The 60,948-nt window shown below is 48.4% G+C and overlaps 1 protein-coding gene across 1 annotated transcript; it reads right to left on the reverse strand.

Moving 5' to 3' along the window:
• Nucleotides 1-9,005: 9,005 nt before the first annotated feature.
• LOC122822952 (transformation/transcription domain-associated protein) lies at nt 9,006-60,110 on the reverse strand. Its single transcript, XM_044102081.1, has 72 exons — nt 60,034-60,110; nt 58,460-58,602; nt 58,027-58,076; nt 57,839-57,949; nt 57,625-57,729; nt 57,436-57,519; nt 57,195-57,251; nt 56,990-57,115; nt 56,447-56,524; nt 56,258-56,346; nt 55,565-55,661; nt 55,084-55,222; nt 54,065-54,143; nt 53,455-53,689; nt 53,045-53,381; nt 52,845-52,942; nt 52,571-52,765; nt 52,283-52,474; nt 52,030-52,195; nt 51,681-51,937; nt 51,031-51,231; nt 50,105-50,256; nt 49,114-49,313; nt 48,811-49,028; nt 48,533-48,730; nt 47,721-47,981; nt 47,485-47,646; nt 47,292-47,388; nt 47,081-47,202; nt 45,227-45,397; nt 44,804-44,872; nt 41,372-41,491; nt 41,173-41,292; nt 40,923-41,087; nt 40,400-40,581; nt 40,096-40,294; nt 39,815-39,943; nt 39,403-39,669; nt 39,120-39,326; nt 36,790-36,948; nt 36,365-36,499; nt 35,629-35,739; nt 35,236-35,382; nt 33,810-34,023; nt 31,756-31,884; nt 31,533-31,682; nt 31,164-31,363; nt 30,959-31,080; nt 30,236-30,449; nt 29,989-30,168; nt 29,764-29,910; nt 29,404-29,523; nt 25,985-26,272; nt 25,769-25,906; nt 23,928-24,040; nt 23,511-23,646; nt 22,331-22,522; nt 21,551-21,746; nt 20,887-21,005; nt 20,141-20,287; nt 18,390-18,490; nt 17,639-17,840; nt 17,359-17,520; nt 15,997-16,087; nt 15,262-15,467; nt 14,297-14,558; nt 11,958-12,183; nt 11,668-11,885; nt 11,347-11,531; nt 11,027-11,230; nt 10,255-10,449; nt 9,006-9,666 (listed from the first exon to the last, which is right to left on the reverse strand). Exons 2-72 carry the CDS (start codon nt 58,557-58,559, stop codon nt 9,382-9,384), a joined length of 11,529 nt encoding a protein of 3,842 aa, XP_043958016.1. The 5' UTR covers nt 58,560-58,602; nt 60,034-60,110; the 3' UTR covers nt 9,006-9,381.
• Nucleotides 60,111-60,948: the final 838 nt, after the last annotated feature.

Here is a 60,948-nt window from a genome sequence, read left to right on the forward strand (position 1 = left end):
CCTTTTGATCAGCAGCACAGTTGACGTTTAAACTCATCTGTTTGGAAACTGGAGATTCGGCTCCTTGGAGGACCGACCCGACCAGTAGGCCCGGTTCTGATGCTGCCAGTGTCGGGCCTTCAGCCTCCTCCAGGAACTGATCTGGACTTTACAAGACTTTAAAAACTCAACAAGAAGGAATCTGACAGAAGAGATGAATTAATGAAACATGAACAATTTAAATGTTTCTCATGTTGATTAAGTGACTATCAAAAACATTATTTTTTACACTTGTGCATATGAATTAATGAGTTTTATTTTGTAAGCTGGTTGCTGTGTCTTGCAGACTTTCTGCCCAGGTCCCTCTAGAAAATGAAATCCAGATCTCAACGGGGTTTACCTGCTTAAATCAAGGAAATAAAATACATTTTAAAATGCTAAATTTAGCTTTTATATCAAGCTGAAGCATTTTAGCTAACAGGCTAATATTAGCATGGGAGCTAGTTTTTTACCCCATGTATCATGCAAACAGCAGAATAATAGCTAAACTTAGCTAAAATGCTGTCAATAGCATATGGAGTTAACAAGTTGACTAACATGGACTTAAACCATGTAGCATGCAAAGTTTAGCTTTGATTTCACAATTAGCTGTTTCCCTGCTACCATTAGCATGTCTGTTACCATGGAAACCAGTTTACCACAGGTCCTTTGGGTTGTAGTTGAATACACGATGACATTTTCATTTTGTGTATTTGATGAGGCTGAGGACAGACAATAGAAGTGGTTATTATTCTTCATTTCATATTTAATATAATAATCCTCGGTGGTTCATACAGGAGCTCCATGTTGCTCTGCAGGTTCACAACCTTTCATCGTTCTACAGTAGACACGCCTTCAGTCCAGACCCAATCAGCACCAAAATCAACAACAATATCCTTCATCTTTAGGATTCATGAACATTTTGAAGTTTTTCTCCCAGAGCAGCTGGAGCGGCTCACATTCGACCCAGAGCTGTAAATGTCATCGGATCGTTGCTGCAACATCACACAGACAATGTCTCATTTATCTCACTGTGCTCTCCTCATTAAGCAGGCCGCGCTGGAGGCCCGACGGCTGCAATTAGAGCACACACACACAGACACACACACACACACACTCTGGGCTGGAACCTGTCACAGTAAATTGCCGCCCGGTGAGGAGAGTGGGGAAGAGGCTGAGGGAGCCAGCTGTGATCTGATTGGCTGTCAGGATGAGGACTAGCGCTGCGGCTAACAGGAGGAGCTGCTGTCTGAGTGAGAGGCCGTTTTAATTAGGCTTCTCCAAATGTCGCTAATCGTGACTCAATTGGTGAAGTTTAAATCTGCTCAGCGATCTGAACACATGACCTTTCACCTTCACTGGCAGCCGGTGGCGGATCTAGAAAAATATCTATGGGGTTGCAAGGATTTTTCAGGGATGGCAGAATATGCGAGTCAGAGGTCTATAGTTATAGATCTATAACTCTAGATGCAGAGTTATATATCTAGTCAGAAATCTAGAGTCAATTCTTCAAGCTATAAACCAGAGATCAGGCTGACCTCTGACCCTCCAGATCCCTGGGGAGCTGAGAGGTGGAGGATAACTGTGGCATCTGTAGATCAGAGTGGCCTAGTCAAAGTCCAGACTTTAATCCAGATGGCAGCTTGTGGCAGAAAGACCAGCAGAGGGCGCAGGAGTCACTGTAAAAAATGACTTAATCTTCAGAATAATTATTTTTTACTTATTATTATTTTCAGAGACAGATGGGAGTCCCGTCGCTCCCATCAGGAAAAGCTTCCGTTGCCATGGAAACGCCGTCTAACCAGTTTCAAAACCAGTTTCATGTTTATCAGCAATCCATGTTCCAGTCGGCCTCTGGTGCAGCAACACCACAGCAACGCAACACAGTTTTGGTTGGGGGTTTCTGCGCCGTGCTAGCATAGCAGTTAGCGGGCTAACGAGCTGCAGGCTAATAGAGAAAGTTTGACTGCAGCTGCAGCAGTCAGGACTCCAGCTGCTTCATATTCCTCCTGAGTGAAGGAGCAGGATCCAAAATGAATCAATTAGGCAGAGAGAGAAATGAACGAATGAATCTCCTGGACTCCAGTTGCTCGATTCTCTCAGCCTGCAGTGAAATCAGTTTTCAGAAGAGGAAAGGTTTTTTTGTTCTGATGGAGCCAAACTTTTAATCCACTTCATTAATGTGCTGCTTCAGCAGAAAGCAGGGGGCAGATAACCTCCGTCACTCAGCTTCACCTCCTGCGTTTGGGAGGAAACGAAAGAGACAAGAAAGCAATTACAGCTGCTCTCCTCTCTCTCCTCCAAGCTGATGAAAAATGGAGGACAGCTGGAGACTCAGAGGTTAGCATCACGCTACCTTTAGCTCATCTGACCACAGGATATTCTAAACTGTTAGCGTTAGCTGTTAGCGTTTTGATCCTGTTAGCATCCTTTAACATCTCTGGATCAACCCGGATCAGTAGAACTTTCTTGTTCTGCAACAGCTGATTGGTTCATAAAACTATAACTAGTTATGATTAAAATTTACTGTTAATAACTTTTACAGGCTTTATTGTCCTTTATTTCACAGTGAATTGACAGGAAAGCAGGTAGTGAGACGGGGGCAAAGGTCACCAGGCCGGGACACGGACCTGTGGCGTCGGGTCAGAACTCGGGCCTCCTGGTGGGTCTGGCTTTAACGGTTAAACTAATTATTAACAGAGTTGGAATTTGTTTTGTGTAGAATCTGGAATAACTGGTCAAACATGTCAGTGAACAGGGAGGTCCAACGTGTGGCCCGGGGGCCATTTGTGGCCCTCAGGAGGATTTTGTTTGGCCTCTGGTTTTACACCTTCAGAATGGAGTCACATCATCAGCCGAGCGTTTAACGAGCGTCATCTTCAGATAAACCAGCAGAGGTTCTGATCCACTCACCGCTCTGCACCAACCAAACGCTTCAATGTTTCACATGAAACAAGAGCAGCAAAAGAACCATCAGAGCTCAAACAGTCCTGCAGATTAGTGGTTCCAAAAGAGTTCAAACGGGTCTGGACCTGAAGTTTAGATTCAGTGTCTTATGAAGCACTTCCTGTACAGACAGGAAGTGCTTACATTCCTGTACATATGTTCCTTCCTCTCCTTTAGCATCTGGCTAAGGTTTTCCCAGCCCCTCCACTATCCGCCGGTCCGATCCAGAAACATCCCAACAACAGAGTCTGGATTCTCTGACTTCAGGCTCCAGCAAACCCAACTGAACCCGCTTGGTGACCCATGAATTCTCACCAACTTTAAACATAAAAACGGCCCTGCGTCACGCTCACTGCCGCCACGAACAATCCCCGAGGTTCTGATGAGGTTCTGACGAGGTTCTGAGTCCCTCGGCACCGTGCCACCGCTCCGCATTCGCCGCCTCGGCCGTCGATTCAGAGATTCTCAGGTTTGATTTACAATGTTGGAGGGGGCCAGGCCTCTGAGCCTGATGCTAGCGCGCTAGCTTAGCCTGGCATTAGCTGGCTAGCTAAGCCCAGTGTTAGCCTGCTCACTAAGCCTCTTCCTGTCGGTTTCGCTCTCTCACCTCATAGCTATCAGCTCTGAAACTCTGAAGCTGATAGGATAACTGCAGGCAGAGCTTCAAGGAACCAGAACCCAGCCAGACAAGAAAATCAACAGGAAGTGAGGTCACGACCCAAAATGGTTTAAACATCCAGACAGCGCCACCAACAGGATGAAAACTGATCCTGGTTTCTAATTTTCTGATTAGGAGAACATGAAGGGAAACATGGATCATGTTCTCACTGCAGACTTGGACTAGGACCTGCAGCTAGAGACGTGAGACTTGGACTAGGACCTGCAGCTAGAGACGTGAGACTTGGACTAGGACCTGCATCTAGAGACGTGAGACTTGGACTCAGTAAAATGACTCGTGAGGCTCCACATCTCCTGAGGAGCCCATTAAATCTCGACATGAATTCATGTTATATTCAGGCCAGGAAATCAAAGGTAACCTTTGACCTTTTGGTTCAAGCCTTACATTCTGCATGGTGAGGTCAAAGGTCAGGAGGTCTGATGTCCTTCAGATGCTAATATCTGTGTAAATGAAATCATTTCCTCTTTAATGTCATAACTGTTACAATGTCTACTAAATAATAAATGATCTAATAAATATCTAAATTCACTTCTTGGCCCTTAAATCCTGTTTTCTGCTGAATCCGTCTCAGTGCTGCACATCTTTATTTGATGTTTGGTTCGTATTTTCAATACGTCTCTTAGCATAAATCAATTAATCAAATCTAATTTTCTGCTTCCTTCTGGGTCACATAGACACATCAGCTGGTGGTGAATCGGGTCAAACAGAACCAGAACATCAGAGGTGATGCAGACAGAGGAATGTTCTTTCAAACAAGCAATTAAACATGAATATTTATAGTCTTAGTTTAGTATCACAGATCTTTATGCATGAGAGTTTTTGACCTTTTCATTTATCATCCTGTACACATTTTAACCTGAAAATATTTATTTTTATCTAAATAAACTTAAATAATCTTCAGAAATATGAACGGAAATTCTCCTCCAGGCTCCAATGAACTGTCTCTGAAACCTGCTGAGAATCAATAATTCAAATCAATCCAGCTTCATTTTCTAAGATCAAAGTCAGAAATCATCTTATGATCCCGTTCATACCAGAGTTAATTAGTTCTGGTGCTTTCAGGGGCTAATGAGCTATTATGCTAGCTGGTTACCATGGCAGCAGAGACAAAAAAACGGTTCAGAGGAGAAGGAGAAACATTAAGTTTGACAAAACTCCCAGATGGTCCCAGAAAGGCGGCGTCTCCTCAGTGTTGGACAAAGCAGCTGATTTCCCGCCGCGCTGAGCCTCTGAAAGCTGCATTCAGGCCGTGATGACAGATTCAGGGTTAGCTAGCTAGCTAGCTGATGAGGGTCGCCCGCAGAGACGCAGAGCTGTCTGAATGTAGCAGGAAGCGTTCAGCTCTGGGGCGCTATGGAAAGAGATAAAGAGTTCACTGATTCATAAAAGATGTGCAGAGCAAAAAGAAACAAATATTCCTGTCTGTGTTGGTTTCTCCGTATTCGCCGTGACGACGAGAGAGCCAGGAATTACTAAACATGGCAGAGGCCGCTAATGTCACAATGCTAACATTACAATGCTAATATGTTATCACGTTAACATTGCTATGCTAACACTTTGTCACGCTTATATTACAATGCTAACATTAAATAATTACCATGCTTAGACATTATTATGCTAACCACAGGGCCTCAGTGTGGCTCCATGCTAACTATCCATGCTAACCCTCCATGCTAACTGTCCATGCTAACCCTCCATGCTAACTGTCCATGCTAACCCGAGCCTCCAGTAAAACGGCTCCAACAGACACAAACTAGCTTCCCGTCACTCAGCTCTCTGGGCAGCAAATTGATTTCTATTAATGTCCTGAAAACAGGAATCCTAGATCTGGTTTTGGCAACATTTTACGGAGCTCCGTCTTCCTGCTGCTATGCAACATTAGCAGATAAAGCCATTACGAAATTTCATGTATTGATTAATGATTAAATTTTGCAGATGGCAGACGCTGCCGCCGTTACCTGCCTGAGTTGGACGTTCAATTTAAACACCGGAAAAAAACCAACCAGCAGAAAGAAACTCGTCTCTAAACCGCTGAGTTCCGACAGGAACAGCTGCCGCACCGCGCCACAGCCAGACCATATATGGGCAGTGACGTCAGGCTGACCTGAGTCCAACCGTTTCCATGACAACAAGTGTGAGAAACCAGCAGGTAGAGCTGCTTCAGAACCGGACCTCATTTCAGGGCCAAGCAGCTTCTATAATAAACCTGTTGATATTATTTCTCCATTAAACTGGGAACCGACTGCTTCATGTTCTCAGACGTTCCTCTAATATTTTCAGTTTCAATAATTAATTAACAGGGCTGCACAGTGGTGCAGTGGGTAGAGCTGTAAGTTCTGTAAAGTTGATGACAGAACTGAAAGTTCCTCTGTTACATTTTATGGCAACAGTTGGTTTATAAGTTGTGATAAACATCCGACCTGAGGGACAGCGTGCTAACCTCTATGTTAACACATTAAAATATTTACATTAATATGCTGCAGCAGTTCATGAGGAAACTGCTCTGACCTCCCCACTGCGCTCTTCATCTCTGCATTCTCAGCACTCCTCCTCTTCCTCCTCTGAGGCTGAGAGCGTGATTTAATTTGTTAGGAAATATCAGGACTGGCAGGTTCAGCCCAGCTTCACTCTAAAGTGAAATTGGACAAGAGCATTGGAGCCTCACCGTGTAAAACCTCCCTCACCTTGACAGCTGCCTGAGAGACGAGCAGGAAGAGGAGGATGAAGATCATATTTCTATCATTTAGTTTCTACCAAACTAAATGATAGAAAGGTTCTCCTGTAGCATAGGGTGACCAGATTTGGGTTTCTGAAAAGGAGGACGGAGGACACTTTTTTTTTCTTTTGTTGACGGGGGAAGGGGGGGAGGGGTGAAATAGCACTTCACTCTTGCCGTAGAATCGGCGGACCGGTGTACTAATTTGCCATACAAAGAAACCTGGAATGGAGTAGTGGAACGGAGTGGCAATGTAATCACAATGCACTGTAAGCTCTGTAATGTGTTTTGAGGCAGTTGACCAAAATCCCGGACGATTTTTAAATTCCCCCCGCACATTTTTTTAGGTCTGAAAAGTAGGACATGTCTGGGAAAAAGAGGACGTCTGGTCACCCTACTGTAGCAGCAAGTGTTGCGACAACTCTACAGAGGCCTCTGACTGTCGCAGAGGGATGTTGGAGTCGGATGAGATCATTGGAAGAGACGCTTTGAACTTCCTTCTCATTTTTAGGTTTTTATTTTAAAGTGGAGCCGCTGTTGATCCGCCTCTCTGCTGTTTGTAGTCAATCTAAATTTATCTCCTTAAAATATGAAAATCCTGAATTTTCTCCTCAATTTCTGACCATACCTGGAACACATTTATGACCCTTTATGCTGTTAAAACTTTCCCTGAACACGAGGAGCTCCACCCTCCCGTCTTTCTGCCTCATTACCCGGACAGGCCCGGGCGGCCTGTTAGCAGCATGCTAATGCGTTCCGACAGCAGCTAGCGGACGGGCGGTGGGAAGGTGGAGGAGGGCGGAGGTCCTGACAGAGACAACTGAGGATAAATCTGGAAGGAGAACTGCTCCTAGCTTTTGCTCTGATTTCCATAAAATCAGCATAATCGGAACTCATGGGAGCATAACCCATTAGACTCCGCTGCTAATGTACATAAACTAATGAACACAATCATGTTTTTCTCAACGGGAAAGCCAGTAAAGGCTGTTAGCTTCGTTGACTGTATGTTTTAGCAGCAGACGCAGCTGTGCTGTAGATACAGACATCCCATAATGATAAAAGGACGAGTAGGGTGACCAGATTTGGGTTTCTGAAAAGGAGCACACTTTTTTTGTTGTTGGGGGGGTAGAATCGGCTGACACTTAAAGTTTAACTAGTCTAGCGGCCGGTGTACAAGTCAACTCAGCTAACTTGGTGAGAGACTCTGGGAGTTTATGCATCCACATGGGGAGACGTTTGAAAAGTTAGTCAAAAATTAACAGCAATGATTTGGGTTTAGCCTGTCATAAGAAAGAAAACCATGACGGATTATTCATATTTTTGTAATGTTATTCATTCATTTGAAAATGCCACAGTCTACAAACTAACTGGTTAGTTTAAAGCCAAGTGTCAAACTAAAATTTAGTTTGGAGGTAAATATTCAGCTCCAAGCTAAATATTTATGTATAAATAAATATTCAGCTCCAAGCTAAATATTTATGTCGGACCTAGAGTAATATATAGCTTACAAGCTCAGAACAAACTAAACATTTCGTGAGCAACCAAATACTTAGCTTTGAACTAGCTTAATATTTATCACTTACCGATAAGCGGAAATGGACTGTCAAAACAAAAGCGGGGTCAAGACGGAATCCTTCATCTGTTGCCGTTGATCCGGAGGAAAACATCTGTAATGATCTTTGGAGGCCTGATTCACTCTGTGAGTTTGCAGTTGTAATCTGTGTTGATTGGTAAAACAGTGTGTTGTATTATGGAATTTATTAAATTGTGTGAGGGAATAAACTGAATATAGCTTTTAAACAATTAATTTTTTGTTTTAACCTGTAATGTTATACAAGAAAAGAGGAAACAGTGACACAAAGCGATTCGAAAGCAGCAGTTTAGGGAAAATCCAGGTTTTGTTTTGATAGTCCACTTCCGGTATCCACCTAACTAGTAAACGTTAGCTTGCTCAGCAAATATTTAGCGTCCTGCTAAGTAGCTAATTTGAAGCGAAGTATTAGTTTATTAATGAAACGTTTAGCTAAGAAGTTTATTCCAATCAGCTCGGTGGATTTTTAAATCTAAACGTTTGAACCAAAATGTTTCAAACAACCTGCAGAAATTTTCAGTTCAATCAGGTCTGAAGTTCCTCTGTGCAGCAGAACCTGGTTCTGTTCTGGTTCTCATGTTTACCTGGCATTATTGACTCAGCAGCAGCCATGTTGGTTCTGAGTGGTGACCCGGTCTAGTCCAATTGAAGCAGATTCTTATGATGGAGTACAGTTCACCTGAACAGAACCGGACCTGAAAACCCAATAAGACTTCGCTCACACGGAACCAAACAAACAGAACTTCATAGATATTTCCAGTTGAGAGGAACCGGGCCGACCCTCAGCAGAACCGCAGCAGAGTGTAAACAAGCAGAGAGCGACCAGACCAGAACTGTAGTTTACGGGCCGGACTGGGCCGGACAACGCCACTGGCAGGAAGCAAGGAGACCAGAAGGTTCTGAAACAGAACCACTTTGGGCCGGAGTAGCAAATATGGAGGACAACAATAGAAGTTGACCAGATCCAAGATGTTCTGGACTCCAGAGGAACCGGTCGGAACTGGTCAGAACCGGTCAGAACCGGTCAGAACCCAACAATCAGAAACTCTGAGCTCCTTAATGATAAAAATGTCATTTTATTCCAACAAGTTGTTTCTGTACAGGAGACCAAAGATGAAGGGTTCCTCCTCATCGGCAGCATGGAGAGTCGGCTCCCAGTGACCTTTGACCCTAAAATATTCCTCATTCAACAGGAAGTAAAAATACACATTTTACAAGATTTGACTCCTTGATGGGCATAAAAACAAAGAGGAATTTCCTGCAGTGGTTCTGGTTCTGGTTGGTTCTGCCTGGGATCCAGAGGCAGAAAGAGAACCAGGGGACCCAATGGACCTGTGGTTCTGACCTGATCAACTCGAGTCTGGAATTAAAAGGTGGGCAGAGCTTCAGCTCCACGGACCCGTCCCCATCAGAACCGGCCCGGTCCCGGTTTCAGAGCCAGGGGTGCCAGGCCGGGTCCATGCGACACAGGTTGTCCAGGCTGTTGGCTGCAGCCACCAGCGTGTTGACCTTGCTCTCCCCGCCCTCGAACTGGGCCAGGTTGTGGAGGCGGGTCATGATGGCGGTGACGGCCTTCTGGACCAGCAACACCAGCTGCTGGGAGTCCATGTTCTCCGGCTGGCCGGCCGGCGACAGCGGGACCGACGTGTCCTCCTGGGTCTTCTTGTGCCACGCTATGATCTCGTCCCGAAGCACCGCCTTCAGCACGCCGTCCACCTGGGACAGAGCAGAGAGAAGGGGTCAGAACCTCAGGACGCTCCAACCGGAACCCATGTTTGGACCATGCTGACGGTCAGAACATTCTGACTGCTAAACCCAAACCGAGTCGGATGCCAGGAAGACTAAATGTCACTAGACCCCCTGCTGAGAACCGGGTCAGTCTGTCTGCAAAAATACGTCCAAACTGCCCAAGGTGGACATAAGACAACATGTTACTGGGAGGTAGAGGCACTGGGAGACACTGGGAGTTATTAGGACACACTGGGAGACACTGGGAGTTATTAGGACATACTGGGAGACACTGGGAAAAAATTTCTTCCACTTTCAGATGCATCAAACATGCCAGAGGTGAATCTGGTCCAGTACGTCCTCAGGGAAAACATGCAGGTCAGTTCCATCATCAGCCTCAGTCGCTCCGCTCAGATCTTCTCGTGGTTAAGGGATTTCAGAGGAAAAGGGGCGGAACCCTTTGCTGAATGGCCGAATGGTTCTGTGTCGCTGCGTGACGTGACGTCCCAGTCAAAGTGTAGAGTGCCTGAAGGCTGAGGCTGCGACCCAGAGATGAGCACGGCCTGGTTCTGGTACCTTGAAGTTGGGCTGGGCGAAGCACCGCGCCACGGCGATCATGGAGGCGGTGAGCGGCCCAGAGACGCCGATGGTGGTTAGGAACTCGGAGATGTTGGGCGTCAGGCGGAACGGAACCGGCCGGTTGGCATCCAGGTCGCCAGTAGCATCGTTGATGTCGAAGCGGAAGTAGGAGACGTTTAGCTTCCCTGTATCCTAGGAAACGGAGACAGAGGGCAGAGGTCAGCGGGGCAGCTGAAGACAGGTGACAAACACTTAGCCTTTGCTGGTCGTCGTAGCAACATGAAGCGGACACAGGAAGACATAAGACAATCCGGGCGTCCTCCGGCTCTGGGCCGTCCGTCACCGTAAGGCCCTGGGGTCTGATGGGAACTGTGGGGCGGAGAACACAAACACACACCGAGACACACACCGAGACACACACACCGAGACACACACCGAGACACACACAAACACCAACATCAACACACAAGTCAGGGAGGTGAGCAGCGACTGAATGGAACCGTCTGGCTGACTGGAGCAGCTAGAGTTTGGGAGGTTTCTGAAAGCATCACGAGGACTAAACGAGGCTTTGAACACACCATGGAGGTGTAGATTGGGCCCTGAACGCAACATGGAGGTGTAGATTGGGCCCTGAACGCATCATGGAGGTGTAGATTGGGCCCTGAACGCATCATGGAGGTGTAGATAAGGTGAACTGGCTGTCAGCACCTGGATCGTCCCTGCAGGACGGTCCAATCAGGCGCACCCAGACGGCGCCGCAGTGTCCTACCTGGGCGATCTGCAGCATCTCCGGGTTGAGGCGGTTCAGGTGCAGCATGAACTCTGCCAGGCCGATCAGCGCCAGCTGGATGGTGAACATCTTGCGAAAGGTCCAGTAGTCGGTGGCGTTGGGGAAGGTGTGCAGGGCCCACTCTTTCAGCATGCTGCGGGGAACCATGTTGCCCTGCACCTCCTTCAGGATGTCCCTCAGCACCTGCAGGCAACAGCACCGCCACTTAGCCGGCTCACAACTTTACATACCCTGACCCAAACTGCTTCCATGGATCAGTTAGCCTGATGTGGCGCCGAGCCGCCGGCCCGGTTTGCTACCTGGTGGCTGGCCTGCGTTCCTCTGGCCTGCACCGTCGCCAGCCGGTCATAGTAGCGTGAGATGGGATTGTCGTGCTCGATGCCTTTCTTGGCACAGCGCTGCTTGTAGATCTCCACCAGCGACAGCGAGGACGGGTTGTCCTCCACCAGACGCATCTGAGGCGAAACCGCAACCACTCGCGGAACTGAGGAGGAAACAGGAAGTGAGGAAACACCGAGACGCTGCGTGGAAAAATCTCAGAGGGAAATGTAAAGACTGGAAAGAAGTGGAGCCCTGCAGGAAGCAGGCTCCGCAAAGGCTGCAGAGGTTAGAGGTCGTACCGGTGAAGAACAGGTGCCTCTTGGTGGTCTCCTTCCTCTTCTCCAGGCAGGGGTTGAGCAGCCGCAGCAGCTGCAGCACCCTCTCCTCGCGGCGCGACTCGGTCAGGCAGGCGTCGTTCATCACCAGGTACGGGTAGATCTTCCCGTTGTGGCCGCGGATGTAGAGGCGGCGCGCGGCCGTGTTGTGCTTCTGGACGATTTCCACGCGGGGCATGAACCTGCAGAGGAGGAGCAGGCGTGATGAAGGGCGGGTCGCCACTCCTCAGCTGTGTGGCGGGAACGGCGCCTACCTGGCGATCTTGATGTAGTAGTGCGTCGGTTTGGGCATCAGAAACTCTCCGGGGATTTCCACCTCGGCGGTCTGAGCAGAAAAGTTGCTGAGGAAGCGACATTTCTCCTCGATGAGGAAGAACTTGGGAAGCTGCTTGGTCTTGGCCTCCAGGATCTTGATCCACTTCTTCAGCTTGGAGATCAGGTTGTGGAGCTTCATGGAGCCGGGAACGCTGAAGTCAAAGTCTGTGAGAGGAAGAAAGCTTTTCATTTTAATATTCATCTGAATCTGGGCAAAAACAGAGACGATATGATTCCTGCTCTGTGGATCCATGAAACCTGGAAAAGTTTCCCACCCCACTTTAAAACAGCCACCGTTCCCGTTCTGCGCCCGCCAGCTCTCCTCCTCCAGACCGTCACAGCCTGCAGAGCTGGAGCTGAGTTATAAACGTCAGGCGGCCATCGCTCAGCCTGAGCAGGAGAGGAAGCAACGTCCTCAGAGTCCTGATGCTGCAGAGCAGCATAATGTCAGAGTCCTGATGATAGTCACCAGGGGCATCATGGGTAAAGCGTTCATGCGGCACCATATTTTACACACAAATCAACATGTCTAAAAATGAACTTTGCATCAAAGTTGGCATAAATATACACACACTTTTTCCCTGGCGTGAAAATGTGCAGCAGCCACACAAACTTTCTCTGTGGACAATAATAAACTACAAACCTGAATCCACTAAAATCTGATGACATTCAATTATTTAGAGCAGGAAGCATCAAACCCCAGGATTTATGATTTTAATATTTTAGTGTTTAAACGATGGAACTGAACCCGTTTATCCTCAGACAATAAGCCAACAGAAAATACAGAAAATAGAAATAAAGGATGTGAAAACCTCAGTCCAATGTCAATAATCATGTTGCTCAGTTTGAGTCTCATAAAGATGAAACTCCTGGTCTGAATGAATCTATTTATTGTCCCTAAAGAGAAACCAGGGCTGATCAGACAGTTTGATTATTGATCAGGTGTGGAGACAATCACAGGTCCATCAGTAGCTGCATCCAGGTGAGCCGCTACCTGAGGAGAACATGGAGCCATTGATCAGAGATCAGATTGATCAGATTGATCTGCTGGTTTATCAGCATTTAGATTCATCCAGACTGATCATCCTGGAGCTCTGAGCAGAACTTACAGCTGGATCGGTACCGGTACCGGTCCAGCTGCGGCCGCCCGCTCTGTGAAATCATCTGGACTCTGTAAATGTAACTTGTGCTCCTGGATAAAGATTTAAATCCCGGCTGAACTCTCTGCTGCTCTGGAAGATCTTTATGGTTTATTTGGAGATTTATCTTCATTTTTGATGTTTTGTGAAGTGAAAGCACCTTTTAAATAAAATATATAATAACTATTAGAAATACTATTCTGCTACAAACAAGGCCGTTGCCATGGTTACTGCTTCACCTGGCGGCAGACCTCCAGGTTTTTCTACTAATTTACATTAAGATGTTTTCATGGAGGCGACGGCCGAGCAGCAGCTGCTAACAGGCGCTAACTGCAGCAGCTGCAGCAGGTCTGGTCGCAGCACGGCTTCATACATCCAAATTGTTTTGTGCGCTGCACTTTCCTAAATTTGCCCATACGCCATGATTTAGTGTTTGACCTCCTGGCCTGGTTCACTGGGAAGCTACTGACCTTTGACCTTTTATTTATTTACATTTCGACTGACTGGAATTACTTGATGTTCGTGAGAATGTGGCATCTGTAACTGCCGTTTCCATGGCAACCGCAGTCTGAACTCAGCACTGCCTCTAGTGGATCATGGAGGAAATGACATCCAGCTGGAAAATAACTTCAGTGCAGGAATAAAACATCTGGAACTAAAAATAACCAATCAAAGCAGCCAGTTGGCCGGCCCCGCCCACTACCCGGTTTGAACTGGTTTATACTGGACCATTTAAACTGGTCCCAGTGAACAGCGGTTTGGTTCCCTCATACAGAGCAAAACCTGGCTGGAGCCTCAGAGGCGCCGCAGCTCCACTGCAGCTGCAGCAACAGCAGGGAATCTGAGACGCTTTTCCCTCAGCTGCTCAGAGAAACTAAACCATCTGGTTCTGGTTCTGGTTCTGGTTCTAGAAAGGAGGAAACTCAGATTTATTTCCTGTTGAATCTGAGCCAAACTGGTGGAGTAAAACCCCAGCTAGTGCTGCAGAAACGTGACGAATGATTTTCCAATACAAATCTGAAAAGTGTGGCATGCATTTATTTTCATATTTCTTCCCAAAAAAATAAAAAATGACTCGAGAGGAGTTAGTTTCCTCTAGAAATGCCACAATAAATGATTGGGTGTGTGCCTGAGCCAACCTGTGGTGAACTGGCCCTTCATCTTCTGAAAGACGGGGTCCTGAGCGGTGGCCTGGGCCCGGCGGGCCAGCGACTCTGAAGCGGCGCTGGAAAACATGGTGGACACGTTGGACACGTTCTCCAGGCCAACGCCAAACGTGCTCACCAACTTCTTCACAAAGTTCAGCGTGTGAGGCGTAATCTTGGCGTCCGACACGGCGCCGCTCTTCTCAAATGCCACAGAGTAACATTTAGCTAGGCCCTGCTGCAGCTGCCGCAGCACCTGCAGGAGGAGGAGGAGGGTTAGGCCTTCATCAGCTGCTCTATTAGTGCTGGACAGGAGCATGTTTCACTGACAGGAAGGTGAGGATGAAGAGTGAATTCAGCAGAGACGAGGTGGACGAAAAACACCAAACAACTTCTCTGGTAATTTGGACGTTCAGTTGTGATGAAGAAATATTAGAATATGGATTTTAATGCATTCAATTAGATTAATTATGTAGACGTTAATGTGTTCAAACAATAAGCAGCATTAATCACTTTCTATTTATTATATATTAAGGTTCTGCCTGGAACCCTAACCCCACCTGTAAGCCTGATGCTAAAGCTATATCGCTAACTGCAGCGATGGAGGCCGATTCTCTCAGTTAGTTTCTGTTTCTAAAGGATCTGATTGGACGATGGAAGAGACTATTGTTGTGTTCAAGTTGTGCTAACAGCAGTTAACCTATCAGAAGCCATGCTAGCCTAAAATAGCATCTGAATGTTAACATGGAGTAGTTAATGGTAATGTTAGCGTATTCAATAATTTAGCAGAAAAAAGAGAGTTTGATGAAAATGTGAATTATTTAGTAGATTAATGGTTTAGAATGCTGAGACAAACACCAGAACGTGATTTGGAATGTGATTGGTTAATGGCAGACCTTGTGGTGAACCATGGTAAACAGCTGTAACCATGGTAACAAGCAGTGGGTGTTGCGCCTCACCTCCTCATGCCAGTTCTCCCTGAACCAAACCATCTGGTCCACGATCCCCTCCAGAGACGACAGCAGCGTCGGGTGCAGCTCCCGCTGCATGTGCATGATGCGGCTGCAGCGCCACATCGGCGCCGTGGCCCGGATGGGGCCCGGGTCGGACGCCCCCGCGTGAGGCTGGGCCCCCACCGGGCCGGGCTGCTGCTGGCCGGACGAATCTGAAACAGAGACATCAGGAAGTCCTGATGGCAGTTCTACATCCGGGTCTGGGCCAGAACGGAGCAACGGCAACCAAACTGATCCATAATTCTTTTTTTTTTTTTTTTTTATGAAAGTAGGCTGACAGGAAAGAGGGAAGACATGCAGTAAGTGACGCCGGGTCTGGGAATCGAACCCGTGGCGGCCGCGACGAGGACTCAGGGCCACCAGACGTGGGTCGCTCTGTCCCCCACGCCCACGATTCCTTATTTAAAGACAAATCTGAAAAGTGTGGCGGAATGTTTAGTTCCTATGAGAACATCTGAGATCTTCAACATCACGTCCAGATGCTGTGGCGGACCGGGCTCTGGACTTTGACTAGGCCGTTTTAACATCACTGTCCCCCCTGAGTGGCTTCCCGTCACATTTTACCCTAAACACATGCAGGTTGTGGTTGCCATGGGAACCAGTGCCGGGGTGTGAATACTTTTGAAAGCCTCTTAAGGCTCTGGTTCATTTTCCAATGGGTCAAAGGTCAGGGTGACTCACCGCTCTTGTAGCGCTCCCGTTGCTCGATCTTCAGGGTCAGGTAGAGCGTCCGGATGGGGAAGTAGACGGCCTGCGGGTAGACGCGCCCCACCTGGTGGGAACAGCAGGGTCAAAGGTCAAACACTGACCCCAAAGCAGAGGAAGAGAGAAAGCTACACCTCATTTATTGGTCAATTATCTCACTGACCACAGTGGAACATCACAAAGCAAACCCATCATGACCGGATCCCGTTTGGTCACAGTTGAATCCAGCGCCGCGTCCTGCCGCTCCTCCGACCGACGCGCAGCAGGACGCTGCGCTGATGGGCAGCGGCTCTCTGAACCGACATGCAGGCAGCGGCAGAGATCGCCTCCATCAGGCCCTCAGAGTGAAGGCTGGACTTTGTTTCCAGATGTTGTTAGGCAGTATTTTACAAGAGCGTAAAGCTGCCAGGTTAGAAGCTTCCACAGCAGAGAGACGCCCATCAGCTGGAGGGATAAAAAGCTCGACATCGGGGCGTAGAGGGTAGCGCGCCACACGTTTGGAGGCCTTCAGTCCTTGACGCGGCCGTCACGGGTTCGATTCCCGGACCCGACGACATTTGCCGCATGTGTTCCCCCTCTCTTTCCCCCTTTCCTGTCAGCCTACCGTTCAATAAGGGACACTAGAGCCACAAAAAAAAAAAAAAATAAAAAGCTCGACATCGTGACGCGTTGTCCCACATTACTCCCCTAATCTTTAGTAAGATGTTTTTCAGCACTAGTTGCTTTAATTTGACAGCAATCCGACAGGAAGGAGGCAGAGAGGGGAGAGAAGCCTGGGCCAGGAAGCAAACCAGACAACCAATCAGATAAAGGGGCGGGGCTAAGCGCATTAAACGACCAATCAGCATCATCCAGAAGCTTCGCTGTTTCAGGAACGTGCAGTTATTGATTATTGATCATTAGGAACACAGTGAGAAGAATAGTGATTTATTGTGGTAATAATAAACTGATTGTGTTCAATAACACCAGAAGCTAACAGCCAGGCTGGGACGGTTAGCTCCTACTGGTTCTGATGGTTCTACTGGTTCTGATGGTTCTACTGGTTCTGTTGAATCAGCTTCTGTAACTTGTGTGTTTATAATAATGATGATCATAATTTATCATAATTAAATGATTATCCAGGATTATAATCCTGGCAATGCAGGATTATTGCAATAATCCCGGCCAGAGCTAACTGGTCCCGCCTTTAATTTCCGGCTCGGTTCTCGCGGCGCGATGCGATATTAACATTAATTTATTCAACAAATAATTCAAAAACAAATTGAGCTGAAGAGCGGAGATGAAGATGAGGAAGATCGACTTCCTCCCAGCGACGGGGTGGAGATGTTCAGGTCTCACCTGGCTGATGAGGTTGAGCAGCGGTTTGCCCTCTGACCCCACCAGGCAGGTCAGCAGCTGAGGAATCCAGGCCAGCCATTGGATGGGAGGAACACCAATGCAATACTTATCCACGGCGTCCGCCAAGGTGTTCTTATCGTCAAAGCTCAGCAGCCAGAGGACCTGCAGGGAGGAACACAGACTGCTACTGCTGCACTGCCATCCACCCAGGGATCAGGTCCAGATTGGGTCAGGTGACGGGATGTTCGATATGGAGGCTCCTGACGACGTCCCCACTCACCTTGGCCAGGTACTTGCGGGACTTGCTCTCGTTCTGGTGGCGGCAGGCGTGCAGGTAGCAGGTGATGGCAGAGACGCCCAGGTGCAGCTGGCGGTCTTTAACGAAGATGTTCTCCAGGTAATCTCCCCACATGGCCCAGGCCTTCACCAGGACGTCGTGCATCTGCACCGCCGCCGAGAACGCCTTGTTGGCCTCCTCCGACCTGCAGGGGGAAGCCACGAAGGCCAGGGGTCAGAGGAGGCGTGGGGGGCGGAGCCAATGATCAGATGGGGCGGAGTCAGGATGAGAAAGAGGTACCAAAAAGAAAATAACTCCTGTTAAAATCCTGATTCTCATTTCCTACAATTCAAATCATTCTAAATGTCCCAATGTAAATTTCGAAAAATAAAACAAATGCGCTGTCTGTCAGCCTCCATTTTTTACATTTTGTAACTATGTGGGACGCCCTGTTGTCGCCATGGAGACGGTACAGGAACATCACCAAAACAAAGGGGAAGCTACAGAAACAAAATGGATTCCAGTGGCTCCGTCTTCATAGAAGGAAACATTTGGACTCTTTTGGGTTTTTACCGAATAAACCGAACTGGACATAAGCTTCACAAAAGTTCAAAATGGAGACAGAGAACTTCAAGAACACGGCTAGTGGGCGGAGCCAAGCTGCAGGAGGAGGAGCTGCTGCTCTGCTGAAAGCTAACAGGGTAGCTGAGGAGCATCGAACTGTGGAAACAGGAAGTAAGAGGAGGCAGCGTACTTGTTGATCTGGGCCAGAAACATGCCCTTGAGAGCGTAGAACTCGGCGGTCATCTCCTTGGTGAAATACTTGAGGTTGGTCGACTCGATCACCTCCAGGCCCTGAGAGCAGAAGCAGAGAGACTCTGATTATTGCTCTGCAGATAAGACACAGGCAGCTCTGTTCATTGTAGGGAAGGTGGACAGGAAGCTGCACTTCCATTATGAAGCACCTCTGATTAGGTGTCTCCACGCGGCGGCATGACAAACGAGGCGCGGCGCAGGAGGGGATGCAGAGGGAACGATGTCTGCTGGCTCTGCTAATGACTAGTGGCGAGGCGAAAGTGCCATTAATCAGAGCGCTGTGCGGCTCAACAGCAGCCGCTGCGCTGATGTGTCTCTGCTACGACCAGCTGCCACCCCTACGGCAGGCAGTTTCACATTAAATCAGCTGCTGGACAGCCCAGACGCTTCAAACTGGTTCGTTCAGATTTCTCTAATTGCAGATTTATCATCCAGCTGCTTGGAGGCATCTGCACTGAATTACTGACGATGTGAAACAGATTTCAGTTACGAACTAGTTATAAAGAGACATTTTGTCCTGAATGGTCATAATTCAAATTAAATGGATTTCTTAAATGTGTTTTTAAATAGCAGAGATTTAAGATTTGACTGGTCCAAATTAAACTGCAGATATCCTGAAATAATGACTCAGCAAACAAACCCACAAATCCTTTTAAGAAATCTCCAGATGAGACATCTGGAATATTTTTTAATCTCAACAGCTTTTCTATTTCACATATCTTGAGTTAATATTCTGAGTGGTCAGAAATTTGCCTGCATTCGCTGCGCTAGCGTTGCCTGCATTCGTTGAGCTAGCGTTGCCTGCATTCGTTGAGCTAGCGTTGCCTGCATTCGCTGCGCTAGCGTTGCCTGCATTCTTTGAGCTAGCGTTGCCTGTATTCGCTGCGATAGCGTTGCCTGCATTCGTTGAGCTAGCGTTGCCTGCATTCGTTGAGCTAACGTTGCCTGTATTCACTGCGATAGCGTTCCCTGCATTCGTTGAGCTAGCGTTGCCTGTATTCACTGCGATAGCGTTCCCTGCATTCGTTGAGCTAGCGTTGCCTGTATTCACTGCGATAGCGTTCCCTGCATTCGTTGAGCTAGCGTTGCCTGCATTCGTTGAGCTAGCGTTGCCTGCATTCGTTGAGCTAGCGTTGCCTGCATTCACTACGGTAGCGTTGCCTGCATTCACTGCGATAGCGTTGCCTGCATTCGTTGAGCTAGCGTTGCCTGCATTCGTTGAGCTAGCGTTGCCTGCATTCGTTGAGCTAGCGTTGCCTGCATTCACTGCGGTAGCGTTGCCTGCATTCGCTGCGCTAGCGTTGCCTGCATTCTTTGAGCTAGCGTTGCCTGCATTCGTTGAGCTAGCGTTGCCTGTATTCGCTGCGATAGCGTTCCCTGCATTCGTTGAGCTAGCGTTGCCTGTATTCACTGCGATAGCGTTCCCTGCATTCGTTGAGCTAGCGTTGCCTGTATTCACTGCGATAGCGTTCCCTGCATTCGTTGAGCTAGCGTTGCCTGCATTCGTTGAGCTAGCGTTGCCTGCATTCGTTGAGCTAGCGTTGCCTGCATTCACTACGGTAGCGTTGCCTGCATTCACTGCGATAGCGTTGCCTGCATTCGTTGAGCTAGCGTTGCCTGCATTCGTTGAGCTAGCGTTGCCTGCATTCACTGCGATAGCGTTGTCTGTATTCGTTGAGCTAGCATTACCTGCATACATTCGTTCTTGCCCATGACTCCGGCTAGCTGCAGGTAGCATTTGACCTGCTGCCGGATCTTCTGGAAGCAGTCGACGATGGGAACGGTGGGGATGGTGTGGATGCGGCTCAGGATGTCCAGAGCCACGTTCACCAGACCCTGAGGTTTCAGAAGACAGGAAGTGATAAGCCCACAACAGGAAGTGCTTAAAGGGACATAGTGCATGCTTTGAACTGGGGTTCAGTCGAGGGTTGGAAGCAGTCAGTGTCTACTACACCGAGTTCAAATCCAAAGTCTGAGAGGAAACATGATATCAGTTTATACTGATGGTATTTAATGGAGACGGTGTGTCGTTAAAAAGTTTCCCCTGGGAAACGAGTGCTAAGACCCAAGCAGTTTTTGTATTATCTGGAATATGAGAGGTTTTATTTTTACAACCTTATCTATTGTTCCTCTGACCGGGAACTCTTCCATGTTCAGGATGCAGTTCAGACAGGAAGTTCATCGGTGGCGCACTGTCTCCACTTCCTGTTCAGGTCATCTTGGGCTTCTGGGTAAAAGTTTGTATAGGAAACCCGATAATGGCCTAAAGAGTCGTAAAGTGATACTGAAGGGGTGGAGGTCCGGTCCAAACTGGTGCGGTTCAGCCTCTGGCTCTTCATCTGAGTTTCCACTGAGGGCAAAACGCTAACTGCTTCCAGCCCTCCTGTCCCCAGAACCCAGTCGGTCTTCCTGTGTGGGCGGAGCCTGAGCCGTACCTGCTTCCTGGCGATCTTCCCGTACTGGATGATGGCGGACGCCGAGGCGTGGACGCCCAGCATGGCGTTGTTGTTGTTGGGGTCGTGCTGCGTGTTCGTCTCGTACGCCGTCACTATGGCTGCAGGGAGACGGCGGTCAAGAGGACGCTCCAGAGACCCGGGGTCCCTGAATGCATCGTTATTGTGTGTGTGTGTGTGTTACTGTGTGTGTGTGTGTCGGACTGATTTCTTCGCAGCCTTTTAAAGTTGACCCTTCGTGCCACCAATAAGCCATCTCTCAGGGTGTGTCTATGTTACCATGGCAACACGAGTGTCTATGTTACACTAAGGAGAGCCGCTAGCAGCAGGAATTTATTGTAAAAAATTCTCAATCTTTGTTTTGATAAATTCCAATAAAATTAAATAAAAACTAACTGGACAGAATTATCTAAAACATTTTTACTATTTTCTGTAGTAATTGTTCCATAATAGCAGCAATAAATATCAATAAATTTAAAAATGTGATTAAAATCAGTTCCTGTGAGCAGCTTAGCAATAAACACACGTGGTTCAGCCAGAGGCGTCCTGAAAGAGGCCAGTTTAAAATACAAATGGTTTTCATCTTTGTTTGTGTTGAACACTTGCATGCTAACACACAGTTAGCTACAGTAATGGTGCCCCTCACCCTGGTAGTGGTGCTGCCGCCACATAAAGATGCTGCTCCAGTGGGACAGGTCGTCAGAGACAATGGGCAGCCGGTTCCTCCACGTCTTCACCACCGTCTTCATGTCGTGCAGGCTGGTGTTGCGGCCCAGGTTGCTGGGCTGCAGCCCGGCGTTGATCTGCGCTGCTTCCTGCAGCTCGATGATCTGCTGCGCTGCCTGCACAGCAACCAGCAACATTAGCAACACCGCGGCCGGCGGCGTCTACCTTTCCCTTTGGTTCAGTCTACCTGACACCGCAGCATGAGGGTGGGGTGGGTGGGGGGGTTGTCCTCTCTCTGATTCGCTCACAGCAGATGATGACTAACTGACAGAATGAATGAATGTTCGATAATCGGTCAATATTAACCTGGCCCTACAATCAATAGTGAGGGGAGAGAAGTCTGATGGCTGAGAGTGAGAAACAGAGAGAAGGATGGAGGGAAATAACAGAACCTCCCACCAGTCCAGTCCCGGTTCTGATAGTAACCGGACCGGACCAGATCCCCCGAGGCTGACCTTCACTCATAGCCTCCATCCATCATGGAAATGTGATTCTGCTGCAGCTAATTAAAAGCACAGTATCTGATGGCCGGGGGGTAGTTACACACCATGTACCCCTGTAGTTACCCCCACCCAGAGCAGAGCTGGGGGAAACAAGAAGCTGTTTCTCTCCAGCTGCTCTCTTTGTTTCCATACAAGAAAAATACGGAGGTTGTCAGAGCTGCTTTGTGCTGCGGCCTGACCTCCGGGTGACCTCTGACCTGCAGCAGCGGTGTGTGGACGTGGGACACGATGTGCGGCAGCCGCCTCCACTCCCGTATGGCCAGGCTGGAGGCCATCTCCACCAGCCTCTCGATGAAGTTGAGCTGCTGCTCCTCCGGGTTGCAGATGGCCAGGTAGCCGCGGTGCATGTTCACCTTCCAGGCCATCTCCTTGGGGCAGCTCAGCTCCACCTGGGGTCAGAGGTCACACATGTTGACCAAGCCATTCGGAAAAACAACAGAGTAAAACCCAAAGAACCAAAATGGAAGTGCTACAGAAGCGGCCCAGTCCCTCCAGAACCGCCAGCAGGTTCCAGCAGCTGACCTGAGCTTCGGGCCAGAATTACATCTGAACTTCATTTCAATTCGTTTCTCTCTTTCCTGCAAAATCAATTACAAAATGCTAAAGATATTTCAGCACAAAGCTCTTCCTGTTTCAGTGGGACCAGCTAAGCTCAGGTGAGGACGCTCTTATGATCACAGCGGACAGTGCACATGGTCAGAGCGTCGCTGCTCCGCCATTAATCGCAGGCCGCTCTGATGGAAAGCAGGAAGTTCAGACCGAGTGGCGGCAGCGGCGGCTTTCTGCAACAGACGCTTTGGTCGTTACAGCAGCTGCTGCCAGGAACATCAGCCGCTACAACTTGGACCGGGAGCAGGTGCATAAGGGGCAGGTGGGAGGATGGGGGCAGGTGGATGAGGGGCAGGTGGGAGGATGGGTTAAGTGCATGAGGGGCAGGTGGGAGATGGGGCAGGTGGATGAGGGGCAGTTGGGAGGATGGGGCAGGTAGACGAGGGGCAGGTGGGAGGATGCTGATGTTTCCCTCTGGCTGGACGGCACCGATATCAGATTGCTTCCATTAATGTTGCTTTGGTTTATATGTAACAGAAACCAGAGAGGCAATAAAAAAACAGAGGTAAGCTAATGCTGCTAGCGCCCTGTGATTGCCATGGAAACGCTGAAGCTTAACGAACCAGAATCCATAATAAATCACAGATTTTCACAGAATACAGTGACTTTTTCCAGCTGAACATGAAACTCAGGAGTTTCTGCTGGCTAATAAACATAGTGGAAATGGAAAAACTGGAATTTGGGGATAAAAAAAAAAAAACCAGAGGTCACAGCCCCTGCGCTCCTCCAAGTTTTCCACAGGAGCCAACATGGCGGCTTGCTGCGCACCTGGACCAGCGCCTCCTTCATGGCACTCCAGTTGGAGACCCTCCAGGCGCATTCCAGCACCAGGTAGGGGTTGCAGTGGCCTTTGGACTGGCCGTACTCGGTCAGCGGCTCCCACTGGTTCAGCTCCTTGGAGCAGCTGCACAGAAACAAACATTAGAACCAGTTAAAGTGCTGCGTCCATTTAAATCCTGCTGGCCACAGAGAGGCTCATGACGGCGCCTTCAGAAACTACTCACCTCTTTCATCGGCACTTTCACATAAAACTGATTTCAACAAACTAATGATTTTGTAATCAGTCAGTGAATCATTATTATGCAGAAATCAGTTTGTCATTAAATGTTTATTTGTTCTTAATGTCGGTTTTTGAATCAAACGTCCGGGTGTGAATATTTCCTGAGGTGCGTCTGAAGACCTTACCGGATCCAGTGATCCTCCCACAGCTGGTACTCAGGGAAGATGGCCGGAGACACGTTGCTGCGTTCATGCTCCTTCCTGGCCTTCTCCATGGCCTTCTCGTAGCTCTCCTGGGCCTGGGCAACATGAAGGCGATTACAGACACACTCAGAGGTTTCCATGACAACAACAAAATGGACGATATCTACTGAAAGGTTTGCCAGGAAAATCCATAAACTTTACAATTAATCCAGAGAAACCAGCGGATTCATTCTCATAGGCCAGACACTCTGCAATCCCACGCTTTACGTCCCACTGAACGCACCATGCTGAGGTTAGCTAGCTGGGCTAGCGCGAGGCTGCAGCAAAATATTCACGTGGAGAAAAGTTCAGGAACCCTGATATTGGCCGCGTTCACACTATGGCTTCTGTAATTAAATATTTTAGTAATCTATCAAATATTCTTCCGATTAATCGAGTAATCAGATAAAAAAATGATCAAATAAACTATTGGTCAGTCTGGCATCACACCAGAGTTACTATCAGATCCCAACATCAGTCCAGGTTTTCATATTTAGCTTCTCTAACAGAAACTTTCCTGTAGTTTAGAAAACTAACCTGTAACAATAACAGCTCACTTTCTAAGTTAACCTGAAGTTCAACAAAGATCTGAAATTATATTCAGTTTCATAATAAAGAGCCTCACAGATACACTTCTAAAAAACCTCTGTGCTCCAGCTGTTAGTTTCTGTCTTCATCTTTATGTTTATGTTTGATAGATGACCTCTGACCTCGCCCCATAACCCGACCAGCTCTGGGTTTGAGAAAACAGGAAATGTCACCTGGAGTTTGGGGGGCAGGTGAACGTAAGATGGGAGGAAACAGAGCAGGAGTGTAAGAGCTGGGGGATCGATACGGGATGTTGATGATACTTTAGTTGGTCACAGTCAGGAACTCGTCTACAGCCACGAACCGCCACCAGGCTCTGCCGGCCGTTTCTTCACACCGGGATCATATGAACTTATTGTGCGGTTCGTCCGTAAAGCTGCACTTCCACTGTAACCATCGGCTGCTCGGCCGCCCGCCGTGTTCAGTCCATCGGCTCACCTGTGTAAATACCTGCAGCTCTGAACCTGCAGCTCTGGAGGAGAAAGGCTGCCGTTCTCCAGGCATGGAGCCGGTCAGTGTAAAGATGCTTATTGGTCCCCAAAAACCATGAAACCCCCGGGCGTCATCACCAGTCAGTAAAATCCCCTCGGGCCGAACTTGAACACTGGACGTTATGCTGCTAACACTTAGCTTTGGTCGACAACTCAGAGGAGGAAGTCAGAGCTCCGCGCAACGCAAATAATGTCCTGGTTGGAACATGGTGGCTAAATATTAAAAGATTAAATAATGAAGCTTCAAGGCAGGTAAATGTTCCTGGAGGATTTTTAATAATGGAGGAACTGGAATCACTGGAGGAATCGTTTCAGCCCCAGTTCACACTGCAGGCGAATCCCACTGTTTGGGTCGGAATCAGTTGATCCGATTCTGATCTTCACCGTGGCGGCCATCTTTACTGCGTAAACAGAGTGCTGCGGCGGGACAGCTTTGTTCTTCTTCTCCAAGTCGCTTTGGGAGGGGAATCGTTCACACAGACATCCGACTGCGGTTCATTTAAGTAGCAACAAACAAAAACCTGCAGAGAACAAAGCCTTGGAGAGAAGAGCGGCCATGATGGATCCTCTCTGATAGATGAACAGGAAGCTTCAAACATCCAGACAGGATTTCATATCAGAGCATCAAAGCTCATGCTGCTCATGTCCAGCTGATAACCCAGATTAACCAGACTAACTGGATTAACCGGACTCCATGTTCCTGACCTGCTCAAAGAAGCCGTGCTGCTCGTAGGCGATGGCCGTCGCCGTCTCAGGAAACTTGCATCTCTTCTGCCAGAGTCCGGCCCACATGTCCTCCTCCTGCAGCAGCGAGTAAAGCTCCGCCAGCGAGTCCAGGATCTCCTGCAGGGAGCGGAGCCGTGAGCCCAGAACCAACTAGAACCAGAACCACCTCTGATACAGAGGCTAGCGCCAGCCTACCTGCTGAGGCGGCGTGATGCTCTCCTGTTCGTAGAAGTCGGCGCTCTGCTTGGGCTTGGTGTGCAGGCTGAGGCCCTTCTCGAAGGCCTGCTGCTCCAGCATGAGGGTAGAACGCAGCCACAGGTTGTGCGTCTTCCCCAGGTACTTGAGCACACAGGGCCGGATGGGGATGGGGGGCACACACTGGGACATGGCCTCCACGAAGCAGTGCAGCGCGCTGGGCTGGCAGTCCCGCTGCGCCTGGTGGCTGCCGCTGCACAGGAAGGGGCTCATCTCTCCAGACAGGGCCTGACGCGCACGCACACACACACACACACACACACACACACACACACCATCATCACCTGTGCATCACTAGCAGCTGCATGACATTGATAAACACTGTGGGTAACAGCATTTTGTTGCGTGTTCAGGATGCAACATGATGCAGGTTTCCAGGAATGACAGACTGACCCATGAATTCATTGCTGCATTAATAATTTACTGCCTTCCTGAGCGTTTCTCCACACCCTGAACAAACTGGCTCAGTTTGGAGGAAAACTAAACCTCAGATGATTCTGGAGGTGGGAATCCCGCTGGACTTCGGGTTGCGCCGTGTCAGCTGTTTGGGATGGACCTTACCAAGCTCCGCCCACAATGACCCACGTGACCCCAAGTCTCACAAGCAAAGCCTGGCGGTGCCTTGTTTCTATGTAAACATGACTCCATTAGTGCATCATTTCTACTGGATTTTCACAACATATCAGCTACTATAATGGACAGAGGAAATAACAAGTTCATGTCATCAACTGGGAGGAGGTTACTGGTTTCTCAGTCACAAGCTGGTTGCAAACCTGAGGCCAGCAGGTGTCAGTCAGTTATGGTAGATCTGACCTTTGACCTCAATATGAGAAGCTACAGACTGATAGGAGGAACCAAAGAGCTCTGTTAAGGTAAAGAAGCTGTTGGTTTGTTAAAATGTAATGAAATCTATTTGTTTTATGTGATGTTTGTTGTAAATGATGTAAACTCACAAATGAACGAGGTAATTAGTCCAACGTTTAGAAACTACAGCGGCTGTAATGAGCCACAGCAAAGGTAAACAAAGGTAAAATAGCCTGAACAGCTGATCAACTCAAAACCACTCCTACCTTTTTACTCTCTCTCTCTTTGTAGTTTAAACACACCTGTTACCATGGCAACCGCCTGCGCCGGCAAGACGAGCAAAGATTATGTTAAAAACAAAACATTAAGTCCGTTACGATATCAAGTTTATTTCTGGATTATTAATCGTTGGTTCCCTGAACACAGTGATGGTTGATTGACCAGCTGTACTTGGTGCTAGAGAGGCTAACAGGAGGAACAGTTTAGTCCAAAACCTTTTCTGCTAAAATAAAATCTTCAGTGTGAGTCAGATACACGTTGCATATTGATCTGTTTAGCTAACATAAGACTGTAGCAGACAGACTACAAGGTGTAGAAGTTGTATCAGTGCTGCTATTATGCTGTACTTAGCTAACAGGAAGCTGTTTGTGGTCAATCACGTGACCACGTAGAACGGACATCAGCCAATGAAAAGCGGCCCCTCTGGTAAGGTCCATTCCCCTCTGTAATTTCCCCTCAGAAAGCAGGAGGAGAATCCGGCTTTCTGATTGGCTACCTGTCACATTCAACAGGCTGCGTTAAGCTCCCAGTGGGGAAAACCCCTGATTTAGATCGGAGCGCCACAACGATCTACCGTAACACACCACACACTACAGGATGATCGGTTATGAAACCACAAGAGACAATCTGAGAACATCAACGTTCTCAGGTTGTCTTCAGGGGAAAATGTAGGAGTGAACTAACGTGTAGTGTGAACTATTGCATCAGGTAGTCGATGTTCCATCTTCTCTATTTAAATCTAATGATTACTGAAGGACAATATGGTTTACAGACTTTATAATCTGAACTCTTTTGGTTGAATCCAGTATTTATTTACACTTTGGTGTTTTTATTCATTTTTGTTAATGGAGACTGAGAATCCATTTTATTTTAGTTTTTGGTTGTTTTGTTTATTTTATCAGTTCCAGTGTTAAATGTTCTTTTCAAAATAAAGTGTATCTATCTTTGGCAGGAAATCACATGAATTATTATATCATTTCCATTAAATCAGAGTAAAAAGGTCTTCAAACAATATTATTGTTTATCACAATAGTTTTTGAGACAATTAATCGCTCAGTAAAATTTGTTACCGTGACAGACCTACTCCTGCCTGAGCTTTTTACAGTGAGCGCGGTGTTGTATATTCGACTGATTCAAAGACGAAAAGGAGTCGGGTGGATAATTCAACTGAACTTTAGTGAATAATAAAGGCTGAACGAATCATACATTACAATACACAACAGAGTGTAGGTGTTCGGCTAACAGCTCTTTTTCTCGGTAAAACCTCCTCAATTCTACCTCTTCGTCTAACCTCCAGTTCTTCTTGAACTTGTGCAAAGCATCATGGGATATTGAGTCCATTCTGTTAAACGACCACAAATAGTTAGTTTTGAACCAGATACTAACTATAAAATGCTAACTAGATTTATGAACTAACTGCAACTAAAATAGTTAGCCAATATTAAATTATAATATCCCAAATAATAAGTCCTAAACAAATCCTGGTTAAACCCAAAACAAATTCTCAACACGTGGTTCTAGTTCTGGTGTAACCTTTCCTTTGTGGTGTCCAGAACTGAAGAGCCGACGGGCCGACCGTGACATCTGCCTCACGTTTCCTGAATGTCACGCTAGGACTGTGCGTTAAACCGTTAAATCTAGTCAAACTTTGCCAAAAGAAATCAAGCAAACATTGTTGCTTCACCTCCTCTTCCTCTGAACGTCTCAGAAACATCATTTGAACCTGCGAATCTCACAGCCTCCTGTGGATCACTTACACTTCCTTTCTTTATTACTCAGTATAATTAGTAAAAAAGAAAACAAAATAACCGGAGAGCAGATCTGCTGTTTCTGTGAGCCGTGTGCATATGTCCAGTGTTGGTGTGGTCTAGTATTGGTGCTGTTTTGGTGCGGCAGCAACACAAACGTGATGGCGCAGCGCCTTGGGGCGTGGCTCAGGTGCAGTGGTGCGTTTGGAAAGCTTCGTCATTCCAGCATTGCAACGTAATATGTGTTTCTGATGTGTATATTTATTTTGATGGTAGCTGTGTTAAGAGATCAAATAAAAAGCATTTGCAATAATATTTACTTTCTGAGTAAATGTTTTGTATTGTAATGTGGGACACCTGCAGCGTAAATCCAAAATTTATTTTCTTTCTAAAATTAGAGAATGCAGCTTTTAATAAGGTGCTCTCTGTAGTCTGATATTTACGGTAAGGGTTTTTCCTTTATGCTTGTATTAGATTGACCATTTAGGAACGGCCTATTCAAAGGGTTAGCAGCAGCTGGAAACTCACATGCTGCTGGCGGTCGGACAGGATCTTCCAGAGTCGGGGGAACAGCTGCACCATGGTCCGTTCAGCCAGCGGAGTGGAGATGTGGCACAGCTGGACCAGAGCGTTCAGCAGGGCGCCGGTCTGCAACACCAATCAGAACCAGAACCAGAGTGAGCATGACGGGCCCGGTGGAGCTGCGTTTAGCAGCATCTGGGTTTCTGTGTTTCCATCAGTCATAAAACTGGAATTATGAAAATTAATTTGCTGAAAGGAAACAGGCTAATTAGAAATTTGTTTGTCTCTGGAGAGTTTTTGTGATTGGAAGAATAAGGTTTCGTGCTGAATGGCGCCACAGTCGGAGGCGTCTGGCTCCGCCGCTACCTTGACCTCCCGCAGCGAGTCCAGGAACTTGTCATGGCGGTTGGTGAGCATGTGCAGCTGGTTCCCTGTGTCTCGCTCCGCCTGCTCCTTCGTCTTCGGCAGCGCCGACTGGTCACCGGGCGCCAGCTCGATGTCGATCTCCACGTCCTGCAGGGGGGAGAGGTTAGGAGCCGCATCCCCACTGGCTGAGCTGTGGCTCTCTGGGGTTAAAGGTCAACGGGTTACCTCCTCCTTGGTCTCGCTGGTTTCCCGCTCGCGAGGCTCCTGCTTCACGTGCGTTGCCATGGCGAAGGCGGCGCGGTCGTGGCTGTCGGCCAGGTTGATGACGTTGGTGATGGAGGGCAGCATGGAGCCCTGGCAGCTGGTACCGATCACCGTGTGGCGCTCACACACCGCCAGCAGCAGCTGTCACAACCAGAACCTGGTCAGAACCAGAGCCGGAACCAGAGCCGGAACCAGAGCCGGCGCTCACCTCGATGCACTGCTTGGTCCAGAAGTGGCCGCCCATGGCCTCCCAGTTCTGGGAGCAGCAGATGTAGAGCAGTCGCTCGTAGACGCGCCGCTTCATGGACGCGTCGAAAACCTCAAAGAACTTGGCCCGGATGGCCGGCTGGCTGCAGCGCAGGCCCGACAGGAAGGCCGGCTCCAGCTTGGACGTGATGTCACTTCCTGACAGGCTCTCGTCTCTGGAGAAACACGGACGCTGCGTCATCAGCAGAGACCAAACGCCTCAGCAGCAGCAGAGCTATCAGTTCAGTTTGATGATCAATAATCACATTCTGCGTTTAATCACTAAAGTTTATTTTTATACATTAGAAAATCATAAAAGATGCAGATTATCAATTAGCAATAAAATAAACATTTTATTTTCTAACCATCAATTGCAGCAAAATCCATCTAACAACAACATGAGAAAGTCTGAACACCGACAGAATGGAGCTGATCTGGAGATTATTACTGATCAACTGATTGATTGATTTATTGATGACTAAACATGTAACAGATTTCCCAAAGTATTCACACCCTACTCACATTTCTCATGTTGGAATCACTACAACCGAATGTTACTGCGATGAAGGACTCTGAGGTTAGAGCCCCTCTACTCTGATGAGCCTAAATAAAACCCAGAGGAACCACAGAGGGCAGCAGCTGAGTATTTAAAGCGATCTGTTGACCTCTGCAGGTCACAGGTTACCTGTAGACGTAGTTGACCAGGTCCAGGAAGTGAGCGTTGAGTTCCAGCTCCTCCGGGAAACGTTTCTCTATGTAGGTCATCATTTTCACCAGAAGAACCGATTTCTCCCGCAGGTTGGGCATCTGGCAGGAAGCAGACAGATGCGTCAGGAAGCGGAGAGACGGAAGCAGGAAGTCGCGGCGGTAGAGGAGTGGCTAACCCCCACCTGGTTGGCGGCCATGGGCGAGTTGTTCTTCACCCACTCCTCTACGATCTTCACCACGGCGCGAAGGATCTTGGGGTCGGCCGACTTCTCTATCAGAGACGTGAGGATGACCTGGATGAAGTTCTTCCTCATCTCCATGCTCATCACTGACAGCCGAGTTTTCACCAGATCCAGGCTGAGCATCACCAGCTCACTGGTCACTGTGGGAGGGTCAGAGAGCAGGTCGGGGTCAGAGGTTAGCAGCAGCTTCATTAGCTAACATCTCTCCATCTTTTCCTCCTGAACACTCAGAGCGAATCCTGCAAACAAACTGGGACCTATTGTGCTGGCCTCTGTGACCCCCGGGACGACCCCTGACCCCTGACGTACCTGTGCTAGCCTCGGTGACCCCCGGGTTGGCCTGCTGGGGGCTCAGGTGTTCTCGCACCATCTTCTGCAGCGATCGCATGAAGACAGAGATGAGGCGGTCGATGTAGCTGGCATTGTAGCTGCAAGCCGACTTCAAGATCATCAGAGTTCCTGGGAGGAAGAGGAGGAGGTTGATGAAGAGCAGGAGGATAAAGAGGAGGATGATGAAGAGGAGGACAGCTACCAAACAGCTGGGTGGGGTTGGTGTTGCTGGTTGCCTTCTCGTAGTTGGTCAACCCTTCATAGATGACTTTTCCCACAGCGGCGTAGAGAGACTCCAACTCCTCGTACTTAGAGGCAACGCTGGATGTGCCTGAAGGAGACAGGAAGGAGACAGGAAGGAAACAGAAAGGAGACAGGAAGGAGACAGGAAGGAAACAGAAAGGAGACAGGAAGGAGACAGGAAGGAGACAGAAAGGAGACAGGAAGGAGACAGGAAGGAGACAGGAAGGAGACAGAAAGGAAACAGAAAGGAGACAGGAAGGAGACAGAAAGGAAACAGAAAGGAGACAGGAAGGAGACAGGAGGGAAACAGAAAGGAGACAGAAAGGAAACAGGAGGGAAACAGAAAGGAGATGGGAAGGAAACAGGAAGGAGACAGAAAGGAAACAGAAAGGAGACAAGAAGGAAACAGAAAGGAGATGGGAAGGAAACAGAAAGGAAGCAGGAAGGAAACAGGAAGGAGACAGAAAGGAGACAGGAAGGAGACAGGAGGGAAACAGAAAGGAGACAGAAAGGAAACAGGAGGGAAACAGAAAGGAGATGGGAAGGAAACAGAAAGGAAGCAGGAAGGAAACAGGAAGGAGACAGAAAGGAGACAGGAAGGAGACAGGAAGGAAACAGAAAGGAGACAGAAAGGAAACAGGAGGGAAACAGAAAGGAGATGGGAAGGAAACAGGAAGGAGACAGAAAGGAAACAGAAAGGAGACAGGAGGGAAACAGGAAGGAAACAGAAAGGAGATGGGAAGGAAACAGGAAGGAGACAGAAAGGAAACAGAAAGGAGACAGGAGGGAAACAGGAAGGAAACAGAAAGGAGATGGGAAGGAAACAGGAAGGAGACAGAAAGGAAACAGAAAGGAGACAAGAAGGAAACAGAAAGGAGATGGGAAGGAAACAGAAAGGAAGCAGGAAGGAAACAGGAAGGAGACAGAAAGGAGACAGGAAGGAGACAGAAAGGAGACAGAAAGGAAACAGGAGGGAAACAGAAAGGAGATGGGAAGGAAACAGGAAGGAGACAGAAAGGAAACAGAAAGGAGACAGGAGGGAAACAGGAAGGAAACAGAAAGGAGATGGGAAGGAAACAGGAAGGAGATGGGAAGGAAACAGGAAGGAGACAGAAAGGAAACAGAAAGGAGACAGGAGGGAAACAGGAAGGAAACAGAAAGGAGATGGGAAGGAAACAGGAAGGAGACAGAAAGGAAACAGAAAGGAGACAGGAAGGAAACAGGAAGGAAACAGGAGGGAAACAGAAAGGAGACAGAAAGGAGACAGGAAGGAGACAGAAAGGAAACAGAAAGGAGACAGAAAGGAGACAGAAAGGAAACAGAAAGGAGACAGAAAGGAGACAGGAAGGAAACAGGAGGGAAACAGAAAGGAGACAGAAAGGAGACAGAAAGGAGACAGAAAGGAGACAGGAAGGAGACAGGAAGGAAACAGAAAGGAGACAGGAGGGAAACAGGAAGGAAACAGAAAGGAGACAGAAAGGAGACAGAAAGGAAACAGAAAGGAGATGGGAAGGAAACAGGAAGGAGACAGAAAGGAAACAGAAAGGAGACAGGAGGGAAACAGGAAGGAAACAGAAAGGAGATGGGAAGGAAACAGGAAGGAGACAGAAAGGAAACAGAAAGGAGACAAGAAGGAAACAGAAAGGAGATGGGAAGGAAACAGAAAGGAAGCAGGAAGGAAACAGGAAGGAGACAGAAAGGAGACAGAAAGGAAACAGGAGGGAAACAGAAAGGAGATGGGAAGGAAACAGGAAGGAGACAGAAAGGAAACAGAAAGGAGACAGGAGGGAAACAGGATGGAAACAGAAAGGAGATGGGAAGGAAACAGGAAGGAGATGGGAAGGAAACAGGAAGGAGACAGAAAGGAAGCAGGAAGGAAACAGGAGGGAAACAGGAAGGAGACAGAATGTGAAACACAAACACGTCAGATTGTCCAAATGTCAGATGAAGAACTGTTGCCTAGTTGCGTTTTCCTGGAGGTCTACATCAATCCAGACACTCTACTCTACTCACTGGGCTCAGTGGGGAAGATGCTCATGAGGCGGGACAGCAGGGAGTGGACGGCCCGCAGGATCTTGGTGTTGCCGCAGGTCATGCATGCGGCGATGCCTCGCTGCAGAGGCTTGAAATGGGCCAAGATGGCTGACGACTGCAGCACAGTCAGCAGGAAGCACAAGATCTCCAGACCCGTACAGATGTTAGAGATGTTCGCCTGGGCCGGCTGCTCCTGAGGGACAGACGGGGAGAAACATCACATTGAGTGAAAAGCACCAAATTACAATAAGTAAGCCATATTCAATTGTTTAAATGAGTCAATTTATTAAAACTGAAATAAAAACTGAAATAATTTATTTAATATAGAATTATATGAACCTCAATTCAACATTTGGATTAAATTTTGAAAACTAGATTGAATTATTTTATGATTGAATAAAGTCTTCCAAAGTAAAATTAACTTGGAGAAAGCTGTGCTGACCTGCTGTTAGAATCAGACGTGGCAGAAAACGCGCTGAGAAATTAGAGATCTATAAACTAATTCTTGCCAAACTGCAATCATAAAAACAAGCAGAGAGGAAAATCCTGGATGAAACCGATCCGGTCCGATAGCAAACAGAACAAGAACAGAACACGTCAAACAGAGAGAGGAGGATGGGTTCTGACCCGTTAGCTGTCATCATTATTCACTTTGTGAATCGGAGGTAAGAGACAAAGGAGAAAAGACTGAAGCTCACAGGACCCGTCTGCTGATTGGCTGCCATTAGATCTCCTCACTGCTGATTGGCTCATTAAGAACAGCAGCAGGTCTGAGCAGTTTCACTTGTTAATTCAATAAATCAGTGATGAGCCAAACGACACCGAAAACTTGGCACATGCGCCGAGCAAACAAGCCGAAACCCCACGTCGGTGCGTATCACTGGAAGGAAAACCACCAGAACGATCCTGTCATTTGGATCTGACTGAGCCAAACTGTATGGATGAGGGAGAATCTGTGTCGACACGTTTGTGGGTTTTGTTGGATGAAAATACTTTGTGATCTTTGCTGTTGGTTTTTGGCTCGTACCGGCATGGATCGACAGAGGAAGAGGAAGTTTTCTCCTGTGTGGGATCAATTTGATCATTTCACAGAAAATGATTATTCCGTCCTCATTTCCAGGAGCAAAGCTGGATGCAGCAAGACAAACCACCAGTCACACAGACCACCAGTCAGTCACACAGACCACCAGTCAGTCACACAGACCTCCAATCAGTCAAACAGACCTCCAGTCAGTCAAACAGACCACCAGTCAGTCACACAGACCACCAGTCAGTCACACAGACCACCAGTCAGTCACACAGACCACCAGTCACACAGACCACCAGTCAGTCACACAGACCACCAGTCAGTCACACAGACCACCAGCCAGACAGACCACCAGTGTGAAGGCGGCGGCCATCTTACCACGGTCATCAGCAGCTTGTCGAACCACTGCAGCTTCAGCTCGGCGCGGGGCCACATGTCTGGCCTCAGGGCGGTCTTCATTAGATTAACGCAGCGGCGGGACAGCAGCTCACCTGGAGATCCGGCCACATTGGTGGAGTCGTTCACCTGGAGGGGTGTTACTATTATTATTGTTATTATTACTATTATTATCGTTATCTAATGGAAAGATGCGGATCTCAGGAACAATTCACAACAAACATGATGCTTCACAGGGAAAATAATGTAACATCCAGAGCAGAGAGGATGAACCGGCTAACCAATCACGAAATTCATAACAATTCCAACCTAAAGGTAACATGGAAATAATGACCAGAAATGCTGCGATGGTTCTGGTTCTGGTCCGGTTCTCACCTGGCAGGCAATCCTGATGAGGAAGTTGACCACAGTGTCAGTGTGTTGCTTCTCCACTGGTTTGCTGAGCATGGTCTCTGTTCCTGGCATGGACTGGCTGCGGCCAAACACCTGAACACACACACACACGGCTCACAAGATGCACAACATGGGGACCCACTGGACCCACTGGATCCACTGGATCCTCTAGTCCAGGGATGTTAAATCCATTTTCATTTTGTGCCATATCAAAAATCTGAATGTGTTGATAAACTGTTAAATATCAATAAGTGCTTAAGATACAATAATACTGAGCAGTTTTTCACACTGACCAGTCCATCCAGGAGTTTGTGATTGTTTCTGTTTTGTTTGCAATAAAAATCATAGATTTTGTGATACTAATATAGAAATATTTCAAAGGACTTTTGTATGACGTTCAATGTGACTTTTTCTTAATCGGCGTATCAGTCACTTCAAGCCAATGTTTTTGGACAATTTTGAGAAAAAGGTCCAGTAAAATCTGAAAATTTGTGGAATCTGTTGATTTTCTGTGAATTTTGTGGATTTGTGAAAAACTAGAGAGACTCACAGATTTAATTTGGAGTCTAGAGGGCCACATGAAAAGCTACACCGGGCCAGATTTGGCCCCCGGGCCTTGAGTTTGACACATGATCTAGGCAGAGCAGATCCAGGGGATCCAAACTGCTTCTAGAGCCGATAAAACACAAAAACGGCTGACAAATGAAACTAAACGGACCGTGGACGCAGCGCCGGCCGCGGTCCGGAACCGCTTGACGTCCTGCCCAGTGCCGGCCGGTTCCAGAGACAGGCCTCTCTTCACAGCGCCACCGCTGGTTCCCTCGCCGGCCGTGGCTTCGGACTCGGACTCTGGCTGCCAGACCAAAGAGAGCGGGACGGGTCAGCGAAGGGTCAGAGGTCAACAGGGCATATCTGATGCGTTGTCTGGTTTTATTATATGATTATTATTATTTGTGTTTGTTTGATCAAAGTTGTAATCAGGAAACCAATGAAGCAGCAGACGGGACCCAAACAGGCAGGATGACAGCTAATCAAACCTTAATCAGTTTTCTCTTCGTTCTGCAGAAAATCTGAATACTTTCACCCAGTCAGCGCCTCGGCGGCACCACCTGCAGGTCAGAAGATGTGGATATAAATATTAACCTGCTGGTCTTTGATCCTCTGCAGCTCCCACTTGATGACGACCTCAGCCAGGTCCACGGCCAGCTTCCTCTGCTCTATGGTGACGCTGGGCGTGAAGCCCAGCCGCTGCATGGCGCTGATCATGTGCTGCACCAGGTGGTGGCGCACCGGGTAGTACACCTGCAGCAGCACAGACAGAGGGTGAGCACGGCCACGGCAGAACACCTCTGTGATGCTGAGGGCCCACTGGGAAGAAGGCTCCTGCTGCTGGGCTCTGCATCAGGCAGGATTTCATCAGTTATTTAAAGCTAAAAATTCAAAATATTTTCTGGTTCTAGTTTAAATATAGAAGTCCAAAATGGCAGAGAAGATTTGGAGACGAGAACTGGACTCTGGAGACCGCTCCAAAAGCAGGAAGTGAACTACAGCCCAAGGCATTCTGGGTAAATCCAACCAAAGCTAACATGTTAGCCTAGCGCTAGCAGCAGAAATGTCTCCTGGTCTTCAGCCAAAGACTAAAGAGAAATCCTCCAACACTAAAATCTGACGCCTCCATCTTGTTTCCATCTGGTGAAGAAGGAAGTTGCTCTCAGTGTCTTCAGAGGTTTTTGTGTGGTTTCCTTCAGTGGTTGTTGGTGCAGCGCCCCCACAGGCCAGGAGGGGAACAGGTTGGTTTGACTCAGAACCACAGCAGCTGGAGGTGGAGCAGATGATGGAGTCTGCGATGACGAGGCGACTGGACCGAACACGGAGACCCAGAGGAGACGAGGCGTCCATCTGGGTGTCAGAGGACATTACAGCTTCTCACTCTGAGGGTAATTACAGGCAATGGAGCAGAACTCTGCAGATCTGTCCATCACGTCCACAAACAGGGACGCCATCTCTCTATGACTTTATCAGACACACACACACACACACACACACCCTGTCATCTGTGTGTCATTATCTCCTCCTCAGTGCCATTATGCTGATGTGATTACATTAGATCAGTCATCTGGTCCAGAGAGCCGCCTGTCAGAGAGGAAGAGGAGCTGAAGGAAGAGCGTCCCGTCATGGTGGGTCAGCGGGTGATGGGAGCAGAGAGACAGGAAGCTGTGTACGTTCCAGTGATTGGGTCAGAACAGAACCGAGATTCTGGCCTCATCCTGTCTGAATACAGGAGCATCTTGCTCAACAGAAACGGTCCAGTTCATTTCAATGGGCCGGTTCTGTGGCAGTTGCTGGCATGCAGCTCCTCCAGAAGATCCAGTAGATCCAGTCTGCTGGATCTACTAACAGTAATGAAGTGTTTTCTCTGGCCCTCTGGGGCTAGTTTCTGTTTCTAAACGATCTGATTGGACGTTCTGACGTTCAGATCTGATGATACTTATTCAATAATTTAGCAGAAAAAAAAATAATTTGATGAAAATGTTGCTTATTTCCATTTTTAATTGGTAACAGACACTGAACTCCAGAGTGTTGTAGTCCAGACCAGCGCCCCGTGCTACATGATATCATAAAATGGGAAATATGATCAAAACTGCGTCTTAAATTGATCTGAAAGATCCACATTCCCATGAAAACACCCAATATTAAATACTTAGAGCTGAAATAAATGTGATCAATATCATTACCAATCCAAACACTTTGTTCTGCTTTGCTTCCATCTCTGAGCCACGATGTGGAGGTCTCCTGCCATCCCTAACAAGTTAGCGCCCTGGGCGGTTGCCCGTGCCAGAAACCACCACTGTCTGCTGCATTAAAACTATGGACACTGAGGAGCAAGGAGGAACCAAGCACAAGGCGACCGTCTCTCTCTCGTGGTCCACAGCTGGCTTTGCTAGCATCGCCTCACAGAGCTCAACTTTCTTTGAGCTTCTTTTCAAAGTGATGATTAAAGTTAGACCTAGTTCCACCGTCTGTGAAAGCGAAGCGCTGCTGAATTTACATGTCGCCATGTCTGATGATTTATGGAGCGGCTTTCTATTGTTGATGATTAGTCAGACATCTGCCGCTCAGAGGAAACCACTGCGCACGTCTCAGCGCCGCCTGTGAGCTAAAGGGGAGGCGATGGCTGACGGCGGAAACATGTAAGTCACGTTATTGCTTGGATTTTAATCTGTATGTTTTACATCCAGTGAAAAAGATGCTAAGATATAAACTGGACAGTATGGTGGCAATTTAGTGATAATTTTACAGTTTTACTCCTTTAAACATTAGAATGAAGTTTTTCCTCCAGTTTAACCAGAAACACAGAGACTGGGTTTCCCCAGCTCCTGTAGCGGGGACACTATACTGGTCCTGCTGGTCCTGCTGGTCCTGCTGGTCCTACTGGTCCTGCTGGTCCTGCTGGTCCTGCTGGTCCTGCTCACCCTGAAGTGCTGCACTATGAGGTGCAGGATGTGGACCAGCTGCGGCACGGTGTGGCCCTCCTCCACGATGATCTTGCGGGTCCAGTGGGTCAGCATCTGGTGGCCGTCCTCCATGCGGGCCGGCACGGCGGGCGTCAGGATGGCCATGGCCTGGCGGACGATGGCGCGCGCCTCCATGGTGTGGGCCTTCAGCAGGCTGTGGAACACCTGGAGGCAGACGAGTAGGTGAGGATCGGACCGGTGTCAACTGGGCCAGGCTGGGCCGGGCCGGGCCGGCACTGACCTGCAGGACGATCTTCTTGTGGATAGCGAACTTGGCGATGATGTGAGCCAGCAGCAGGTGGCCGCTGTACTTGCAGGCCGGGTCGACGCAGGCCTTGGGCAGCAGGCAGGGCCAGGCGAAGGTCATGAGGCGCCGCAGCTTGCTGTTGCGGGACTTGTTGTTGTCGTGGATGTGGTGGGGGGCGTGCTCCACCAGCAGGGTGGAGAACTGCAGCAGGCAGATCCGCAGCGAGTCCAGCAGGTCCGCCTGCTTCTCTGGGTCCAGAACCTGGATACAGAGCAACACACCGGGGTCAAACTGGGTCAAACTGGGTCGTTGAATAAACTCAGCAGTACTTTAATGAGGGAAGGATCAGCTGAATGTTTTCCTCTGCCTTTACTGGTCTGATGCAGAGAAGTGCACCAGTGGTTACCTTGGTGATGAAGACGCTGGTGATGCTCTCCGGGTTGTCGCCCTCAGGGTTGGGAGGCCCCAGCAGCTGCTCACCCTCCCCCTTCTCAAAGCTGTGCAGGAAGGCCGGGTTCAGGATGTGCTGCAGGACCTGGGGACCAACAGGGGGCTTGCTGCAGTCAGAGACTAATGCTGCAGGGTCAGGGCGCCATGAGGAGACGCCGTCTGCTGCAGCAGCATGCTTTGTGCTGCGTTCTGCTGCGGCAGCATGCTTTGTGCTGCGTCTGGAGGCGGCGCGGCTACCTTGGCTTTGAGCTCGTCGTTGAAGTGCGGGTCGTTGAACTCCACGTAGCGGAAGAACAGCGCACGTTTCTGGGAGATGGAGTAGTTCCGGGGAATCTCCTCCTCCATGTACTCCTTCAGGAACGTCATGTTGCACAGGAAGCGGCCCGTGAACGCCCGCACCAGCTGGAACAGCAGCTCGATCTCAGAGTAGTTCCTCCTGCAGACAACCGGACCGGTCAGAACAGCAGTACAGCTTATTAAGGCGCTGCAGCGTTTCCATCCCAGCCGTCTGGCCCTCCAGAACCCGGCCCGGCAGACCTACTTGCAGTAGCTCAGCAGGCAGTACGCCAGCAGCTTTGGCTCCTTCCAGTTGGTGGCGGCCATGTTGTCTTTGCGGTGTCTTTCCTGGAAGGCCTCGCTGACCCAGACGCGGCGCAGCTGGCTGACCAGGGAATGCTGGCCGGCCAGCCAGCCTTCGTCGTTCTTCACGATGATGCTGATGATCTGAGAAGTGACAAGCAGGAAACCCAGAGCCACCATGAGCCACGTGAGGATTAGACTCAGGACGAGATTCTGTTAATAATAAAGCCATTACTTTTTCTCTTAATTTTCAGACATTTTTAATCTGCTGATATTATGACCAGATTCTCCGTTACGAAGGGATGACTCACATTAAAACCATTTTTAAATTATTTTCCTTCATTTGTAATTTTGTTTTTAGAAAATCAAGAAAGAAAAACAATTAAAATCTGATCAGGTATGAAATAAAGCAGCCATTTAGTTTCTGATTTGTGTCCCCCAGGTCTAGTTAAATCACGCGAGTCCCATTAATACTCCTGATGCACCTTAATGGCCTGGAACTGCAGGTCCAGTCTGGCCGTGGCGGTGGAGGGAGAACCGGGTCGGACCGTGGCTGCGGTACCAGCCGGAACCAGCAGGGGGACGAAGCGGTTGGGATTGGAGGCCAAAACGTCTCTGAGCGGCTTGGCGTCCCGGTGCTTCAGGAAACTCTGCAGAGCACAGAACACCGGGTCGGTCCGGAACCAGAACCAGCAGAACACCCAGAGCCAGCAGAACACCGGGTCGGTCCGGTACCATGAACATGCGGCTCCACTGCGGGTCGTTGAGCGTCGCCTCCATCATGAACAGCTCCACTGTCTGGGACGGGTGGCGGGTCAAGAACTTGATGAGAGGCTCTCTGAAGGGACTGCCGGCCTGAGGAGGAGGAGGTCAGAAGGAGGTCAGAAGGAGGTCAGAAGGGGGAGGTCAGGAGGTCAGAGGTCGGTGGTCCCACCTCGATCAGCATGGCCCGCTCCGTCTTCATCACCACCTCCAGCAGAGGCTTGACCAGCGTCTGCGGCGCCGCCGGGATCAGGTGGAAGAGGTTGATGATGGCCGAGCAGATCTTCATCTCCTACAGACGTCAGGAGGACCAAACACCAGGAGGAGGAGAAGAAGAAGAAGCAGCTGATGAACTCTGCAGCACATCAGGAGGAACTCTAGCTTCTACAGACAGTCCTGATGGAACCATGAGCAGCAACTGCAGAAGTATTCAAACCCTCAACCTTCTCTCATCACAGAAACCTGAGCGTCGCTCTGGGCTGCTATCAACCCCCTAAGCTGACCATCGAAAGAAAACCGGCTCTCCTCTTTTCAGGTCTCCAGAAGTTTCCTGACGACGGTTTGTTCTACAGTGTGGAGAAGCAGGAAGTCGGGAAGCTGAAGGTAACGCCATCTCCAAGCTTCAGTCAGGAAGCGGAAACGCAGCTGCTTGTTCTGGTAGTGGCAGCAGCAGGCTGGAGGACTCTGCGGTTCTGAAAACATCTGCATGCCACACTTTCCAGATGTTTCTGTGTGGAACCGGTGCTCTTCCTGTCTCGCTCTGCTGATCCGTCTCAGAAATGACTGAAGGCCGCCAACGTGACGGCATGCAGAAAAGTTTACAGGGTGTGAATAGTTTTGCATGTAGAAACCTGGAGTCTCAGGAGAACAGGAACATCTTCTAGCAACACCACAGACACACGGACAGAGGTACGGGTCACGGCCACCACTACAGGACACTGGGGTCAAAGGTCAACCACCAACAAACTCACTGACAGCCGGCAGAGCGCCGGGACGAGCCTCACCTCGACCCCCTCCAACGCAGGCTGCACCGGGATGGAGACAACGGTCAGTGAGCACAACAACAAGGCTGGGAGTGTGTGTGTGTGTGAGAGAAAGAGAGAGAGAGAGAGAGAGTGTGTCTGTTTGAGCTGCACTCCCTTTCAATAAAGTTCTTTATTAATATAAAAGCAATTAACAGGAAAACTTTCACATCTTTGAAATACAAAGCAAGGTTCATGTTTAGGAGCCACAAGTAGAAACTGAAGTTCACTCAAAACTTCAGGAAACGATCCGGAGTTTCATCCTAATTAGACTTCATTTCTCCTTAGATTGTGTCTCACCGCGCCCGACTCTGGCCGCGCCCGACTCTCGCCACTCGCCACTCTGCGTCGACTCTCGCCGATCCGACTCGCTCGCGTCAAGGTCTCACTCTCCCGACTCTCTACACGGATTACCTTGATCCCCCCTTTCTGTCTCCATCAGTCTGAGTTAATTGACCTTATGACCCCGGCCTGCTGCCCAGTCAGGCGGAGGTTTGGGGTGGTGCAGGCTAACGGCTAATTAGCATGTAATTAGTGCCCGCCAGGTGAGCCAGCAGAGAAGACGAGCGCTGCAGTTTGTCCCTTCGCTGCCTTTCCAAGGTTATCTGTCGGGACATAATGAGGATGAGCGTGGCGGCCGGCCGCCGCCCCCCTAATTAATCACTGATTGAAGGGCTGCTGACTGCAGCGGCTCGCAGAAAACTGTCTATGGGCTCCACAGACAGATCAGGTCAGGATGACCTGCAGAAACAGAGGACACACCTGAAGTCCCGGTGGACAGAAGGGCAGACGGGCTGCTAAATGCGCGGCGAACGGAACAGCAGGAAGAGCTTTATCCTGGGTTTTCCTTTCAGCAATCCGCAGGTTCTAGAGATAATCTGAAAAGACGTTCCTGCTGTGTGTTCTGCTCTGCTCCGATCTAAAATCAGGATGCCCAACATGTCGGACTGCATCGGCCCGACCTGGCAGCGTGAGCCGTTCCTGGGAGAGACGAGAGCGTCGCCTGTTGAGTTTGACGGAAACGCGATCAGGAAGTCAGAACAGCGGCTGTAGAAGACCAGAACGTCAGCATTGATTCCTCTGTAAATATCGCCCACAAATTGGGGAGCCACTGCACCTCACACTGCAGGGAAACTGCAATGGCAAAGGCTTTTAAATCTCTGTCTGCGTGTTGCAGTGTGACTAGGTCTGTCATGATAGCAAATGTTACTGAGCGATTAATTGTCTCAAAAACTATTACGATAAACGATAATATTGTTTGAAAACCTTTTTACACTGATTTAATGGAAATGACATAATAATTCATGTGATTTCCTGCCAAAGATAGATACACTTTATTTTCAAAAGAACATTTAACACTGGAACTGATCAAATAAACAAAACAACCAAAAACAAAAATAAAATGGATTCTCAGTCTCCATTAACAAAAATGAATAAAAACACCAAAGTGTAAATAAATACTGGATTCAACCAAAAGAGTTCAGATTATAAAGTCTGTAAACCATATTGTCCTTCAGTAATCATTAGATTTAAATAGAGAAGATGGAACATCGACTACCTGATGCAATAGTTCACACTACACGTTAGTTCACTCCTACATTTTCCCCTTAAGACAATCTGAGAACGTTGATGTTCTCAGATTGTCTCTTGTGGTTTCATAACCGATCATCCTGTAGTGTGTGGTGTGTTACGGTAGATCGTTGTGGCGCTCTGATCTAAATCAGGGGTTTTCCCCACTGGGAGCTTAACGCAGCCTGTTGAATGTGACAGGTAGCCAATCAGAAAGCCGGATTCTCCTCCTGCTTTCTGAGGGGAAATTACAGAGGGGAATCCCAAACAGCTGACACGGAGCAACCCGAAGTCCAGCGGACATTGGAGATGATATGTGGAAACAACATTAATGTTTATAAAACATTTGGTGTAAAGAATATAGAAATGATGAGGGGAGGAGTTGGAGCCAAATTGGTACCAGTTGATGAACCCGGTAACTTTTCAGCTGTTCTTCGTTAACGTGACATAAAAAGGTTCTAATGATTTTCATTCAGTCAGGACGTTACGCTGACACTAGAGCCACATGCACTGCAGGTAGATTGTAGTAAAGCATTGATTAATGCCTGGTTTTAAAATGACTTCACTGGACTTGTAGCCATTATTTTGTTCCCATTGTTGGACACCACACGGCCCGATGGAACCCGATGGAACCGTTCTACCTAGGATTTCTGTGGGCTAATGTGTGATCTCTCAGGTTTTGGAAATGGGCCGACAATCGGCCGACAGCTCTAAGATGGTGTAGTGTGAACTGGACATTACACTGAGGAAATGAGGAAGGGAGGGTCAGTGGAGAGCAGCGGAGTTGAACCTTTTTTCATTCAGTGTCATCAACAGAAAGAGAAAAAGGCTGGAAGAGACGATAATTAAAATGACGTCAATAGTTTTAAATTATCGTATTAATTGATTTATCGTTTATCGGACAGGTCTAAGTGTGTGTATGTGTGTGTGTTGTAGTGTGTATGTGTGTGTGTATGTGTGTGTGTTGTAGTGTGTATGTGTGTGTGTTGTAGTGTGTGTGTTGGGTGACTTACGCTGCCGTCGCTGCGCTGGCCACCCTTGTGGGTTATCACCACTACCTCCATCCACTTACGCAGGTGTTGCTGCAGGAGTAGAGGACACACGTCAGAGTGTGTGTGTGTGTGTGTGTGTCCAGCAGCAAACAACAAACTGGAGTAAGGCAGTAACTCCTGATGGACCAGTCCAATCCTGCTGGATCTGGTTCTGCAGAACTTTAAGGCACATTACAAAGGTTTCCACATCTTTTCTGTTACAAACACAAATGTTTCATTTTCACACAAAGCTGGTTTAATCTCAGCCTTTAGACTGGATCCAGAACCACCGGTCCAGCTGCAGGTTCTGGTCCGTCAGACAGGCCAGGCTCAGGTGGAAGAACCACGCTAATGGCGGCGGGCGGGGTGCAAATACTTTCAGGGCTGAGTACTTCCTGCTCTCACCATCATCTGGTCGCAGAACTTGTCGTTGAAGGAGTTGGGGAAGAGCCGCGTGACGGAGGTGAGGCGGTTCACCACGTTGAGCGTCAGGCTGCGGTAGTCGCCCAGCATCATCAGCAGGGGGCGCATGTGAGTGTGGATCTGGTCCACCTCGATGGTCGCTCCCTCCAGGAACTGCAGACACAAAATGCTTTTTAGCTTCTGGATCCACAGGAAATTACCTCATGCTCCTACAAAATAAAAGCAGGATTATTTCAATCACTTCATTTTAGTTTACAAATAGTTTTGACCCACGTGGCAGAAAGTGTTAGCCAGCTGGTTCTGGTTCTGGAGGGATCTGAGGCCCATCCAGGTTCTGGTACTGGATGTTTTCACAGCTTTGCCCTCAGAGATCTAACCGATCCGTTTTGGATCATGCGCTTCCTGAGCGGTTCTTGATGCATGGCAGCCTGCTCCATTTTCTCCATCCTGTATCGATCTCGCCATGGCAACGCTGATTAGCAGCGGTGGGCCGGGGAGCGAGGATGGATGAGGAGGAAGTGACGGTTCGGGGACGGCGTGATGGAGCGGCCGGCCAGGTTCATATGAAGATAAGTGGCGGCGGATCCCGTCCACAGGAAATGGGATTTCATTAAAACCGCCATCCCGTTTTCTCGGCTCTTCAGGCCCAGACCGATCCATAAAGGTGCTGATCGACACCAACTCAGTTTAAAGAGAACAAAAGTTTTTCAGGTAATTCAAATGAAGTCTGAACCAAATCAAGAACAAAAGTAGAAATAAAAACGAGCTGCATTTGAAATAAAATTGGCTTTATTTAATCAGTTTCCACCTTCTACTGGAAGATAAAAGACAAGGACAGCTTCCTGGTCTCCAGGTTACCATGGCTACCAAGCGCCATGATTCACCATCATCGAGGAACTGGTCGCTCTGAACCAATCAGGAACCAGGATTTAGTTCTGCTACGGCTGAAATGATTCCTCAGGTTCCTTACAGTTTTGTCCTCTCTGTGTTTTAGGTTTCATTATTACTATTAAAAACTGTTAAGCTATTCGCTGGGGTCTGGCTACTAGTGCTGCACTCTCACTTGCACTAACGCCTCATTCAGGGGTGTCCAAAGTGTGGCTCGTGGGCCATTTGTGGGCCGTGAATTGATTTTATGCGGCCCACCAGCACAGGGACTGGATGACTAGACTTTTTATTTGTGATAAAAGTAAAATAATAACCAACATAATTTTCTTACAACAATCCAAAGTTTTTCTTTTTGTGACCAAAAAGCAATATTTTACATGTTTTTCTCCAAAGAGTTTTTGCGGCGCTAGTAGCTCGTATTTTTCTGACAGTAGGCAGACAGGAAAGCGGGTGAGGAGAGAGGGGAAGACGTGCGGCAAAGGTCGCCGGGACCGGGAGTCGAACCCACGACATCCGCATCGAGGACTGAGGGTTAGGGAAGAATAGAACCATGTCTGTTACTAAAAATGCATCTTTTCTGCATCCAAATCAACTTTAATCTAATTTATTAAACCTGAGCAAATACAGCAAGTATTCTGACAGAAAGTGATGCAACTCGATGCATTTCTTTAAATACAGCAAACGTCCAAAATCCTGAGTAAATTTTTGGATCTACGATGAATAACATTGAATCAGTGCTTCATTTGCTTCATTTTCATTTTCTTGGCCCACAAGTACTTTTGACTTGTCAATTTTGGCCCATGTGCTAAAAGGTTTGGACTAAGTGGTACATATTTTCAGTTGTCACAGGAGTGTCCTCCATGTTCCTGGCTCTCAGATCAGAGAGCAACTCCAAGAGGAGTTAGCCACGTTAAGCATCATGTGTCAGTGAAGCAGCAACATGCTCACCTTCCTCATGCAGGCTTCCCCCGCCTCCTGCAGCTCATTGTTGGTGGAGTTCAGAGCTTTGAACAGAGCAGCGATGATCTTCTCCCTGGACTGAGGCAGGTAGTTGCAGGCTGCTAGAGCATCTGTTCAAAACACCACAAATTGTTAACGTCACGTCGGCGTCACGTCGGCGTCGCGTCAGCATGAGTGCGTCCAGGTCAAACTGACTCACTGAGGGCAGCGATCCGCAGAGGAACCAGGGAGGGAAGGCTCTTGTAGCAAGGTAGCTTCATCAGAGCAGCATCCTCTGCCTCACACAGGTTCAGCAGCTGCACACAGGTTGAGAAGTGTTGAGTTACTCTGGTGGTTTAAAGAGCAGGAGTACTGGGAGTACTGGGTGGACTGGGTGGACTGGGGCGTGGTACCTCTGTGTAGAAGACTTTGTGCTCCATGACGTTGAGGTCCATGGTGAAGAGGCGCGGCTGCAGCGTGGTGCAGAAGGTGTTGCCCTCCATCAAGCCAATCTGGGCGTTGGCGGGCTGATGGCGGAGCAGGTGCTTCTTGGGAGGAACCATGTCCTGCAGAACCTGCAGAGCAGCCGGGTGTTAACAGGAACCTCCTGACCTTTAACCTCTGTTGTGCCAGTGTGGTGGCTGGTTACCTCCTTGTGGGGCTCCATGATGACCGTCACGCTCTTGCCGGTGACCTGGGCCAGAACCTGCAGCGAGTGCATGGCCTGCTTCCTGACGGTGGAGTTGGGGGACGTGACCTCTCGCACCAGGTCGTGGGTCACCATGTGGAAGGATTTATCCTGGGCGGCCAGCAGCTCCTCCGTCTTCTCCTCGTCCTTCAGCGGCGTGGCGCAGCGCACCAGCAGCTGCTCCAAGGTGGTCTTCGCCATGGCGACCGCTCCGTTCGACACCTGGGGACCAATCAATGAAGAGACGCTTTCTCATCCAGAGAATCTGTTCCTGCTTCAGCCTCAAACTTTAATGGTTTTACTGGGATCTAGCACTGGGACCAACGTGTTGGAATTCATCCTGTTCACATTTGATACATTTTTTTGTTCTGGCAATGATTATTTATAAACATTATAGAGCTTTTTAAATTAGTGGTTTAAAGACAATAAATTAATATATTGTAATACAGCAACAAGATGAATTAAAATGTCTATAAATGATCATTTAGAGGAACACGTACATGAAGTAAAATGTTTAGCAGCAGTTTTGGATTTTAAACTCCCTCTGCTTTGAACTAGACATCATAAAACAAGAAGTGTGAAAGTAATAAACAGGAGGTTCTGTCCAGCCCAAACGGTCTAAACAAAGCTGAACTTCAGGGCAAAACCAGTATGGCTTTTAAGAAAGTCTTTATTTTGTTTTAATTTTTATGAACCGTTTTTTTCCAGGTTAAACTTGAAGCGTTTCTGTTAAAGCGTGTCGGTGGGCCGAGGCAGAGCGATTCTGATCCCACCTCTCCAGTGAGGTCCATCATGACGAAGAGGAGCGCTTTGAGGAAGGTGAGCTGGTTCTGCAGAACCCAGATGAGAGGCAGCCGCTCCATCAGGAACTTGATGGACACGACGCCGCCCAGCTTGGCGTACCAGGCCTGCTCGTAGCAGCAGGCGCACAGGCGCTCCACGATGTAGGAGAACAGGGGCAGCTGGCAGGCCTGGGGGCGGAGCCGCGGGGGTTACCATGGCAACACACACCACCTCAGAAATCAGCACGTTCACGGTTAGGGAGGCCTACCCGCTCCTTGGAGCCCAGGATGATGCTGGCCACGTCAAAGATGACGGCCAGAGCCACCTCTCCGATCTTACACAGCTCCTTCTCCTCGTACGCCATGCAGATGGCGATGGCGTCGATCAGAACCAGAGGGTCCATGCCCTTCGACCCGTTCTCCTCACTGTGGAACATGGCGGTGCTGGGCTGGCTGCCCAGCTGGTAGCAGGGCAGCAGGAAAGGTCCTGGACAGGAAACGATGAAGACAGAATAAAACAGCGAAGCAGCAAGCGGGTCGCCATGTCTCTGATCGAACCGATTGGGCCTCACCGCACTGCTGGGCCACGGCCACCATGGTGTAATGGCGGATGAGGCTGGCGACGAAGGGCAGCGCGCTGGGCCGCAGGTCCTTGATCACGGCGGACATGAAGGCTCCGGTCAGAGCCTGCTCAAAGGTGCGGCGGGCCGGCGTGTCCTGGGCCTTGTAGCGGTGGGAGATGATCACGTTGGGAATCCACTTCTCAGTGAAGCTGCAGAGGAAACACCAGGTCACATGATCACCTGGCAGCTGGCGCCAGGCTTTAACCCCTCTGCTGCCAGGCAGGAATGGATGAATGGAACCACCTGAAGCAGCTGGGGGAGCAGCAGCAGCTAACAGGGATCGGCTGATGCTCCATAATCACATTCCCACCGTTACTAATGTGGTTTTAACGCATTTACATCATCATCATCTGGACAGAGAGACTGAACGAGTCAGGAAGCAGCTGTCTGATCCTCAGCTAACCCAAACACAAAGAAAAATTAGCAGAAGCTAATGCTAACCCGCTTTCTGCTAACTCTACACAGCTAAACGCAGAAACGTGTAGCTAGCACAGGAGAAACGATGGACTCAAACTCACAACCCACTTTCACTCCTGAGCCAAACGAGAAGCCATCAGGAAATACTTCAAGTTCAAACTGTTGCTCCAAAATCAGTGAAGTTTCCTTTAAATAATCGTTATTCTCATGTTGAGGCACATCAACTCATTTGCCTGCAGGTTTCATCGCTGCCAGGCTAATTTATTTCTGTCGAATTAAAACATTTTCCACCTTAGTCATTATGTTGACAACGTCTGTTTTTGTTTCTGGTTGCTTTTAGTCGATCCCAGTTTAAAAACCGGTTGTGCAGGAAAGCAGCAAGTTAAACACAGAGAGATCTTGTGATCTTCAGACTCCTGGGATCCCAGAGGATCATTTCCTGCTGCTTCTTCACTTACAGTCCTACAGCCTTTGAGCTCAGCCTGAAAGCTACGACGTGCTCTGGGAAGCAGAGAGTACTGACTTGGGGTGGGACAGCAGCTGGTAGAGGGCGTGTTTGTTGTCGTCCAGGCTGGTCATGGCCACCAGGAAACACTTGATGACCTCCCAGGCCTGGCGCCTGTAGTACGGCTCCGTGTTGGCGCTCTTCAGACAGTCCAGGGCCGTCTCTATCGCCTGGACAACAGAGACACAGAGACACAGAGACACAGAGACACAGCACGGAGCAGGGAGAGGAGGAGAGAGAGAGAGAAGCAGTTAGTTCTCTCTCAGTCTGTTTTACGGCTGTAAATTTGACGCTAAACACGGAGCAGCTGTCTGTAATGTCAGCTATGAAAAAATGTTTTAAATTGAAAGTGATTGAAATGTGATTCAGTATTTATTTAATCGCTGAAATGAAGTTGAGTTCCAACGTTCAAATAAAAATCATTTTCCCTCCAGATCAGAAAAGTGTTGATGTCTCATATACGCAGCACTGCTTTCCTGTGTGTGTGTGTGTGTGTGTGTGTCCTGATGTCCAAAAAGAGAGCAGTCATTAGAGAGAGTAAATAATGCCGTCACGGTGGCCCTGCACCAGATTGATGATTACTGACTGGATGAGGAGGAGAAACAAGACAAGAATTTAATTACCTGAAGGACTCACACACACACACACACACACACACACACACACACACACACACACACACACACACACACACACTCACACACACACACACACACACACACACACACACACACTCACACTCACACACACACACACACACACACACACACACACACACACACACACACACACACACACACACACACTCCTGTGACAGACTTATGGCTGTACGGAGAACAATAGTGAGGAATATGAAGCTCCTTTATGGCTGATTCTTCTCTTCAGCCCAAATGCAACAGGCAGAGAGAGGTCAAGAGGTCAAGAGGTCACCATCGTCGTCCTACCTTCTCCATGGGGAGCTGGATGGAGGCCTTGCAGTCGGTGAACTCCACCTTAATGCTGGGCCCCTGGACCTCCGTCACCACGTAGTGCAGCCGCTGGGACTCCTTCAGCATCTTCCTGTTGCTGCCGCCGAACTTCCCCAGAACGCGATACGCCACGTGGGAGATGTTCTCCGCCGGGTTGCGCAGCGTCCGCCACAGGGCCTGCGGGACGCCAGAGGCACGGCTTCAGACCGCGGCAGAACCCGACCGGAACCCGTTTACAGCCTGGTTCTGGGGAATAAATGACTGGGGAGCTCTCTGATTGGTCGATAGGTTCTGACCCGTTTAACGGCACAGAACAGCTCTGCTATCTCCGTACAACATCAGTTAAATCATCACATTTAGTCACCGTGGCAACTGAAACACAAACCAGGAGGATTTTAAGATCACATGAAAAAGTCAGATGTTCTGGTTCTGATCCGTTCAGTAAGAACAGCTGAAAGTTAAATCTAAAAGCAGAACCACAGACACACAATTACTGATAATCAGGGGACGTTTGAGCCACATTATCTGAACAAGCTAACCCTAGCCTAGCCTAGCTAGTGCTAGCCCAGGCTATCAGAGTTCAGCTGTCGGAGAGTCTGTAGACTCCAGCAGGTCCGAACCATCACCTGCATGAGCTCGGCCCGGACCGGCTGGATGTGGTCGTACAGGAAGTCGGGCTGCAGGTTGTCCACACACAGCTCCAGGGTGCGGAGGCCCTGGCTGACCAGAGTCTGGGAGCCGTTGAGCGCCGACACTAGAGGGTCCATCAGCATGGGCAGGTAAGGCAGCAAGGAGCTGAGGCGGACCGGAACCGTCAGGCACAGCTCCACAAACAGGTCCTTCATGTGCTGCTTGTGGAGGCCGCTCTGCAGCATGTTGAGGCCTGGAGGAAGGAAAGCACTGGGTGAACCTTCTGCACCAGCCGCCATCACGAACAGCCTGAATGGGCCCTGAGGAGAGGCAGCCATGTTGCACCTTGCAGCAGGTTGGGGAGCAGCGGGAGAAACTCCTGGTAGAGCAGGTCGTGGCTGCCGCCTCCGATGGAGCGGAACAGGGCGCGCAGCAGCAGGAAGTAGTTGTAGGGCTCCTTGGCGGACTGGGCCAGCTCCATGGAGCTGTTCACTATCTTATGGAGGTGAGGCTGAGGAGAACAACAAACAGCGTTACAGACGCACAGAAGGGCTGAAGGGGATGTTCAGCTCTGCTGTGGAGCTGCAGCAGGAAGCACCTTCAGCATCTGCTCGTTCTCAGCAGCAAACAGCGAGACGGAGCCAAACACCAGCTTGAAGAGCTTCAGGTAGAGGTTGGACAGCTCCACATTGGAGCCCATCTCCGGCAACCTCTCCAGGAGATACTCCACCAAGATGGTGGCAAAGAGGGCCGACGTGGACAGGTTGGCCAGGAAGGAGTTGGCCACGATCTGGGAACCAATCAGAGCAGAGATCTGAGCAACGACCCCCAGAAACATTTAAACTCAGAGCAGCTGGGAGCAAGTAGGAGGCGTGTTCAGAGGCACCTGCAGGGCGTAGTTCTTGGAGATCCTCTCCACCATGTAGGGCACGGTGGTCTGGAAGATCTCCTTGAAGGTCAGGGGGTTCATCATGGTGAAGACACCAGCGAAATGCTCCAGAACCTCCTTCTCCTCCTTCATGCGGACCGTCTGGCAGTTGGCCACCCGGATGTACGTCTGCTGGTTGTTGGCAACCTGGACCTGAGCAGCAGAGCCAACCGTCTTAACACTCTGGCTTTGTATGAATCAGCCAATCGCTGCAGCTCCAGCTGGGCGGTACCTGGTAGATGTCCAAGGCCTGCATGGCGTACTTCACCAGCTTGATGTAGATCTGCGTCTCCTTCGGCTGGAGCTGCTTGTTGGGGATGAACTGAGCTTCTGAAAGACAGAAGGAAACAAGTTTCACATAAAAGTCACAACAAATCCCAGGACTGTTAACCAAACTGTGAAGCTGCTGCTGAGTCTGGAGGAGCAGCTCACCTCCCGGAGCCTTGCAGGAAGTGATTCCCCAGGTGATGGTCTTGACTCCGCACACCAGGGTCTTGACCAGACTGCGGCAATCCGACACCTGGAAAGTCTGCTTGTCCTCCTTCTCCCCGGGTCGGTCAAAGGGCGTCGCAGACGGCGGCGCCGCAGCGGCGACCGGTGTGGGCGGGGCGGGGGGCGGGATGGCCGGCGTGGTGGACGGCGTAGGCGTGGCCGGTACCCCCGGCAGCACCCCCGGGTCCACCACGCCCATCTCCGACTGAGGCTTGCACTTCTTGAAGATGGAGACGAGCTGGTAGCGGGCGATGGTGTGAAACTTCAGCACAAACACCTGCTTGAGAGAACGCAGTGAGACACGCTTCCTGCTGCGCGGCGCGGGAACACCCGGGCGCCGGGGCTCAAACCTCCAGCATCCGCATGAGGATGTCCCGGCCGTTCCCGTTCTCCTGCTCCGACTTGGAGCGGATGCAGTCCACCAGGTTCAGCAGCAGCTTGCAGGACATGGTCTGGATGTTGCTGGGCAGAGACTCGTCGTCGATGTTCTTGGCGAAGAGCTGGACCGCCAGCGACAGGTCGGTGAGGGGCAGGTTCTGGCGGACGTGGTGCACCAGGTCGGCCAGGGTGCTGTAGGCCAGCGGTCTGCGCACACAGGCCTCACATGTAACCATAGCAACGGGCACCCAAGCTATCCCTAACCACTTTCACTTAGCGACTCTTACGACAGACAGACAGACAGAAACAGTCACCACATTCTGCAGATCTTAAGCTTTTTATGAAACATTAGAAATACACTAATAATTTTACATTTTGACAGTTTTCCTCCAGCAGATATCTGATCATTTGTATGAAAGGATGGAGGAAATATTATTGATTATTACTGATTACCTGGTCAGTAACTGATCGGAAAAGACAATTAACAGCAGATTTTTCCAGGATGTGAACCAGGTGAACTGGAGGAGTTCTGGTAGAACCAATTCACAGCTAAATCGGCAAACTGGACCGGACCGGACTCACCGGAGCGTCTCCCGGGCCGTGTATCCAGAACCGATCAGGATGGACTCGTCAAACAGTTTGTCCATGCAGGGAATGAACTCTGCAAAAATAAAATCTATATAAATATATAGGTTCAGCTTTATACATGTTAATTAGAGGTGTGCCGATCGATCGGCCACTGATCATCGTCGGCCGATTTCCATGAAAAGGTGTCTGATCGGTGATGGACCAGTGTCTCTAGTTGCTGATCACCTGCAGCTCCCTGCTCAGCCTGCAGCTGCTCTCCTGCGCAGCATCACATCCTGTAGCGAGGAGCTTTAACGCTCTGAGTGAACGGAGACGTTTGAATGTTGCGGCGGAAAATGACCTCGGTGGTGAAGCACGTCAAAACGCATCGACACAACGAATCTAATGTGACGTTTGTAAAACAAACACTTGACAGAGTTTGGCTGCATGGAGGCTCAACGCAGGAACTAAAGACATCCGGGTCCAGCAGCGCTGGTACCAACACTCACTGGGTCAGAAAGCTGAACAAAAAACCCAAACTATAATTCCAGTGTTGGAGCTGCGGAGCGAGGCGCCGGTTCTGCTCCTGCTGTTGGTAGTAATATCTCACAGACGGAGCGCCGGCGCCGCTCAACCTCAACGTCTGTTTTAAGCTGCAGCATGTAACTTAAAAAAGATTTTAGATATCTATTAAAATATCTAAATTAGGTGAAGTTATTGCCAGATAACATAGTGTTATTTATACCTGAAGCGAAAAATTTATAGTCAATCCAGAGATGATCGGAATCAAAAAACCTGATCGGAGAGTCACTCGTTTTAAATGTTACTCTAACCGGAGAAAAATATCTAAAAAACTTCCAATTCATTTGTCTTTTACTGCCGCAGAAGAATTTGTTTAGAAAAAACATGAAATACCTCTGGCTGGTCTCTCTAAAGATGAAATGTTTTAGTCTTCTAGTCATGTGTGTGTTTATATCTGAAGATCTGTGTGTGTGTGCGTGTGTGTGTGTGTGTGTGTGTGTGTCTGTGCATACGGCTGCGCAGGTCGGTGGTCAGGATGTGCTTAGCGGCGATGAGCAGCTCCTTGCGGAGGTGAGCCGTTTCAGAGGGACAGTTGGACAAAAGCTGCAGCATTCCCTTCACCAGCTGCTGGGAGTATTTACCCACCAGGTCCTGGAGGGGGGGTAGGTGAGACAGGTGAGACAGGTGAGATGGATGCAGCATATCAGTCAGATTGATGCTAAGTTAGCTGATCAACAGCAGAAAGACAATTCTGGCTTTTATAACTTTCTACTAATAAAAATCAGAAAAATGTACTTAACCCTCTTTATTCTGATACCCCTAAATAAAAGCTAGGCCATCCATCAGAGGACTCCTAAGCAGTCACATGTGAACGGACCGATCCCTGAGTAAAGCAGCTCATCTCAGAGCCATCAGGAGGAAATCATTCCTACAAGCTACAGAAACTCTGATATGGGAATAAAACACAGAGATAATCTGCGGTGCCGTGATCACCTGGTAGATCCGGATGATGTAGGCCAGGAAGGACAGAGTCTTGATCTGGGCAGCGATGAAGTCTGCATACAGCTCCTTGTTGAACAACTTGTGATGCCTGCACAGAAAATAAAGCATCAGATCATAAAACCAGGAGAACAGTTGGGATGATCCTGCAGGACGGAGACCAAACGGAGGACAAGAGGACGGAGACCAAACGGTGGACAAGAGGACAGAGATCGAACGGTGGACAAGAGGACGGAGACCAAACAGAGGACAAGAGGACGGAGACCGAACGGAGGACAGGACGGACGCCGCTGAGCTCATTTCAACCTCCAGAAACAGATTTTAACTCCTGCTCAACATGTGCCGGGGAAACATTCAGAGACAGAGAGGAAGAAGCAGCTCCACAAATCCAAAAGCCTCAAACTGTTTCCCGAGGGGCACAGGGGTTGAGCATAGCACACATATGGAGGCCTTAGTCCTGGACGCGGCCGTCGCAGGTTCGATTGGCGGCCTGGTGACCTTTGCCCCGTGTCCGCCTTTTCTCTCATCACTCTCCTTCCTGTCACTTCACTATCAAATAAAGGCCACTAGAGCCAAAGAACTGTTTCCATGGAGAGCCAAACGGGTTGATGAAGGCCTTTGCTCCCAGAACCCAGTAAACCCAGTTAGCCCAGTAAACCCAGTTAGCCCATTTAGCCCAGCTCTCACCTGGCCTGAGGAGACACCTGCAGCATGATGGTGTTCATGATGAGGGGAACGAACTCTGACACCACGTTGTGGATGTTCAGCTTGTAGAGCTGAGGAAACAGGAACAGCTTCAGTTGACCGCCAGCTGGACCGAAAACGGTTCCTTCTACCAGAACCAGAACCAGAACCAGGCCAGAGAGCGTCTCTCACCTGATACATCAGAACCACGATGATGGGTAGTTCAGCCAGAACCTTGAGGGACAGCGACCCGCGGGGGATGATGGTGTGCTGCAGGCGGACAGACAGGAAATGGTAAGAAACGGCGACCCGAACCATTCAACAGCAGGAAGACAGGGGGCGCCGTTTCTAAAGACACACATTAACAGCAATAACTGGGAACAAAAGTCTGGCAAGAGAAAATAAATTAGCTGTAATTTTTTACAGTAGTGTTTTAGTCATGTTATTCTTACGTCTATATATGTCACAGGTCCAAATTAAATTCTTAGTCCTAGGATCCATTTTTAGTTTGTAAACTAAATTTGTAGCTCAGAACTAAGCTGCGATATTTAGAAATGAACATGGTGACAATCTGACAGCCTTTCTTTTGTTGCTGCTCTTCATCAGTCAGTTAAAGCTCTGCTCTGTTCTCGTTCTTATGCAAGTGCAGAATCATGGCCGCTGCTTCCTGTCCTGTAGCAGCGCTCTACTGCCACCCAGTGGTTACCCATGGTGGTGCAGGGAGACGTCTCTTACTGTTCGTGTTTCGCTGTCCTCTCTCTCCGGCGCCGTCTTAACCAGGACGGATGTGATCATGCCCACCATCTCTGGAGAGGGAACCGTGTTCTCAGCGATCACCTGCGGGTTCTCAAAGTACCTGGCCTGGAGGAACGCAACACAAATATTATTCACACAGAACAGAGATGGAGCAATGGCAAAACAATACAGGGATTACACTCACAACAACTTTTGGAAGATCTTTGTAAATCTGCTTCACAAAGTCCAGGAAGTGATGGATCTGTGAAGAAACCATGACATGAAGACATTTTCTATCATTCATGTGCCTTACTGTCTGCAGCAGCTGAATGAAACCTACGATAATCTGTGATTTCTACCAAAGCTCTGTCTGCTGAGACCCAGATCAGGGTCATGAGTCGACTGTCTGAACGTGGTTTCTACCTCTAACCGCCGGAGATGCTCACCTCCTGGGAGATGGGAGGCCGGAACTGTTTGTGCAGCTCAATGATGATCCGAAGGCAGATCAGGACATTCTCCTCACTTTCAATCTGAGAAAACGAATCAAAGGAAACATGAAGACTTGTTTTTCTGCAGCTCTGGTTTTCAGAACGATGACTGGTTTACTGAAAGCTGCTCCATTTTTATCATTTTACCTCCAGAAAGCGAAACATGACGGATAAAATGTTCTTGGTGTGAGGACGAAGATGCTCATTGGTTGGGATCCGGTGAATAATTTCCAGAACCAACTTCCTCAGTTGCTGAACAAAAGAAAAGAAAGTGAGATGTTCATACGGAGAGCCAGTTATTCTTTCTTACTTCCAGCTGGACTCAAACAGACATGGCTGTACAGAAAGGCCGGAGCCTCACCTGTGTGGGTTTTTCCTGCAGGAACTGCACCTCTCCGTCCTGCAGGAAGGTCAGGAAGCGAGGGATGATGTGTTCCAGGAAGGTGGAGTACTGAGGCGACGACGTAACGTTCTGGGACAGAAAACCCCTCCACATCAGAGACCCTGATTTACTCATCTCAGGAAATGAATGTAATCCATCAAACTGACCTCAAAGTTCTCGCTGACCTCCTGCATCATCTTCAGTTTGGTTTCATCGGCTGCAGGAGGAGCAGAGCCGTTAGAGCGCTTAGAGACGGAGGCGTCATGGCCTCCAGGGTTCAGCTGAGGCGCTCAGATCTTATCAGTTTTCCTTTCAGCGTCCAGGATGGTCAGGAGGTACGAGGAGAGCCAGTCACTCACTCACTCATTCACTCACTCACTCATTCACTCACTCACTCACTCACTCACTCACTCACTCACTCACACCTCCGACTGGACTAAAGCTCATCGCCCTCATCAAAGCGCCACAAACACACAGAGCAAATCTGGGTGGAAATACTACAGGAAACATTGACTAATCAATAATATTTATATTTAATGTCCCATCAATCAGTAAAGATCAAACTCAACTTGAACAGAAAGAGTCAGACGGTGAACTCACGCGTGTTGGCGTCTGTGAGCGCCGCCACAAACTGCAGGTACTTCTTCATGAGCGTGGTCTGGTCCACCACGGTGGGGCTGGGCGTGGGGACAAACGCCATGGCGACGGCTGGAGCTGACCGAGCAGCACCGATCTCAACTGAACTGTAGAAGACAAAGAAACAGAACTAAAAATGAATCTACGACCTGCTGACGTCTTCTATTGTTATCCATAAACGCAGCAGAATATTCCACAAGATCATCCAGTGAGGAAACAGTCTGATAGTTGAGGCTGAATGTTCAGATCATCTACTGCAGGGAAATATCTCATCATGAGTGAAGACATGTTGTCCTGACAAACTCCCCTCCAAGGGAAGGAAAAGGTTCATTAACCTGGGTTAGTTTCAGTGTTTGGTCACTCAGCAGCCACATTATGCTTCACTGAAAACTACTGAGTTTGGTTTTTAACCGAGCTGTAGCTGTTCCAGGTTACAATAAAGGACAAAACAGATCTTTAACCATTTAATCAAGCCTGGCAGCTTAACCAGAGTTAGCAGAATCTGTTTGATACCTCTAGTAGTTTGTTTAGATTCAAATAAAGAAATCTTAAGGAACAGTTTTAACAAGGAAACTGTCACAAAACAAGTTATCTAAAGGCCCAGATTGTTGGTAACTGATCGTGGGTTTTACAGAAACCATCCACCAGGGTGAAGCAGAATATAAATCTAGAACAGCACCGCTTCTGGTGCAGCAGATCTGTTGGTTCTTTTTCTAGACTTTTACTAGTCATTTTTCTGCCCAGAACTGAAAACAGTCCTGATTGTTTCAATTAAGCGAAGAGATACAAACTAGAGAAAATGTTGCATCTAGAACCAGAACCAAACGAGGAGAAGCAGCATTTAGCATCTATGCACCACAAATCTGGAAAAAACTTCCAGAAAACTGTAAAACAGCTGAAACACTGACTTCCTTTAAATCTCAACTAAAAACCCACCTGTTTAGAGTTGTATTTGAAACGTAATCAATTAAAAATTTACTGATGGAATCTGACTTAATGTGTTTTGATTATTGATTCTATGTTACATTGTGTTTGATTTGATGTAAAGCACTTTGAAATGCCTTGCTGCTGAAATGTGCTATACTAATAAAATTTGATTGATTTGATTGGTCTAGCAACAGAAAAACACGCCGTTTAAACGGCGCTTGGTGATGACGTCATTATTAGCATCGCCGAGCTCTAGTGATGTGAACTCCGATCAAAATTAAAGCGTTTAAAATTATTTTAATGCACAATAAAAACCTTTCCAGCTCTACGTATCTGAGGCCTTTATCGATTAATCCAAGCGAGAGAAGTTAGGGTTGTTATTCCTGCTGGAAAACAGGCTACCCGTTAGCAGAGCAGCTAGCTTCCCTAAAGAAAGAAAGCGCTCGTGTGTTAACATTAAGCGGCACTTCAAAGAACAGCAGCCCAAGTCACACAAAGGACAACTCTAAGTAATTCATAAAAATATCACAATACAGAGAAAACTCGCACGAAAACAGCTAAATTCTAATGTTGACATTAGTTCAAAGTTTAAATGACAAAGCAGAGCTTACCCTGCTCCGCCGACAGGAAACAGTCGCTTTCGCACCGCCGTTCGCGCTCCTGCTCCTAGCGAACCTGTCGGATATCCCTCCGCGCGTTGGTTCCTAAATCCTCAATATTCAACTACATTTATAGACCAGTAATGTATGTCTACCAATGATGTATGTATAAAGAAAATATGGTTAGCATTTGGCGGTGCATAACATTTTCTATTGGTCAGAAATGTTTACAATAGTGCCAGCGGAAGGATAAGAACTCAGAACAAAGATATAAGACCATCGTTTTCGATGGTCTTCTTGCTCTCGGGAACTCAACGTCAATAAAGGTTGCTAAAAAAAAGATAAACAGCATATTTTAAAAGATTTGTGAATAGAAATGGGATCTTTATTGTCATATTTAACAACCAGTTAGTGTACATTATTGTGCTTTATACATTTGTAATATTAATAAAATCTATAACTTCATCGCAGAGAATTAAGTGTTTTACCAGTAGGTGGCAATGTTCCGTGGTGGATGAAATTCAGAAAAAATAATTAAGGCTCCAAAGATGGAATACTTGTGCTACTTTTCTTTCTTTCCTTTTTTTCTTTCTGAAAAACTGTCTGTTCAACATTTCAGTAAATGACAGTTGAGTGGAAGAACGATTATTGTTTGGAGAGACAATTTACAAGCTAGAGAAAATTAAAAATCTCTCAGAACGGTCAAACAAATTCCCACTGGTGGGTCAGGTTATCATAGATCCATCATTTCCCGTTTTAGCTCAGATTGTTTAAATCATTACTATTATATACAGGCTCACAAATCCTCCTATCACGTTACCACCTGAATTTCAGTCTATTGCCGCCTGCAACCAGTTTTCCAGTTTCTTTTCAGAGAAAATTAAAAATATCAGAGGATTAATCTGCACATCCACTATAAAGTCAGAA

The sequence above is a fragment of the Gambusia affinis genome, linkage group LG20, assembly GCF_019740435.1.
Source record: "Gambusia affinis linkage group LG20, SWU_Gaff_1.0, whole genome shotgun sequence".
NCBI classification, from domain to species: domain Eukaryota; kingdom Metazoa; phylum Chordata; class Actinopteri; order Cyprinodontiformes; family Poeciliidae; genus Gambusia; species Gambusia affinis.

Bases quoted from the DNA above. Each gene is read 5' to 3' on its own strand.
- LOC122822952 (XM_044102081.1), bottom strand. From the start codon at position 58,559: ATGGCGTTTGTCCCCACGCCCAGCCCCACCGTGGTGGACCAGACCACG. The intron at 48,731-48,810 runs GTAGGCCTCCCT...CTCCGCCCCCAG, and splicing joins TCCTGGGCTCCAAGGAGCGG to GCCTGCCAGCTGCCCCTGTT. The intron at 30,169-30,235 runs GTGAGCGCCGGC...TGGTTGTGACAG, and splicing joins GGACCAAGCAGTGCATCGAG to CTGCTGCTGGCGGTGTGTGA.